The 62,068-nt window shown below is 41.2% G+C and overlaps 2 protein-coding genes across 3 annotated transcripts; one reads left to right on the forward strand and one right to left on the reverse strand.

The window, feature by feature from the left end:
• Positions 1-19,096: 19,096 nt before the first annotated feature.
• On the reverse strand, positions 19,097-22,815 carry LOC133630605 (E3 SUMO-protein ligase ZBED1-like). The gene is made up of 3 exons (XM_062022190.1): positions 21,659-22,815; positions 20,553-21,172; positions 19,097-20,380 (listed from the first exon to the last, which is right to left on the reverse strand). The coding sequence occupies exons 1-3, from the start codon at positions 22,515-22,517 to the stop codon at positions 19,967-19,969; spliced, it is 1,893 nt and encodes a 630-aa protein (XP_061878174.1). The 5' UTR covers positions 22,518-22,815; the 3' UTR covers positions 19,097-19,966.
• Positions 22,816-30,147: 7,332 nt separating this feature from the next.
• Positions 30,148-60,580, forward strand: copb2 (COPI coat complex subunit beta 2). 2 transcript variants are annotated; one of them, XM_062022191.1, is made up of 22 exons: positions 30,148-30,551; positions 31,176-31,313; positions 33,620-33,820; positions 38,812-38,938; positions 39,372-39,520; positions 40,747-40,893; positions 41,884-41,983; positions 42,060-42,202; positions 42,314-42,513; positions 42,593-42,703; positions 42,830-42,918; positions 43,000-43,106; positions 43,250-43,393; positions 43,464-43,594; positions 43,692-43,899; positions 43,987-44,097; positions 44,989-45,203; positions 45,288-45,426; positions 49,881-50,015; positions 50,083-50,151; positions 59,438-59,584; positions 59,664-60,580. In XM_062022191.1, exons 1-22 carry the CDS (start codon positions 30,549-30,551, stop codon positions 59,757-59,759), a joined length of 2,910 nt encoding a protein of 969 aa, XP_061878175.1. In that variant the 5' UTR covers positions 30,148-30,548; the 3' UTR covers positions 59,760-60,580. The 2 variants fall into 2 exon arrangements, with proteins under 2 accessions (XP_061878175.1, XP_061878176.1); XM_062022192.1 differs by having other exon boundaries at positions 30,179-30,551; positions 33,620-33,706.
• The last annotated feature ends 1,488 nt before the right edge of the window (positions 60,581-62,068 follow it).

Consider the following 62,068-nt stretch of genomic DNA (forward strand, 5'->3'; position numbering starts at 1 on the left):
AGTTTGTTAGAATAGATAAATACAATTTATAAATATAAGTTCATATTTTACATATAATGTGATTAAAAATGTATTTCTTTTGGTTAATTCATGCAAGTATATGGTAACTTTATTTTTTGTTACAAAACCCATGTAAATTGGAGAGGAACATATTTTTTTGTTCCGGCTTGGTCACATTGTTGGTGGGACAATTAATATGTGACGGAATAAGGGAAGCAGCATGAGACAGCATGCATTTGATGGAAGAGGTTAATAGAGCCTCGGCTTCAAAAGAAACTTTATTCTCCCGGAGTTTGTGAGGCCAATGAGGTATGATTCTTCCTGATAATGTATGTGAAATCAATGTGTTTTCTTTTATTTGATGTCAGACTAATAAAAAGTTCTGTGTTTCTTATTCATTAGTTCTGACGGCATTATTTTGGCATTGTGTTGGCATCGTTGTTACGAGAAGAAGGCGTGGCTGAAATAAATGTCTGTGTGAGAAAAACGAACAACTTGAGCCTTGATTAAGACCTCTGAGGGAGTAACAGTCAGAACTCAGCCTACATCGCGATGAAGAGAAGGAGAGACTGACAGGAGCCTGTCGCAGCAGCGGAGCCGTTAACGAGCAGCTATTTGATGAGTGACATCGCTCTCAATCTTCAAAGGAAAGAAGCCGCATGCACGGACATTCCAGAAGCAATCAGTGTCCAACGGTGCAGCGTGGTTAACTCAACACCAAGTAACACGTTTAAAACAAGTTACCGCATTTTTCGGACTATAAGTCTCTCCGGAGTATTCGTCGCACAGGCCGAAAATGCACAATAAAGAAGGAAAAAAACATATACGTCGCACTGGAGTATAAATCGCATTTTTGGGGGAAATTTATTTGATAAAATCCAATACCAAGAATAGACATTTGAAAGGCAATTCAAAATAAATAAAGAATATTACAGGCTGAATAAGTGTACGCCATATGACACACAAATAACCAACTGAGAACGTGCCTGGTATGTTAACGTAACATATTATGGTAAGAGTCATTCAAATAACTATAACATATAGAACATGCTATACGTTTACCAAACAATCAGTCACTCCCGATCGCTAAATCCGATTAAATCTTCCTCCCCGGTGTTGCCTCTGGTATGTCCTTTCTTTCTGCTGCTCGATCGCCGTTCTCTGCTGCATATTTCACTACGTCCAGCTTGTAATCTGCAGTATATGATTTCCTTTTCGGTGCCATTTTTGTTCAGCCCTTCTCAGTTTTTATAAGTTACCGCCAATGTTGAAATGATCCATTTTCCTAGGTACGGACATAGTAGCATGTAGCATCTTTTTTTTCACAATACACCGCCATCATGACCACAAAGAACTTGTGCCATGACCCGCCCCCGCATAATTTCTATTGGTTGACGTACGTGTGACGACCGCTGACGTGTGTGTGACGATTGCTGACATTTGCTTCGTCTCTTCCGTGAATTAGATAAATAATATTATTTGATATTTTACGGTAATGTGTTAATAATTTCACACATTAGTCGCTCTGGAGTATGAAAAAAACTGCGATTTATAATCCGAAAAATACGGTAAATGTGAATGTTGGTTTAACCTGCTAACTTGAAAGGGACTTTCTAAATGCTAAAAGGGATATCCTGCTGTGGTGTGAAGTAATTATTTAAGTTAAGAAAGTGCTTGTATGATACAAGGTGATTATCATTGCAAAGCTTATCTTAAATTAATTGCTTGTTTTGTTTTGACAATTTAAAAGAGCACATCAAAGTATTTAAAAGGCACATTTAGAACACATTTTGACATTGAAATTTATGTGTGTTTTATAACAAGTGCAAGAAGATAAACTTGAACTAAAAATAGTGTCATAATACACAAACTTTATTTTTGAAAGAAAAAGCAAACTTAAACATATCTAAGTTGACAGTGGGCCTACATTTAAATTTGTATTCAACTACAGTTAAAACATTTTCATCCAAACTTTTAAGTTAGCTAATTTTCAAACCAAATTCAGCTAAAACACAAAATCAATAGCCTAGCAACATGTCTGACCAAGAACACGCTGACACTCGACACACTGTGGTGTTGCTGCAAGAAGATCCTGTAGAAGTTGCGACCCCAAATCCCCATGAGCCGAGCACAAGTCAAGCAGTGAAAGAAGAGGGCTTAAGGAAAAGTACAAGACCCAGAAAGCTCAATGAGAAAGGCCAAGCTGACACTCGACACACTGTGGTGTTGCTGCAAGAAGATCCTGTAGAAGTTGCGACCCCAAATCCCCATGAGCCGAGCACAAGTCAAGCAGTGAAAGAAGAGGGCTTAAGGAAAAGTACAAGACCCAGAAAGCTCACTGAGAAAGGCCAAGCGTTTCATGAGGAAATGGTGAGCAAGCTTCAAGCTCGATTCAACGCCAGTTATGAAAAATGGAAATCTACTGCCAAACAAGCAAAAAGAGCACTTGACGCATCTGACATAGCAAGCTTGCACGATCACATTGCTCGGATACAAGAAACTTCTGGTGAAGTCATGCAAGCGTATGAAGAACTACGTAATCATGAAACTCCTGATGGAAACACTCGCCGCAGAGTTGACACATGTGATGCTGTTTCTCAGAAGGTTTTCCAACAAGCACAAGAACATCTTGCAGCAGAAGAAGATGAGCGAGATCAAGACAAGAGGTCATTTCACTGGAGTGAAACTGGCTCAGCGTTTATTTTAGCAGTCTCGCAAAGATCCCAAAACTCAAGTAGTCGACGTTCAAGTCAGCCGTCTGCAAAAAGGCAAGACGCAGCAGCAGAAGTAGCTGCAGCTGAAGCCACTCTTGTTGGTCTTAGAAGAAATGGAACGTGGACAAAGTAAACTTGAAATGCTTGAGAAAGAAATGGAACGAAAGAAGAGGGAGCTTGAACGCTTGGAAACGGTAAAGCAAATGAATGCTGCAAAAGCGCGACTGGAAGTGTATGAACAAGAAGGCAACTCGGATGAGGAATTGTCAGATCTTCTGCATGGAAGGAGCACACCAAGAAAACTACCATCCAAGACAGTCTGAAGTGAAAAAGGAATCTTCAGGTTGCAATCCATATGCACAACCATTCATACCAAAAGACACCACAAGAGGGCAACCTACTGGCAATGAAACACCAGAAGATGGCATAACAGCACTGGCTAAGGCCTTGGCAGAGTCCATCAACATTAGCCGTCTACCGGTTCCAGAGCCCGCAGTTTTCAATGGAGATCCCATTAAGTACAAGGACTGGAAAATGTCTTTTCAATTACTGATTGAAAGAAAGAACATCCCAGTGACTGAAAAGATCTACTACCTCCGAAAGTATGTTGGCGGTCCTGCGAAAAAAGGCAGTTGAAAGCTACTTTCTGCTCGGAACAGAAATGGCATACTGTACAGCTTGAAACACTCTGGAAGAAAGATATGGTGGTCCATTTGTAATTGCCAAAGGTTTCAGAGACAAGCTCTCAGCCTGGCCAAGAATTGGAACCAAGGATAATGTGGAACTAAGAGAGTTCTCAGACTTTCTCAAAGGTTGCGAAGTGGCAATGCTACAGATAGTCTTCAAATTCTAAATGACTGCTATGAGAACCAGAGAATGCTCAGCAAGCTTCCTGATTGGCTTACGGCAAGATGGAATCGTAAAGTAGTTGAGATTGAAGAACAGTGTGGTTAATTTCCTACATTCAGCCATTTTGTCAACTTTGTAGAAAGGGAAGCCAGGATCGCGTGCAACCCAGTGACGTCTCTAAGTGCTCTCAAGGCAAATGACTCAGATAAAGAGAGAGCGAAAACTCCAATGACTCGGAATGTTGGAGCAAGGACATTGACAAACAGTACGGAAGAGAAAACCGATACACTGAAGTGTGAATTCTGTGAAAGGTCAAATCACAACATTCTGACATGTCGAAAGTTCATGGAGAAGGAGAACGCTGAAAGAGTGACATTTGTAAAAGACAAGGGATTGTGTTTCGGTTGTCTTAACTCTGGACACAGACACCCAACATGTTTACATGAAGAACGAGACAGAGTCAAGAAATAATATGGACAGCCAAAGGGAAACAAAAAGGACAAGTGAGTCAAAGGAAACCAAATGAACTAAAGAACCAAGTCAAGAAACACCAAATGAGGCTATCTCGAACCGTGTTATCCAAAGTGACAATACTGACCTCACATCCACAATTGTTCCAGTGTGGTTGTCCACAACAAGTAATCCAGAAAAAGAACTATTGGTTTACGCTCTTTTAGTCAGTCAAGAGTGACACAACATTTGTTCTGCAAGAAAAGGCAGATGTTTTGGACACAGACAAGAAAGATGTACAGTTAAAGCTCTCCACACTGTCATCCAAAGACACAGTCATTCCTAGTCAAAAGCTGACAGGTCTACAAGTCAGAGGCTTCTACTTGTCAAAGAGAATCTCTCTTCCCATGACATATACAAGAGAGTTTATCCCTGCCAATCTAAGTCACATTCCCACTCCGAATGCAGCAAGAGCATGGCTTCACTTAGAGCACCTCGCTGATGAGATCGCCCCTCTAATTGAATGCGATGTTGGTCTGCTAATAGGTTACAACTGTTCACAAGCTCTGGTACCCAGAGAAGTCGTGTCAGGAAGAGACAATTAGCCCTTTGCTCAGAAAACAGATCTTGGCTGGACCATAGTTGGAGGACTTGATCCATGTGTTGACTATGGAGATGCAATTGGATGCAGCCACGGGATTGTTGTCAAAGAAGTGACACCCAATTCACCATCTGATCAGTTGTTAAAGGAAGTGCACCTCTTTGGTCGCACCCAAGTCAAAGAAGTAATCACACCGTTGGATGTGATTAAAGTGCTTGAGTCTGATTTCAACGAAAGGAAAGTGGAAGACTCATTTCTCCCAAGAAGACTTGCGGTTCATTTCAATAATGGAAAGGGAGTGAAAATGCAAGAAGATGGTCATTGTGAACTACCTTTGCCGTTCAAACAAGACAGACCAAACTTACAGAACAACAAGAAATGTGCAGAACATCGACTCAAGTGTTTGAAGAAAAGATTTGAAAGAGACAAACCGTATCGCAAAGACTACACAAAGTTCATGAATGAAACAATAGAGCACAGAGATGCAGAAAAGGTGCCTCCTGAAGAACTGGACAAGGGTCCTACCTGGTACATTCCATATCATGGGGTGTACAACCCCCAAAAGCCCGGAAAAATAAGAGTGGTCTTCGATTGTTCGGTGAAGTATGAAGGAGTCTTGTGGAACGATTACCTTTTGACCGGACCAGAGTTGACCAACACGCTGGTGGGAGTGTTGTGCAAAGTTTGGAAGGGCCCAGGAGCAATCCATCGCTCTATTGTATTCGCGAAGTCCAGAGTAGTACCTACCAAAGTCACCACAGTAGTGGTAAAAATGCCCCTGCGCCAACTTATTTACAATGTGTTGCTGCCATTAAATTCTAAGTTAATGATTATTTGCAAAAAAAAAAAGGTTTCTCAGTTCGAAATTTAACTATCTTGTCTTTGCAGTGTATTCAATTGAATATAAGTTGGAAAGGATTTACAAATCATTGTATTCTACTTCTATTTACGAATTACACAACGTGCCAACTTCACTGGTTTTGGGTTTTGTAGTTACGTCAACGGATATTTCCCTTTATGGGTTAGTTTGTGGGCCAAACTATATCGGGATATACTGTTAAATTTTGATCCATATGGCCCAGCCAGGTTTTCCAAAGCCCTATTTTCACCTCTTACTGTAAAGTTTTCACAGTTCACATTTTTGAAACAATTCCAACCATTCCACCATCAAAACCGTTCTCTTATTTGGGACCACAGTTAATTTTTATTGTACAAATTCCCAAGTTTCCCCAAAATTCCGAAATACCAATTCTCGGATCAAAGTGTTACTACATCAACATTTGTTAACCAATTTAAACAATTCTCTAACACCAACCCATTCATATCATCTAGGACAATTGTGATATTATCTATATTTTTTAAATGTCCAGGTTTTCCTGAAGTTCCCAAAATTCCAGGAAATTCTCATTGAAAAGAATGGAGATTTTCAAAGTTCCACAACTCCCACATTTCTCATCCGATTCTAACCGTTCCACCATCCACACACTCCACTCACCCTGGACATTTGAGCCATCTTGTTTTCGGGATCTGATAATTACCGCATTACCCGCTGTTACTCCCTCCGAGGTCTTAATCATTCATCAGTGTGTGAATGTGTGTGTGTGAATGGGTGAATGTGGAAATAGTGTCAAAGCGCTTTGAGTTCCTTAAAAAAGGTAGAAAAGCGCTATACAAGTACAACCCATTTACCATTTAATCAAGGCTCAAGTTGTTCGTTTTTCTCACACAGACATTTATTTCAGCCACGCCTTCTTCTCGTAACAACGATGCCAACACAATGCCAAAATAATGCCGTCAGAACTAATGAATAAGAAAAACAGAACTTACAATTAGTCTGACATCAAATAAAAGAAAACACATTGATTTCACATACATTATCAGGAAGAATCATACCTCATTGGCCTCACAAACTCAGAGGGAATAAAGTTTCTTTTGAAGCCGAGACTCTATTAACCTCTTCCATCAAATGCTTGCTGTGTCATGCTGCTTCCCTTATTCCGTCACATATTAATTGTCCCCCCAACAATGTGACTAAACCGGAACAAAAAAATATGTTCCTCTCCAATTTACATGGGTTTTGTAACAAAAAATAAAGTTAACATATACTTGCATGAATTAACCAAAGGAAATACATTTTTAATCACATTACATGTAAATATGAACTTATATTTATACATTGTATTTATCTATTCTAACCAACTATGAAATTATATAACATGTATATACAATGTGCTTTTGTCAGCAGCTACACTCCCACCTCTCAATGACCTTGAATCTGTGAGGGCGGAAATCAAATTTAAAAACGCTAAGCCGGTACTGATAGGGACTGTTTACAGACCCCCTAATCCAGGGGTCGGCAACCTTTACCACTCAAAGAGCCATTTTGGCAAGTTTCACACATTAAAGAAAGTAATGGGAGCCACAAAAATGTTTTTAAAATTTAAAATGAAAAACACCGCATACAAAGCTTACATGCTTTGTGCTATGTTAACCAGGGGTCTCAGACACACGCACCGGCACGCACTTTAATGTGGAAATTTGATGTTAGTGCAGCCCGCGAGTTTTGGATGAATGTCGCTTGCGTCACACTTGCCAACCCTCTCATTTTTCCCGGGAGACTCCCGAATATCAGAGTGTGATGGCCCTGCATTTGGCGCCCTCTACAGTCTGCCCAAGCAGTGTTCCTGCTCGGCCACAAGTGGAATGCAGCTTTAGCTTGCTCACGTAAGAGACAGCAAGGCTACTAACTCAGCTGCCACACATCTTACACTGACGGTACCAATACCCAGAATCCCATGCAGCCCTAACTCTTCCGCTCAACCAACCACGAAGAGGGGGGGGGGGGGGGGGGGGGTTGATGTGTGGGGGGATTTGGTGGTAGCGGGGTGTATAATGTAGACCGGAAGAGTTAGGACTGCATGGGATTCTGGGTAATGGTTGTGTTGTGTTTATGTTGTGTTACAGTGGGATGTTCTCCAGAAATGTGTTTTTCATTCTTTTTTGGTGTGGGTTCACAGTGTGGCGCATATTTGTAACGTAACAATGTTGAAGTTGTTTGATACGGCTACCGTCAGTGTAAGCTGTGTGGCTGATGAGTAAGTATGCTTTGCTGTCTCCTGTGTGAGCAAGTAATAACAACATGCAACATGTGGCTGGACTGACACGCTGTAAGTAAATGCTATAGAGGACAATTTCTGCAGTGCAATTAGGGCACGCCCTTTATATAGTAATTAGAGTGTTAATAGGATTATTTTTCCCTGGGAGTAATCTATGAGAGACACTGACATCCATAAGTCTCCTGGGAAAATCGAGGGGGTCGGCGTGCATGTAGCTGAGCCGCATCAGAGTGGTCAAGGAGCCGCATGCGGCTCCGGAGCCGCGGGTTGCCGACCCCTGCCCTAATCAAAGAGTGATTTCTATGGGGCTCTCGAGGAGTGCTTGGCTGGGGCAGACATCGTGGAGAAAATTATAACTGGAGATCTGGACACAGATATTCAACGCAGAGATGCGCCTGTCTTCAGATCCTACAGCAAGTTTTGTAATCTACACGGTCTTTCCCAAATAATAACACTACCTACTACACACAAGGGTGTGTGATTCCACCTAATCAACCATAGATCTCATTCTCACTTCAGACCGGCCTAAAATAAAAAATAGTGGGGTCATGATCTGTGGTCTTAGCGACCACTATCTAACCTTCTGCACCCGCAAAATAGCTAAACCCAAAGCCAATGGCCACAGAACAGCCCAATCCAGATCCCTTAAAAAATACTCCAGTGATAATTTCAATTTAAAATTAGATGAGTGGGACTGGTCCCCTGTGCTGATGAGCAACCTGGTCAATGTTGCTTGGGATCGCTTCAAAACAGCGTTCCTAAAGATACTAAATGACATGGCTCCCGTGAGAACAGTTAGGATCAAAGCCGGCTCTGAACCATGGATGAATCCGGACCTATTGGCTGCCATAAAAGACAGAGACAGAAAATACTCAGAATACCAAAAGTGTAAAACAGAAGTAGATAAACAACCCAATAATAACCTCAAATCACTCCTTTCAACTTTCAAAAAGCAGTGCAATAAATTAAGAAATAAGACAACCAACCTGACTAAATCCTTAAAAAAAATTACATTAACGACAAAATAGAGGAAAACACAAATAAGCCACGTGAGCTCTGGAAATTCCTCAACAACCAGCTTCCCGGTTGCAGCCAAAAACTTAAAACCAGACTCACCAACAGCAGCATCAAGGAGGGTGACTCCCTCATTACAGACAAAATGGAGGTAGCAAGCAGACTTAACACCTTTTTCACCAGCATAGCCGCAACTCTTGTCAACAAGCTGTCCCACCACTCTGGTCGCTTTGGTGTAGAACACATTAAAGCCTTCTACAGAAAGCTAGGAGATCCAAAAACGATTTCAAATTAGAAATGGTCTCAGCTGATGAGGTGCTTAAAAAAATGTAAATTAAAATTTTATTTAAAAATTTAGCGCGCTCCACCCAAACAAGGCCACCGGCCTTAACAATATCCCCTCCAGATTCCTCAGGGACTCTGCCTCCACCATTGCCCCTATCATCACGCACATAATAAACCTCTCAATTTCACAAGGCCAAGTACCAAAAGATTTTCAGATAGCAAGATTAACTCCCCTCTTTAAAAAAGGAAACAAATTGGAACATGGCAACTACCGACCTGTTTCTATTCTCAGTTCCATTTCGAAAGTAATGGAAAAAATAGTTTATGAACAGGTCGATAGTTACCTTGCCACCAATAAACTAATGTACAAATTCCGATCCGGCTTCAGAACTAACCACTCCACTGACACATGCCTTCTCTATCTGACCGACCACATCAAACACGAGGTGGCCGCGGGCAAATACTGCGGCATGGTCATGCTGGACCTTCAGAAGGCCTTTGACACCGTTAACCACGCTATACTGTTGGATAAGCTCAGAGCAATCAGATTTGACAAAACCTCATCAAGCTGGATGCAATCTGAGGAAACAGGTGGTAGAGGTGAACGGCACCGTGTCCCCCCCCCCCCCCCCCCCTTTCAGTAAGCTGTGGAGTCCCCCAAGGCAGTATATTAGGGCCTTTACTGTTCCTAATATACATAAACGACTTGTCATCAGCATGCGACAGTGAGTTGTTCTTGTTTGCGGATGACTAGGCCCTGCTGGTATCAGACAAGGACAAGTCACAGGTGGAGAAAATCCTCAGTACTGAACTGTAGAATTTGCACCTGGCTCGCTGACAACATGCTATCCATACACTTGGGTAAAACGGAATCCATCCTGTTTGGGTCCCACATCAACCTTAAGAAAGTCAATGTCACCCACTATAAAAGTGGGTGACATTGTTATCACCAGGAAAGATGAGGTCACCTACCTAGGTTCCATTCTAGAGGCTAATCTTTCCTGTGATAAAATGGCAACCAAGGTTATCAAAAAGGTCAACCAACGAACGAGATTTCTCTATAGAATCTCCTCTCTGGTCAACAAAAGCACCATGAGGATTCTAGCGGGAACTCTCGTTCAACCCTGGCTCAGGGTGGAGGACAGAGTAAAACAACTTGCACTGAGCCGAGTCTATAAAATCCGCTACACCTCCCTGATACCGGAGTACATGTCAAACTACTTCCTTAACGTAAATGACCGCCATAACCACAACACCAGGGGGAGCTCCACTAACCACGTTAAATCCAGATTCCGATCTAACAAAGGTCTTAACTCATTCTCTTTCTATGCCAGATCAATGTGGAATGCGCTCCCAACAGGTGTAAAAGAAAGGGCATCTCTATCCTCCTTCAAAACCGCAATAAAAGTACACCTCCAGGCAACTTCAACCCTAAACTAACACCCTCCTAGGATTGTTAATAATCAAATGTAAATAATCAAATGTAGATACTTTTTCTTATGCTTTCTGATCTCTCTCTCTCTCTCTCTCTCTCTCTCTCTCTCTCTCTCTCTCTCTCTCTCTCTCTCTCTCTCTCTCTCTCTCTCTCTCTCTCTCTCTCTCTCTCTCTCTCTCTCTCTCTCTCTCTCTCTCTGTCCACTACTTGCTGTACATATCCTACCAAGTCAGACCTACACTGTTTCAATTTCCATTTCTCTGTTCTCAATTGTTGATGACTGAAGTGATGATAACAACCAAACCTGATGAGGGCTGAGTAGAACTGCACCAACATCTCGGTCGGTGTCTGTTATTAAGTCTTTAGCATATCAGTATGTGGAATTAAATGATGGAATGGATTAAGTAATGAAGTTAAACATTGTACTGATATAATCCACTTTAAGAGGTTGTTCAAATTAATAGTGCTTCAAAGTACAAAGAAGAATTATGAGAACTACTTTCAACCTTATTGAAAATAAGATATTCTTCATCTCAGTATATTAATAATGACTGAATTAATTAATTACATATTACAAAACTGTTGTATACACTAATTCACAGATGTTATTTGATTATAAAAAGGTCAGTAAATAATGTATATATTTGTAAACGCTCTGAAGTGGGAAAGGGTAGGATAAATAAGCTTAGCTTCTTCCTACTCCTTTTCAGACATGATGTAAAGTGAAATTATATGAAACTGTGATGTGTTACACTGTAAGTATGTTCATGTACGAAATAAACTAAAGAAAGAAAGAAAGCACTAGTTTATTAGACAGACCTGCAAACTCTGGAGTGGTGTAGGCTACAAGTTACCGTTAACGTTATCAGACACATACAAAAAGGCTAACGTTACCGTTAGCCACTGACTATGCTTAGGTAACGTTAGTCTAGCTAACATTACTGCAATCCTGGTTGACATAAGAGGTAACGTTATTTTAGCCTAAAGGCTACAAGTGATTAGATATGGAAATTAACTGGCAACCGTTAACGTTAGTTACTCACCGTCACTATCACTGGAACTGGGGCTGCAGGTTGAAGCACAAGAAGAGGGGCGTGCTTCGTCATCTCTGTCGCTGCTTCTCCACGTGTCGAAACCACGACATGGTTCTCGAACGTTCAGGTTATGTGCGGCCTGAACATGTTTCAACATGTTTGTTGTACTGCTCCCCTTACATGAGAGCGAAGCCTGGCAATAATTGCATATTGACGTTTCCTTGTCGTATTTTTTTGTAAAATGAAGCCATGCCTTGAGGCGTTTTTTCCAGTCCATTATTTTTGCTGCTTTCTGTATCTGCCGCTAATGACTGAGCTACGTCATTTCCTGTGATGTCCCACAGGGCATTTTCTGTGGGACGGGATTCGTTCCCAGGGATTCGAATAAAGAACCAACTCTTTTTCTTTACTATAGTGGCCTCGATAACGGGAACCGGTTCTCAAAAAGAGATTTGAGTCCACGGAATCAGTTATTTTCTTATCGAACAAACGGGAGAACCGGTTTCGAACATCATCCCTAGGTGGCGGGAGGTGTGGGTCTGGATGAACCGTAGTCTCCTGCCTGAGGGGAGAGTGGAGAATAGTTTGTGTCCAGGGTGAGAAGAGTCAGCTGTGATCCGACCCACACGCCTCCTGGTCCTGGAGGAAAACAGGTCCTGGAGGGGTGGGAGTTCGCAGCCAATAACCTTCTCAGCAGCACGTACGATGTGCTGCAGTCGATGCTTGTCCCTGACTTTGGCGCCGGGGAACCACATGGTGATGGATGAGGTGAGGATGGACTCGATGATGGCTGAGTAGAACTGCACCAGCATCTCGGTCGGCACCTTAAGTTTCTTCAGCTGCCGCAGGAAGTACATCCTCTGCTGGGCCTTCTTGATGAGGGAGCTGATGGTCGGCTCCCACTTGAGATCCTGGGTGATGGTGGTGCCCAAGAAACGGATGAAGTCCACAATGGAGACGGGTGGGAGAGTCAAATCAGGGTGAAGGGGGATGGTGAGGCTGTGACTTTCCTGAAAAACTTCTCGACACAAGAACAGCTTCTTTCTTACTTCCATCACTCTCCTGAACAGTAGATAATGTGGACAGCACAATCTGATCTGTTCCCAAGCACAGCCAGACTTTACTGGCACTACTGACTTTTATAGGCCTACTGAAATTACATTTTTGTATTTAAACGGGGATAGCAGATCCATTCTATGTGTCATACTTGATCATTTCGCGATATTGCCATATTTTTGCTGAAAGAATTTAGTATAGAACAACGACGATAAAGTTCGCAACTTTTGGTCTCTGATAAAAAAAAAGCCTTGCCCTTACCGGAAGTAGCGTGACGACACCGGAGTAAGGACTGCTCATATTTTCCTATTGTTTACACCAGCACCGAGAGAAATTCGGACCGAGAAAGCGACGATTACCCCATTAATTTGAGCGAGGATGAAAGATTCGTGGATGAGGATCGTGAGAGTGAAGGACTAGAATGCAGTGCAGGACGTATCTTTTTTCACTCTGACCGTAACTTAGGTACAAGGGTTCATTGGATTCCACACTTTCTCCTTTTTCTATTGTGGATCACGGATTTGTATTTTAAACCACCTCGGATACTATATCCTCTTGAAAATGAGAGTCGAGAAAGCGAAATGGACATTCACAGTGACTTTTATCTCCACGACAATACATCGGTGAAGCTCTTTAGCTACTGAGCTAACGTGATAGCATCGGGCTTAACTGGATATAGAAACATAATAAATAAACACTGACTGGAAGAATAGACAGAAAATCAACAATACTATTAAACCGTGGACATGTAAATACACGGTTAATAATTTCCTGCTTGGCGAAGCTTAAAAATGCTGTTGCTAACGACGCCATTGAAGCTAACTTAGCAGCGGGACCTTACAGAGCTATGATAAAAACATTAGCGCTCCACCTATGCCAGCCAGCCCTCATCTGCTCATCAACAGCCGTGCTCACCTGCGTTCCAGCGATCGACGGAAGGACGAAGGACTTCACCGCGATCATCCGTGCGGTCGGTGGCTAGCGTCGGCTAGCGCGTCTGCTATCCGAGTCAAAGTCTTCCTGGTTGTGTTGCTGTAGTCCGCCGCTAATACACCGATTCCACCTACAACTTTCTTCTTTGCAGTCTTCATTGTTCATTAAACACATTTCAAAAGATTCACCAACACAGATGTCCAGAATACTGTGGAATTATGAGATGAAAACAGAGCTATTTTGTATTGTATTCAATAGGGTACCGATACTTCCGTTTCACTGGTTACGTCACGCGCATACGTCATCATCCAAAGACGTTTTCAACCGGAAGTTTAGCGGGAAATTTAAAATTGCACTTTATAAGTTAACCCGGCCGTATTGGCATGTGTTGCAATGTTAAGATTTCATCATTGATATATAAACTATCAGACTGCGTGGTCGGTAGTAGTGGCTTTCAGTAGGCCTTTAACACTCATGCATCCTGCATATTACAGACTTATTGCACATTACAGACCATGCACCTGGCTTTTTTTGCACTGCACTACTCTTTGTCTACATTTGTTGTAACTATATACCTCTTTTATGCATATATTTGTACTTTGCACAAAATCTTGTATACCGTAGTCTTACTTGTATATAATGCTGATAGGTGACTAGTATATGTATTGCTGTAAAGTATGCACCTCGAGTACTTGCTTGCTCAGTGAATGTATACGTGTCTATTTGTTCTTTGTTTAGAGAGCTAACAACTGCCGAAGACAAATTCCTTGTATATGCAAGTATACTCGGCCAAAATAACCTGATTCTGATGTGTGTGTTCTGTTTTGTGCGTGTGTGTTCTGTTTTGTGCGTGTGTGTGCGCGCGTGCAGCACAGCAGTGAGTCACAAAATTAAGGTCCTGCAAGAGGCGAATGAAGCACAGAGAAAAGTATCAAATCTTTGAAGAATGATCTGAGAGAAAAAAGCTGGGATATTTTGAGAGAACAAAGCTGGGACAATGTGTGCAGTAAGAATGATGTAGATGAAGCATATGGTACTTTTCAATACTTGCATGGTTAGGGTTAGGAAAAATATTTATTACCTTGATGTTTTTTGTTATTTATGTGTGTGGTCGACCTTGCTAAATATTCAAAAAATACTACTTGCAAAAACTAAAAACAGCACGTTTTGTCAATGTAGTGCAGTCAGGATTCAAACTTTATATGTATTACTTACTTTCACGCACGACCGCGAAAGTGGCCCGATCGATACAGTTACCTAGACTTTACCTGGAATGAAACGGCACAGGTGCAGATGGAAGCTCTCCAGAGAAGTAGAGCCCCGTTCACAGCGGAAGACGGGAAGAGCCACCCCTCCTTTGGTCACTGTGGAAGTCTTTGTATAAAGCGCCACACCAGGCGGGTCCTGGATGCAGCCCAAGTGGCGTCGCTGAGTGCTCCAGATCTCCTTCACCCTGTCTTGGTCAAACAGCTTGACGCCCAAGGTGTTTTTGGCATCCCACAGGTTATCCAGCACCTCCTGGACAAGACGCGTGGTCTCTTCCGCTCCTCTGGTGTGACGGTGCAGCTCCTTGCTCGACAGCTCGACATGGGCATTCCCGCCATGCCTGCTTAGCCTCACGCAGACGCCTCACTTCCCACTCAAACATGGCAAACGAAAGTCTATTCATGAATTTGCCGTACAGCGTGTGGGCCTCTGTGGAAACGCCCCTGGCAAAGCGGCGCATGAGGTGCCACGCGTTTAGGTGCACCACCAGCCGGTCCCACTCGCCGAACGTAGCCGCCACCTAATGACACAGACACACGTTATGCCAGGCCACCGTTTGAAGACTACCGCACCGCACAATCAAAAGCTCACCTTAGGCTGTCCGGCGGCAGAGCAGCAGCAGTCACGGTTAGGGATGTCCCGATCCGATATTTGGATCGGATCGGCCGCCGATATTTGCCAAAAAATGCGTATCGGCAAGGCATGGGAAAATGCCGATCCATTTACACACTCAAAGTTCGTACATCCACACGCACGCTCATTATACAAACATACTGTATACACATACTGTACATATACATTCACTGTAAAAACATACATATACACATACTGTACATATACACTCACTGTACACACATACACATACTGTACATATACATTCACTGTACAAACACACACATACATATACTGTACATATACATTCACTGTACAAACACACATATACACATACTGTACATATACATTCACTGTACAAACACACATACTGTATACACATACTGTACATATACATTCACTGTACAAACACACATACACATTCTATACATATACATTCACTGTACAAACACACATATACACATACTGTACATATACATTCACTGTACAAGCACACATATACACATACTGTACATATACAAGTACATATGCACACATACACTCATGCACACAATCACGTTTCATCAAACATATATTAACGTTGTTGCCCTAGGGTAAACTGGGTATAACACATGGCACACTGACAAAGCTTAACCTATTGTTACTATAACAATCTACAAGGTTAATGTAGGTTGCTTCTCTTTCTTCCCCTCCATTTTTCTGCATTCTTTCGTATCTCAAGTTATCATTACGTATATGTATTGTTGCATTTGAACAATTGTATTGTTGATAATAAAGGTAAAGTATTGGTATTGTTTACTATCAATAGCACTATTTCTATTGGTATTCATATTGCTCCATTTTTAGTGTAATAATGCTAATTGACAATTCTGTATTATTTTTTATTTTCGCTAACTGCTTATTTGCTATTACTTTTACCATCATATTTGTACATGTCGTATTTGCTGATGTTGCTCTGTTGTTGTTGTTGTCTCTCTGTCTAATCCCCCTCTTGTCCCCACAATTTCCCCCTCTGTCTTCCTTTTTCTCTCTTTCTATCCCCTCCTGCTCCGGCCCGGCTGCACCAAATGATAATATAAATACATTTAATAAAGTCAAAATACAAATAAGGCAATAAGAGAAGTATCCTACACTTCTCTTTTGTAAAGTATATCTGAACAGCCGATATGGGCATCTATATCTACTATACGATTTGCCAGAGAAGCTGGGCAGGACATTATTAAAAAAAAAAAAAAAAAAAAGCCGATCCAGATCCAGTTAAAAAAAAACACCTTTGTCCGTGTTTTCCAACGCACCGACTTAAATAATACATTCCACTTTTCTGCTGTTCCCTAATTTCCGTTCCGCATTTTCCAGCACACCTTCAACACATCCACAGGTCTGTGGATTCTCACGCAGTTGCTTTTAGCTGCTGGCATTACACGACAGGCTCTTCTCTGTGTCTCCCTCTCACAGACAGCAAGCGCACCTTCTTACACACGTCACATACTGTCACGTCATACGTCACATACATATACACCCTCCCCGAGCAGAGAGGTAGCAGCAAGGCTAACGTTAGCTGTGATGCTAGCGCAGCCGTGCGAGCAACGTTCCCTCTAAGGCAGGGGTGTCAAAGTCAAATGGACGGAGGGCCAAATAAAAAATTTAGCTACAAGCCGAGGGCCGGACTGTTCGAATGTTCATTGAAAAATTTTTAAATGACGCATATAGTCTAGTGAACCTAATTGAACCTACTGAAAACCTAACAAATATATTCCAATATGATCAGATAAATAAAGCAATATTTTCTTATGGCTCTGTCAGTAATCTTTAATTTTCAACAGACACAAAAGACAAATTTCCTTTATATAAAAATCCCCATAACATGAACATTAAATGAAAGAAACCGGTATTCAAGGCACCATCAGTAGCCTATATTTTCTATTTTAGCAAAAGTGGGCTAAATTTACTTCAAAGAAAAAAACAATAATAGCAATTTTCTATCATCCACTCAACTGAAATATTTTTAAAATATAATTAAATTGAAATACAATAAAATAAAGTGCAAAAATCTATAAATCAAAAACAACACTTTGTTTAAGGAGAAGTAACATGCAGTGAAAACAAATATTAAACTTTAACTTTTAAACTTGAATTGAGTAAAAACTCTAAATATGTGATTGCACAGTAATGTTCACATTAAACCCCCCTCCTCCCTCCGTGGGAGGGAGGCGAGTTGGGTGCCCGAAACCCCCCGCTGGTTTCGGCCCGCCCCTTGGCGCGCGTGGCACGGCGGGCTCCGCGACCCGACGGCTGGCCCTCGTGGCTTGACGGCGGGCGCGTCCCGACGGGCCGCGCGTAGGGGTCAAACGCAGAAGTCTCAGGGCCTCGTGGTGAGGGGGTGGCCTGCGGGTTTCGGCCCGCTTGACCCCCCCGCTCCGCTTGGCGCGCGCGGCACATGACGGGTTCCGCCACCGACGCTCGGGCTGCAGCCCGACGGTGGTGCGGGCCCGGCGGTGACGCGCGGTTTGGGGAAACAAAGCAGAAGTCTCAGGGCCTCGGGGCCGGGTTTCGGCCCGCCCCCTTGGCGCGCGTGGCACGGCGGGCTCCGCGACTGACGGCCGGGCTGCAGCCCTTCGGCCGGCAGGCGCGTCCCCGCGGGCCGCTCGCCCCCTTTCGGAACCTTGGACCGGCATCCGCTTGGTGCGTGTAAAAGATCTGCGGTCTAAAAAAAAAAAAAAAAAAAAAAAAAAAAAAAAAAGATCTGCGGTCTGCGGGCCGGTTCTAATAATAAATCAAGATCATCCCAAGGGCCGTAAAAAACCTTCTCGCGGGCCGGATATGGCCCGCGGGCCTTGACTCTGACATATGTGCTCTAAGGTGCACCCCTGTGCAATTGCGCACTGCTCAAGCGTCTTCTGCGCGTAGCAATTATATGCCACGCACAAAATCAAATAAAAAAATAAGCGCATAACAATTTTCGACACGCGGACACGACAGAGAAAACAGTTTTCGTCATCATTGTTCAAATATTGTAACGTCTGTCGAGACGCTTATCTCCATTCGGTGCCACACGCCCACACCATCAAAATGCCGAGGCAAAAATTTCCACATCAACACCGTATGAAAAAATTAGTGATTTTTTTAGTTGTGATTTCCTTCTCTGTATGAAAGTTTAAAAGTAGCATATATTAATGCAGTATGAAGAAGAATGTTTTAATGTAGACATGCAAGCCTTGAAAGAAAATTTTGAAAATCAAGACTACATTTCCTGCAAATGGGTGCATTTCTACCCTATATTTTAACTTTAGATTTATTCTCATATCAAACTCTTTTGGCTGTCTTTTTGACACTTACATCCGGCGCCCCCCTCCACACCCCGGATTATAAATAATGTAAATAATTCAATGTGATTATCTTGTGTGATGACTGTATTATGATGATAGTATACACTACCGTTCAAAAGTTTGGGGTCACCCAAACAATTTTGTAGAATAGCCTTCATTTCTAAGAACAAGAATAGACTGTCGAGTTTCAGATGAAAGTTCTCTTTTTCTGGCCATTTTGAGCGTTTAATTGACCCCACAAATGTGATGCTCCAGAAACTCAATCTGCTCAAAGGAAGGTCAGTTTTGTAGCTTCTGTAACGAGCTAAACTGTTTTCAGATGTGTGAACATGATTGCACAAGGGTTTTCTAATCATCAATTAGCCTTCTGAGCCAATGAGCAAACACATTGTACCATTAGAACTAGGGCTGAACGATTTCAGGAAAAAATCTGATCACGATTTTTCTGACAGAAATTGCGATTTCGATTTTGACTCACGATTTCTTTTCAAATCAAGCTTCAGTAACAGTAACAGATTTAAAACATGACAAAAAATGATATACCATGAAAACATTAAATGCTATGTAATGCAAGGATGAATACTAAAAGGTAAGAATTGCTTCAAACATGTATTTATTAAGAAACATGCATGTACATTCTCCAAAGTTCTTGACCAACAGCAGTTATTAAAACTAAAGAACTAAAACCAGTACAAAAACCTTAATTATGTTAAGATAAATAAAAAAGTTTAAGTTAAATAAAATACAAAACAATTCCAACACAAAAAGCAATGCTTAATATATAATAAGAAAAACAAAATTCAACAACTTCAATAAAGGAAAAAAAGGATCCTGACCTTATGTAAACAGTCTTATACTCAAGTAGGTAGGTCAGTCTTTTATGGCTCAAGAGAGCTAGCCTATCAACATCTATAGCAGCAATTCAAGTACTTTATTCAACCCTGGAAGAAACCTGAACAATATTTTAAAGTGAAATTGAAAAGTAATGGTAATAAAGAAAATACTATTACAAAAACAAAATGACCCAACCTCTGCCCTTCTGAAAAATATGTCAGACATTAAAATAGGTGGGTCATTCATTTACCGCTTAGCAGCACCCAAATATTGCACATCTATTCTGTTAACAATAGAACATAATATTCCTGAAAACTAGCATTTATCTTTTTTTTTTTTACAAAAACTGACACCACAAGTCAGGGTAAAGTGCAGAACAAACACAATCTAAAAAGTACTTTAACAATAATACTTGCTTCCCTGACATCTCTACATCACTCTTCACAGATTTTTGGTCAAGAAAACTAGCATGTCAACCTTTGATGGTTTAAGACATGAGCGCTGACATGTGACAACATTGCCACTAGCACTAAACAATCTTTCTGATGGTGAACTGGTGGCTGGTATGCACAGAAACTTGCGAGCCAGTTTGTTCAACCATGGAAAGTTAACATTGTGCACTCTCCACCAGGCCAGGGGATTGTCCTCTCCATCAATTGTAGGAGTTATCAGGTAGCTGTTCAGCTCTGCATTAATGGCATCCTCCAACTGCATGGTGGTGGAAGGAGGAGGCACAGACGGTCTGCTCTTGAAGAAGCTGCCCAATGACCGCTTTCCCTTCCCCACAGTAGATGGCTCTGCCTCTGCTGCACCCTGGGGCATGGCCTCTGTAGTGCTGACACGGGCCCTCTTTTCCTGCAAAACACAGAGATGAGAGCTGTCAAAATTTTGCAGGCTGATGTCATTTTGAGCAATTGAGCATTCTATGTAAACATTAAAAAATGCCAATAAATGTAATAAGACATATCACTTGTATTGATGTGGCATTTTGTATTACTAAACTACACATAGAAACAGGACAAGTCACCTTTCGTGCCACCTGTTCCATTTCGATCCTCACTCTTTCTTTGATGTCTGGGACATTCTCTGCTCTTATGTAGTCAGTTTTGAATCTAGGATCAAGGAACGAAGCAATATCTAGTAGCTCCTGTGTGGCTGGGTCGCTGTATTTATCTTCAATATAGCGAAGAGCTCTTGACTTTATGTCCCTGGTAAGATCTGGGTCGTCTTTGTCTACAGTCAGGATCGATGTCCTCAGGAGATGGAGGACTGGCTTCAGGTAGGACACACTTACATAGGCTTCACCGGACAGGGCATCAGTAAACTCCTGAAGAGGGCCAAGGGCATTGTTTAATGACTCAAGGACATCTGTGTCCTGCCAAGTGGGGACCAGGTGACGTGTCTTCTTGTCTTCAGATAGAACCTGAGACAACGCCTTACTCTGCTCCAACACCCTCCCAATCATCCTCTGTCGTGAGCCCCACCTCGTCGGACACTCTGTAATCAGTGAGTGCTCCGGTATCTTCAATTCTTGCTGTGCCTTTTTCAGTGCGGCCTTCTTTTTCCAGCTATGTGAGAAATGTCCAACCAGCTGCTTGCAGAGTCCTGTTGCCCGTTTAACTCTTACATCATCTTTAACAGCATTTTCTGGACAAGAGGGGAAAAAAGAATATAGAAAACCATATTATAGACAACAGAGGGTAAAGCAATAATCAAAAGCACATAACACATTATTCATCATTATTCATCATCTAATATTGATTATAAATCTGTTATTATAATTTTTAATTTGTAAGGGATTTAAAGAAAAACATTAAGAGAAAAACTATACTGACTATACTGAAGGCAACAAGCACCCATCACATTAAATCTGTACCATCATTAGCTACATTCTAGCATGTCTCAAATGTACAAAAATATTCTAAGTAAACAAAAACAAACAACAACAAAAACACAGACATACAGACAGAGACAGAGACAGAGACACACACACACACACACACACACACACACACACACACACACACACACACACACACACACACACACACACACACACACACACACACACACACACACACACACACACACACACACACACACACACACACACACACACACACACACACTTACCAATTGCAAGATGTAGCCTGTGGCCAAAACATTGAAGCCTGGTCCACTGATTAAGCTGCACAGCTTTGACGACGTTTGCTCCATTGTCAGTTGTGATGCACGTCTGGTCCTCCTCTTTCAGACCCCAGCTTGCTAGACACTCTCTTAATCCGAGGGCGATATTCTCTCCTGTGTGATCCATGGGAAAGTATGCTGTCTGCAGGCAGCGACTTTTCAACTCAAAGTCGTCATTTATGTAATGCAAGGTCAAGCTAAGATACGGTTCGCTTGTTCTGCTTGACCACATATCGGTAGTTGTGGCGTAATAAAGCACATTTTTCACCTCTCTTTCCACTTTTTCCTTGCACTCGGCGTAAAGCTGTGGGATGGCGACCTGGTTGAAATAGGTGCGGGAGGGAATCTTGTATCTTCTGTCCAGCGTGTGGAGGAGGTTTTGAAATCCCTCTTTGGTAACGGTGTTAACAGACACCATGTCTTTGCCAATGTAGTGTGTTATGGCGGTCGTTATCTCCTTGTGTCTGCGGCTGCTCTTCTCATAAGGAGTTATACTGGCAAACGACGCTGTAATTGTGGTATGTTTGCTACAATGGGCTGAATCGCTCGGGGTTGACTTTTCACCGGACTTTTTGGTCATACATTCGTCGTGTAACTGCCGGTGGTGATTTTTCAAGTGCCGGAATAAATTAGTCGTGTTGCCTTGGGATGTGGCGACTTTGGCCCGACAAGTTTTACAAAGTACCTGTTTCTGATGCACATCTGAAGTTTCGAAACCGAAGTAGTCCCAAATGACAGACGTGCTGCTCTTCTTCTGTATTAAAACTAAATCCTCCTCCACTTCTGACCCGGCGGCAGCAGCCATTTCCTCCAGGACGTTTGTTTCTTCACCAAAGTTGTTAGTGGGCGTGTACGCGGTAGCCTCGTCAATGGCCGCCTCTGATTGGTTAGCGTGACGGCATGCCCTGCTCACAAGTAGTTTACCACTTCTGATTGGTGAGTTTGACAAGGCATGAGAGTAGCACGAGCAGGCTGCATATACACAACAGACATGTCAGCCAGGAGAGCTAAATAACGTTCGTCTAAAACCGAAGCCTTCACGATCTCAAGATTGAGACTTCTGAAATCGCAATTTCGATCTGAAAACGATAAATCGTTCAGCCCTAATTAGAACACTGGAGTGATAGTTTCTGGAAATGGGCCTCTATACACCTATGTAGATATTGCACCAAAAACCAGACATTTGCAGTTTGAATAGTCATTTACCACATTAGCAATGTATAGAGTGTATTTCTTTAAAGTTAAGACTAGTTTAAAGTTATCTTCATTGAAAAGTACAGTGCTTTTCCTTAAAAAATAAGGACATTTCAATGTGACCCCAAACTTTTGAACAGTAGTGTATATCTGATAGTATATATCTGTTTCCTGAATCAATTTAAGTTGAAAAACTTATTCGGGTGTTACCATTTAGTGGTCAATTGTACGGAATATCAAACTTTTGAACAGTAGTGTATATCTGATAGTATATATCTGTTTCCTGAATCAATTTAAGTTGAAAAACTTATTCGGGTGTTACCATTTAGTGGTCAATTGTACGGAATATGTACTTCACTGTGCAACCTACTAATAAAAGTCTCAATCAATCAAAACACATAGAATCATCATACTGCTGTGATTATATGCATCAAGTGTTCATTCAAGGCTAAGGCAAAATATCGAGATATATATCGTGTATCGCGATATGGCCTTAAAATATCGCGATATTAAAAAAAGGCCATATTGCCCAGCCCTAGTTCAATCATGCCATTTCTGTTTGTCATGTATAATTTTGTCTATTTTGTGTTTATCCTTGAATAAATAGGTCAGTTTCTTGTTACCAACCATTGTGTATTATTCAAACCCTAATTCAGCTGGCTAGTTATCAAGAGTACTAAAACCCTTTTCAACATGAGTCTGACAACTAAGTAGGCTAAATAACTTTAAACTTTAATACATGCTCGGATAGGCCAGTATTCGGTATCGGATCGGAAGTGCAAAAACAATATCGGTATCAGATCGGAAGTGCAAAAACCTGGATCGGCACATCCCTAGTCACGGTCCACGTAGAGCACGAGAGGAGGGTCTCGCCCGGCCTCCCGGTAGCGGCGCATGTTTTCCTGGGCCATGGCCAGCAGACCGCCCCCCTCTGCCGCCGTCACTACCGACATGAGCACCTGGCCCAGCTCGTTGCCGACGTTGGTGACCCAGGCAGCCGTTCCCGCGGCTTCACCTGCCAGCTTCTTGGTCATCTAGGAAAAATAAAAGGCATTTAATCAAATTGTAGTCGGTGCCATTTCTCGGACATACCTGCTTGGTGGAGTCCATTTTCAGGATACTTCCGAATGTAGACGTAATCCTGGCCTTTGTGTGCTCCATGCGAGGAAGAACCTCCCTCACGTACACCGACAGCAGCCAGGAAACGCTTAGTAGCGGGTGCATGGGCGGGATACAGGGCCAAGGCAGCGGGAAGGAGCCGACGGAGCGAAAGCGAGCCATCACCTCCAGGTACTGGAGGGCCTGAGTCTGCCACTCTCACGAGTGCTCCAATCCCAGGTGGGAGCGAAGCAGAGTGGCACTGTTACCCACACTGTAAACCCAAGCAAGTTCAGAAAACTCAAAATTTTTGATGTAACTGATTACGTAAAAACTTTTAAGTTATCATAATAAATGTTTTGAGTTATAGTATACTTAAAAAATGTGTGTTCGGTTGACTTAATTTATATTCTAAGTTCAATTTAACATTTTAAATTATCATTAACTTAATATTTATGTCTTCTTCATACTTAAATGATCTGATTGAATATACTTATAAAAACTAAATTACATGGACTTGAAAAAAATAACTGAATACAATGTATTAATATCAATAGTATCTACTCAAAATATTACAGCTTTATGAACTCAAAATATTTACTTCTTGCCGACTTAATGTGCAAGATGCCCTGTTTTTAGAGAGCTGTGTTTTCTGAGAGGTTCTGTCCCCCAAAGACATGCCAAAAAAAAACTTGTGCAAATTTAGTTGTGCAGATTGTTGTGTACATGTAACTGTAGAACTATAATCATGTATGTATGATGGTGCAAGAGAAACATCATCCATGCAATAAAAGGTTCTTGACTAAAGTGTTACTGTCAAAATTTCAAAAATTTATTAGGGTATAAAACAGCACCTTAAAACCTACCTTTTAAAAAGGCAATAACAACTGTTACATTTTAATTTTTTATTTTCCCAGAACAGGCTTAGTAAAACTGTGAAATGTCGAATAACATTAAAGTGCAACACCTGGATTCAAACTTTTTTCTTTTTTTTTTTTACAAATATATTTTAGCAGCCTATTTTGAATCATTGGGGATAAACAAACTTCCCTTTCTCTGCACTGTATTTTCCCAAGGGAGAAAAAAAACTTATGAAAGCAGCAGCACAGACATCTAAATTTGTGCAAATGAGAAAAATAAAAAAACATACCAAATAAAACAAAAGAAAATACAATAAATAAAAGAAAATATGATATAAATAAATAACTGAATCATCATTACAACTGAGGGCTGACTCAGATCAGTGAGGTCAAGGAGGCAGTACAATAAAATTAACAAAATATTTACCTCTCATTCTAAACTTATAAAAAGCCCACTGGGCATATGCAAAAGTGCTTTCAATGGGCATATGCAAAAGTGCTTTCAACATTTGAACAGACATGTCTATCAAAATCAGACATGTTAACAGTAGAACAACATGGCTGCAATAATAATGCTGATCTGAACCACATTTATGCATGGTTAATGAGTGCAGGCATGCATTTCTCAGCTTCTTTACTCCTTTAACAACTCATTTTTCTGGTAGAGTAGGCATGGTTTCAGTGCTTTATCATCCAGACACAGCAGGACTTTCTGGATGAATGTGAATGTGTGAGTGAGTTTCTTTGGATAATCTAAGTGTAATGCATATAATAAACCAAGCAGCACCACAAATGCATCAGCCAACCTGGGAAGCTTGCTCATAACAACTTCATCCTCTATCACAATGGATATGTTCTCCGGGCTGAAGCTGCTGGAACCAGTGGAGTCAGGGGCCACAGAGAGAAACGCCAGTGGTGTGTCAGTGGTCTCCATTTCATCTTCACCCTGCAAAACACAAGAAAATCAATTATAACCAATCCAGAAGGATGTCACACAATTCTTGTTTGTAGAGCCAAAACATACATTATGCATAGTCCCCCTCTCCTCCTCCTCATCTCCTTTGCTCCTTCTTCCTCCCCCCCTCCTCTCCTTCTTCCTCCTCCTCAGCTCCTCAAATCTCCTCTCTAAGCACAGAGAGATCAGTCACTGTGTGTGTATGTGTATGTGTGTGTGTGTGTGTATGTGTGTGTGTGTGTGTGTGTGTGTGTGAGAGAGAAAGTGAAGCATAACTCTGGCTGCAGAGACATACTTACATTACAGGTTTTGTAGAATTCAGTGTCATCCTCCCGGAGATACACTGGAAGTCCATGAAGAACCAGAGTGCGTCGCATGTTGATGTCATGTTCTTCCTAGATTGAGAAACAAGAAAAAATGCCAGCATGCCCAGTCCGTGTCACTAATAACAATGTATATGCTTCGGTTATGTTACAAACAGTAATCTATCTATCTATGATTCAGCAGGATGACTGACTACTATCAAGGCATCTGTAATCTGCAATGACAACACATATGATCAGCATTGTCCCCATGAAAAAGTCAAACATAAACTTACCTCCAAGTCATACATTCTCAGCATCTCTTGCAGTGCCTCTGCTCCCTTTCCAGTCCTTGAGGACTTCTGTCCATACAGTGCAACTAGTTTTGGTGTGTAGCGGTCAAGTTCACAGTAGAACTGGTTGCGTAGATTCACATTTGTAATACGATGAAACTCTGCAAACACCTGTACGGATATAAATATTTAGGTGTAAAAACAATGTGGAGTTGTCAGATATTTTCTACATGAAATGTTGAATATCAATTACTTTTATTAACTATTACTTAGCATGTATCCTACACACATTCACAGCGTCTAACAAAAGATAGCCTAAGTTAACTGTATTGAACTTTTGAAACGTTAATTTATTACGTTACTCACCGGCTTCAAGCGCAAAACTTTCAAATTCTGGAGTCGGGGTCCCCCGGAACACAAAACACAGATAAAAGACAATTTTACAATAGCACGGTGAAAAAATGACCGTCGTCGTGTGGTTTTTTTTGACGAATAACACTCTTTTTCCACTTTTCTTCGATCCCCGCTAGCGTCCAGCCATCTTGAATTTTCTGGATACGTGACGTCGGACGCTAGGAGTAGTGACGTCAGACGTCACGTCCCCTCATGCACGCCCGTTAACTTAGACTTTTCAAGTTGAGAGACAGTGTTCACTTACACTTACTAACCGCTGTGAACTCAAAACGCTATTATTCGTTAGGAAAACTTAATGTTTCAGTGTCGGGTGAACTAATTAACTCACTTTGGTTTAGTTGACGGCAATAGTTATGAGTTTGTAGAACTGTTCGGGTTTACAGTGCAGCGTGCGAGCCTGCATCTGCCATATCACCTTCTTGTCACAAGATAACCTGTTGAAGAGGGAGAGGAACATACGGTCAGGTCACGCGGATTCCAGACAAATGCACCACACATCCTTGGGTCTTTAAATGACTCACTTGTAGGTGAGGATCGCCGGGAACCCCGCCTGTTTTGCCGTGCTCAGCTGCCCGACGATGTTGCTGGCCCACGCGGCATATTTCTTGTGGCACGCGTGGCACTCCAGGTACTCTGTGGCCATGTAGCACCAGTTACTGAGGTCCAAGACCTTTCTCAGGGTCTTGTACAGTCCGCAACCCGTCAGCTTGTGTTTGCATTTTGGGCACTCGAGCTTGCAGCCCCAAAGCTTGTACGGGCACCACAAGAAAAAGCGCGAGTGGAAAAACACAGCGGATGAAGCAGGGGACTGTGTATAATACGGCAACAGCTGAGGAGAATGCCACCATAGCTGCAGCCCGGACTTGAGAACCGCTTTCCCCGTGGGACCTCGGACAAAAAGCGCACGGCCCACCCAGTCGTGCTGGTCTTCCGGCAGCGTCTGTCGCCAGGATTTGGGCAGCAGGTGTGACAAAGGGGACAATAATAAACACGTTGGCTGGAATAACCGCACACGTTGCATCGGCAATGCGCTCGTACCTCGGCGCCTGAAGTCAGGGGCGACGCAGCACCGTCTCCGGCGATAGAAGCTGTAAGGCGGGAAGGGTCTGTTTCCGGCAGCGTCCTCGTCGTCTGCGAGGTAGAAGCTGTCGGCACATTTCAGTCAGCTCAATTCAGTTCAGATGAGTGTATATTTTGATGAAAACTCTCGCTGAGATTCCACCTCCATGGCCGTTTCAAGGAGCATGGCATCAGTGGGCTCCACACAAAGCTATGATAAAAACATTAGCGCTCCACCTACGCCAGCCAGCCCTCATCTGCTCATCAACACCTGTGCTCACCTGTGTTCCAGCGATCGACGGAAGGACGAAGGACTTCACCCGATCATCCGTGCGGTCGGCGGCTAGCATCGGCTAGCGCGTCTGCTATCCAAGTCAAAGTCCTCCTGGTTGTGTTGCTACAGCCAGCCGCTAATACACCGATCCCACCTACAACTTTCTTCTTTGCACTCTTCATTGTTCATTAAACAAATTGCAAAAGATTCACCAACACAGATGTCCAGAATACTGTGGAATTTTGAGATGAAAACAGAGCTTTTTTGTATTGGATTCAATGGTATACCAATACTTCCATTTATTTAGTGACGTCACGCGCATACGTCATCATACATAGACATTTTCAACATGAAGTTTAGCGGGAAATTTAAAATTGCACTTTATAAGTTAACCCGGCCGTATTGGCATGTGTTGCCTTTAAAGGCCTACTGAAACTCACTACTACAGAGCACGCAGTCTGATAGTTTATATATCAATGATGAAATCTTAACATTGCAACACATGCCAATATGGCCGGGTTAACTCATAAAGTACAATTTTAAATTTCCCGCCACACTTCCGGTTAAAAACGTTTTATTATGCTGACGTATGTCACGAGGGCAAGGGAAGTATTCGGAGTCCGTAGAATCCTATACAAAAAGCTGTTTTCATTTCATAATCGTCGATCGCTGGAACGCAGGTGAGCATGGGTGTTGATGAGCAGATGAGGGCTGGCTGGCGTTGGTGGAGCGCTAATGTTTTTATCATAGCTCTGTGAGGTCCGGTTGCTAAGTTGCTAAGTTAGCTTCAGCGTCGTTAGCAAAAGCATTGTTAAGCTTTGCCAGGCTGAGAATTATTAACCGTGTATTTACATGTCCATGGTTTAATAGTATTGTTGATCTTCTGTCTATCCTTCCAGTCAGGGATTTATGTATTTTGTTTCTATCTGCATTTGAGAACGATGCTATCACGTTAGCTCAGTAGCTAAGTGTGTCACCGATGTATTGTCGTGGAGATAAAAGTCACTGTGAATGTCCATTTCGCGTGCTTGACTCTCATTTTCAAGAGGATATAGTATCCGAGGTGATTTAAAATACAAATCCGTGATCCACAATAGAAAAAGGAGAGAATGTGGAATCCAATGAGCCAGCTTGTACCTAAGTTACGGTCAGAGCGAAAAAAGATACGTCCTTCACTGCCTCTCTAGTCATCCACTCTAACGTTCCTCATCCACGAATCTTTCATCCTCGCTCAAATTAATGGGGTAATCGTCGCTTTGTCGCTCCGAATCTCTCTCGCTCCATTGTAAACAAAGGGGAATTGTGAGGAATACTACCTCCTGTGACGTCACGCTACTTCCGGTACAGGCAAGGCTTTTTTTATCAGCGAGCAAAAGTTGCAAACTTTATCGTCGATTTTCTATACTAAATCCTTTCAGCAAAAATATGGCAATATCGCGAAATGATCAAGTATGACACATAGAATGGATCTGCTATTCCCGTTTAAATTTTAAAAAATCATTTCAGTAGGCCTTTAATGTTGGTCATTATGGTGGTACTTGAAGAGCCAAGTTTTTTTTATATTTTAGTGAAAAACGTTTGAGAACCACTGCTGTACAACTATAACAGTATTTGTCCTTGCTTCTCCAGATGGTCTGATGTTGGACTTTAAATTGCATCAAGAGGAGGATGCAGGCAGCAGCAGTCCTGCACATGCTTCAAACTGTTCCCACAGAACATGTACTTTGACCCACACTTCACATCAGTGAAGTTTAATGAATTAATTGCTGGCCAAAGGCCTTCCATCAAAAACAAAAAAGAAGGTTAGTCAGGAGATGAAAATATCATAGCTAATGTAGGAATGCTGTAAAATCTGAAATAAAAATTCTAAATTGTTTTATCTACAAGGAGGCAGAAAATATCACCAAAAAAAAAGACGTTTATAAAATTCTAAATTGTGGTTTGTTTTACCTAAAAAGAGTGAGGATTTTTTAAATGTACAGTATATATATTTATATCTGACGTAATAAATAGTGAGTGTTCCCATTTTGTATCGAAGTCCACTGTATTTTTTTCTGCTGCAAAGCCAAATAAATTAACAATAACATATTGAACGTTATAACAGTTTAAGATTAGCTGTACTTTGACAATAATCAACACTCAACATACAGTAGACACATAAACAACAATAATCAACACTCAACATACAGTACACACATAAACAACAACAGTTGAGCGTGTCCGCCACGTCACATCACCAGCTTTTACTTCTCAGCTCTCGCGAGGTTTGACTTCCCGGAAGTTCCACGTCAGTATCCTGCCAGTGCCCCGTTCACTGAAGTCGCAGCATTTGGATCCCGTGTGCTACACAATTATTTCCATCTTGTGTCGACGAAACAGTGACAAAAATGGTGAGTAAGCTCAACTGAAATGTCAATGTGTTTTATCCAGCCTGCCATGCCCGGCTATGGCAGTTTATTTGTCAGCAATTCGTTAAAATGTCTTAATAACTCACACCTGATTGTAGCTTAGCGGCTAAGCTAGCTAGACCGCACAAGAGTTTGTTATGGCTACGAATTATTGTAATGTTGGCTCTTTTAAATGTTGGCTCTTTTAAAGATTGCTATTGTTGAATGAACTGATGTGAAGTATACAACCCTTTAGATGAAAGTCACATAATGAGCAGTATGGCGCTATTACCATGGTAAAAGGTTGTTTGGCCTTGCTGTTAGTGTCATTAATTGTACGCCAGAGAATGCTTTCTAAGTAGTGAAGTGAATTATATTTATATAGCGCGTTTCTCTAGTGACTCAAAGTGCTTTACATAGTGAAACCCACCATCTCAGCTACATTTAAACCAGTGTGGGTGGCACTGGGAGCAGGTGAGTGAAGTGTCTTGCCCAAGGACACGACAGCAGTGACTAGGATGGCAGAGGCGGGGAACAAACCCAGAACCCTGAAGTTGCTGGCACGGCCACCCTACCGACTGAGCTATGCCGCCCCCAGTAACAAGACTTACGTTTATTGTGTTCCAGCCGCTGAGGCTTGACATTAAGCGGAGGCTGACCTCCAGGTCTGACCGAGTGAAGAGTGTGGATCTTCATCCAACGGAACCATGGATGCTGGCCAGTCTGTACAATGGCAGCGTCTGTGTGTGGAACCACGAAACACAGGTGAAACACGCATTTAGAATACCACCTCTCAACTGTAGACTACTATTGATTATGCACATAGTCAAAGAATACCTTATATATATGTTATTATATAATACATGCTGTATGTAGCTGGTTGTATCAGCTCTGCTCTCTTAATGTCTCTGTCTTTGTTTTCTATGATGTTTGATGTTTCCCTCAGTGTTTCTCCCAGAAAATTTGTTAAGTAAGGTGGTGTCGCACCAGGCGGACGGACGGGGAAGGGGCTTGGTGGGTGTAAGGAACAGTGTAAATTGGCCTGTCGCCATCACGTTTCCATCTCATCGCTGCCACCACAGCCTGGGGGTCAATAGACTACAGACTGTGGTGAAGTAGGCCGGCTTCGTCACGAGAGGAAGTTTACAATTTTTGGTTGTGTTTTCTTCTCCGTATGCTGAATGGCACTATACGATATATATCTCGATATTTTTTCCGTAATGTAAAAACAAAACACAAAACAGTCCGAGACCTGAGATACTAAGTATGCCATTAATTTGACTCAGTAAATATTGACTTACTAAGACAAAATAATGACATACTTAGTATCTAACTTACTGTAAATAAGCGTTTGAAAAAAATAGTTAAAAGTGGGGCCACATGCTGACATATGCTCAACTCATCATGCTTGATTTATTATAGCAATTGAGAAGCCTGTAGTTGATTTTTATTATGTAAATGTTATATTTTTATCAACATGTTATAGCAGGGACCCTGCCATTCAAAAACTAGGCTGCTACATTACTAATGATTAATGTAACTATAGCTGAAAAAATAGTACAATAGCAGTAGGAGAGACTATTCATCCCTGAACACCATGGAGTTCATGTAGGCTTTATGATGCAGTTACATTATTATATCAACTATCAGAGACAGAAACTCTTCATTTAACATAATGTCCTTTTTTGCTGCTTCAACACAGAAAAAGGTCAAGTGAAATAACTTAGTTGTTAACTGTAGGTCAATAATGCTTGTATTTCTCTCAGACAGACAGGGCTTTGCTGTCCGTAATGCATGCACGCACGCACACACCTCAAAATGAGCTAGCGTTACGCTAAAAGCTAATTAGCCTTCACCTCAAGGACTGCGAGCGAGCTGAGCTGCCGCTTATATTTCTAAAACGTCAACGGGCTTATAGTGATGTTACTAGTAGTTGACTGGGAGGTGTTTATTATAATTTGGGGAGATTCTGCTGCATTATGCTCACCTGCTAAACACCTTTCTGCTAACCCGCACTGTGCCGTGAGCACTGACTCCATGCGCTCTGAATACTCACTACTGATTGGCTGTTATCGCTCTGAATACGCACTGCTGATTGGCTGTTACCGCTCGGCGTGTAACCAATCAGATGGTTGTGTAGGTGGGACAATGCTGGGTGCTGCAGAGACGTACTGACAGAGGCAGAGGCAGTACGAAGCGTAGGTAGCAGCTTGTCAAGACTTTATTTTAGCACCAAATGATAATATAAATACATTTAATAAACGCAAATACAAATAAGGCAACAAGAGAAGTATCCTACACTTCTCTTTTGTAAAGTAAATCTGAACAGCCGATATGGGCATCTACATCAACTATATGATTTGCCTGAGAAGCTGGACAGGACAAAAAAATTATAAGACTTTAGTTTAGGTGGTGGCTCTTTGTTGTTAAGGTGGCCGCCTTAACAAGTTAAAAGTTAAAGTACCAATGATTGTCACACACACACTAGGTGTGGTGAAATTTGTCCTCTGCATTTGACCCATCCCCTTGATCACCCCCTGGGAGGTGAGGGGAGCAGTGGGCAGCAGCGTAGCTGCGCCCGGGAATCATTTTTGGTGATTTAACCCCCAATTCCAACCCTTGATGCTGAGTGCCAAGCAGGGAGGTAATGGGTCCCATTTTTATAGTCTTTGGTATGACCCGGCCGGGGTTTGAACTCACAACCTACCGATCTCAGGGCGGACACTCTAACCACTAGGCCACTGAGTACAAAGCGTTGCGGGAAACCCTGCCTCTTACTCACATGTAAGAGGGATGTGTGCTATGGCTATGAGTTGTTTTTTCCCTTGGCCTCAGTCTGGACCCCCTCTCCAGGAGCCCAGGCTTTTTTTCTCACCCCCGCCCCTTGTTTACCTGTATCTCACCTTTTTTGTAAGGGGCACCGGAAGTTGGCAGACCCATCAGCGATCCTGTTCTGTCTCCCTGTAATGTTTGTCTGATCTTGAATAGGATTGTGCTGAATATTTTAAGATCTCCTCTGGGATTAATAAAGTATTTCTGATTCTGATTAAATAATTTGTTATTTTCATCAGACTCTGGTGAAGACTTTTGAGGTGTGCGACCTTCCTGTCCGAGCATCCAAATTTGTGGCCAGGAAGAATTGGGTCATCACAGGAGCGGTGAGTTTTGTATATTTAAACTATTTGTTCTTTGTTTTTCTCCACAACACCAGCAGATTTCCAAGTGTTCTGTCCCTATATGTAGTCCTATTCACAGGCCTGGGCCAATATACAGTAAGTCAGTTAATCAGTCAAAGCAATCAATCAACGTTTATTTATATAACCCTAAATCACGAGTGTCTCAAAGGGCTGCACAAGCCACGACGACGTCCTCGGCTTAGAGCCCACGTCAGGGCAAGGAAAAACTCAACCCAATGGGATACAATAAGAAACCTTGGAGGGGACCGCAGATGTGGGCCCCCCCCCCCTCTGGGTGACCGGTGCAATGGACGTCGTAGGATTCCTTGAATTCCTTCTAAGTCTATAACAAGATCTGATAGCTCAGTTACAGCTCTTTTTATTACCAAATATGTGTTATATGTGTGGTTTATGTTGCACGATTGCACCAAGAAAAATTCCTAGTTTTTGAGCCCGTTCTCAAACAATGGCAATAAAACTATTCTGATTCTGAGTGGATCTAGTTAATAGTGTGAGAATCCAGCCACCACCTATCCGACCACCACCTATCATTCATTCATCATTCATTCACCAGTGTGAGCGGCACCGGGGGCAAGGGTGAAGTGTCCTGCCCAAGGACACAACGGCAGCGATTTGGATGTCAAGAGGCGGGGAGCGAACCTGCAACCCTCAGGTTTCTGGCACGGCCACTCTACCCACTTTGCCATACCGCCCCTAATAGTGAGAGTCCAGTCCTTAGTGGATCTAACATAATAGTGTGAGTCCAGTCCATAGTGGATCTAACATAATAGTGTGAGAGTCCAGTCCATAGTGGATCTAACATAATAGTGTGAGAGTCCAGTCCATAGTGGATCTAACATAATAGTGAGAGTCCAGTCCATAGTGGATCTAACATAATAGTGTGAGTGTCCAGTCCATAGTGGATCTAACGTAGTGTGAGAGTCCAGTCCATAGTGGATCTAACATAATAGTGAGAGTCCAGTCCATAGTGGATCTAACATAATAGTGTGAGTGTCCAGTCCATAGTGGATCTAACATAGTGTGAGAGTCCAGTCCATAGTGGATCTAACATAATACTGTGAGAGTCCAGTCCATAGTGGATCTAACATAATAGTGTGAGAGTCCAGTCCATAGTGGATCTAACATAATAGTGAGAGTCCAGTCCATAGTGGATCTAACATAGTGTGAGAGTCCAGTCCATAGTGGATTTAACATAATAGTGAGAGTCCAGTCCATAGTGGATCTAACATAATAGTGTGAGAGTCCAGTCCATAGTGGATCTAACATAATAGTGTGAGAGTCCAGTCCATAGTGGATCTAACATAATAGTGTGAGAGTCCAGTCCATAGTGGATCTAATATAATACTGTGAGAGTCCAGTCCATAGTGGATCTAACATAATAGTGTGAGAGTCCAGTCCATAGTGGATCTAACATAATAGTGTGAGAGTCCAGTCCATAGTGGATCTAACATAGTGTGAGAGTCCAGTCCATAGTGGATCTAACATAATACTGTGAGAGTCCAGTCCATAGTGGATCTAAGATAATAGTGAGAGTCCAGTCCATAGTGGATCTAACATAATAGTGTGAGAGTCCAGTCCAGGGGTGGGCAATTAATTTTTACCGGGGGCTGCATGAGCAACCCGAGCACTGCTGGAGGGCCACATCGACAATATTTCAATTAAAATTTGCTCAATATTATTTTTGATATATACCGTAAGATGAATAATAATAATAAATAATAATAATAGTAATACTTCAACATGGTGTGTGTAACAGCATTCCATGACTAATATAAATAAATTAACATTAATAATAAATGACAGTAAAATAAGCACACGTATGACTAAGGAGTCATAGTGTAACTTTGTGTGGTGTTTGAGTTGTCCGACTTTTTGTGTGGCCATAAACGCACCAGTGGTTTAGTGCTATGCGTGTTGGTGACAGATGACAAGTTGGTTTTGGCCTGGTTTGTACGGCAGAAAATGACTAGTTTTTCGAGATAGAATTGTTTTACTCATGTTTTTGGTGTGGTTATGTCCGAATATAAACAGTTTTGCTCAATAAAGTGATCGATATAATTCCTGTCCTCGAAGCATCTCGATAGAAGTTACAATAATTGAACGGTGTTCACGAACACCGTTAGGGCCGCTTGTTGTCACTGTCACTCAAAGCTGCATTGCAAAATTACATAGAATAAATATGTTTATTTTGTTTAGAATTCAGATGGGATTTGATTTGGTGCGCGGCATATATTTGCTGCGCGCAGCGGACGCTTGAGCAGTGCGCAATTGCGCAGGCACGCACCTTAAAGGGAACGTTGCTTTGCAGTCCATGTCTTGTTGAAAACACGCCATTCTTCATCAACTTTTCTCTTTTTAGCGTCTCGGGTGTAAACCGTGCATCACTTGTCGCTGCATGTGCACCTTCACTCGCAGGTTACACACGGACACACGCCCATAAATAATACTTTTCAAAATAAAAGCAGCGCAGTTGTATTGCGCGCACGATATAGATGTTTTTTCAACTTTATTTTGTAATTTGTGATTGGAGCTGTTCACATTCACTCACAATCACGCACACGCATACGTCCACACGGAAGTAATACAAATAACGATTTTCAAAACAAAAGCAGCACCGTTGTATTGCACACTCGACATAGATACTTTTTTAAATGTATTTTGTAATTTATAATTGGCCTCACGCGGGCCGGACAGGGACGCACAAAGGGCCGGATCCGGCCCGCAGGCCGCAGAATGCCCAGGTCTGGTCCAGTCCATCGTGGATCTAACATAATAGTGTGAGAGTCCAGTCCATAGTGGATCTAACATAATAGTGTGAGAGTTCAGTCCATAGTGGATCTAAGATAATAGTGAGAGTCCAGTCCATAGTGGATCTAACATAATAGTGTGAGAGTCCAGTCCATAGTGGGGCCAGCAGGAGATCATCTTGAATGGAGACAAGTCAGCAGCACAGAGACGTCATCAACTGATGCACAGATGAGTGGTCCATCCCGGGTCCCGACTTTAAACAGCTGGCGCATCATCTGTGGTCAGCTAATAACATCTCCACGCAGGAGAGGGGGGCAGAGCAGAAAAGAGACGGCAGATCAACTGGTCTAAAAGGGGGGGGGTCTTTTCAAAGGCTAGTGTATAATGAGTTTTAAGATGGGGATTAATTGAACTATAAATGAAATTTAAGTAACTTTTCCAGCTTCAATAATCGCCATATGCATGCATTGTTACAGGCTACAAAAGGCAGAGCCAACACTCTTTGTTTTTGTATCCGTCAGAGACACTTTAAAATAATGCCAAACCATAGACATGGTGTCGTTAGTCAGTCACCGAGCAAGCTCGCTTGTTAGCCACGGCTACAGCACCGGCAACAACACACTCTTGCAACTCCTGTGTTGTGTGGGAGACGCAACTGCTCTGTACTTCTCCCTACGTCCGTGTATCTCTCCGTACAGCGGCGTTTTAAAAAGTCATTAATTTTACTTTTTGAAACAGATACCGCTAATTTCCGATATTACATTTTAAAGCATTTATCGGCCGATAATATCGTCAAGCCGATATTATCGGACATCTCTAGTTAAAACATACACGTTTTATGCATTGGAAAGGATATACTTGCATTATTAGTATGCATTATCATTAAATCAGTGGTTAATTTGGTCTCAAAATAATGTTGACAATAATATCGTTTATCAGCAATAATTTGTGTAATCGGCCCAGGCCTATTTATTTGTATACTTCAAGGATTCTTTATTGGCAATTCCTCCATACATGCGGAAGAATGGAGATGCCGTTTCTTTCTGGCCTATACTCTGGACTCGGAGCAAATTTATCAAGCTCCGGGAAAGAGTGGTCACTGTGTCCAAGCACGCCACCAAATAGTTATGTAAAAAAAATCACAAATTGAAAATGACACATCAAAGAGAGATGATAGCTGTGTCCCAATTCAGGGTCTGCATCCTTCGGAGGACCCGGCCTACGTAGCCTCAGAAGGCCTCCGAAGGATGCGTCACCCGTGTTAAATGGGACAGTCTACCCTGCGGAGGATACTTACATTTGAAAGTGTATTCGCTGCCGCTGCTTGTATTTGCCGCCATCGTCAAAAAAGGCGCGCAAAGCATCTTGGGATATGGGAGGCCACGAAGGATAGTTGCGGTGCATCCTCCGAATACAGGGAAAAGAAGGGCGCATTCGTCGGCTGCATTTGGAGGAGCCTTTGAATTTGAATAAATTGGGACAGCCTTCGCGCAGCGTTGTGACGTAAGCAGCCTTCAAATTCGCCCTTCGAAGGATGCAGACCCTGAATAGGGACCTACTCGATGGCCTAGTGGTTCGAGTGTCCGCCCTGAGATCGGTAGGTTGTGAGTTGAAACCCCAGCCGAGTCATACCAAAGACTATAAAAATGGGAGCCATTACCTCCCTGCTTGGCACTCAGCATCAAGGGTTGGAATTGGGGGTTGAATCACCAAAAATGATTCCCGAGCGCGGCACCGCTGCTGCCCACTGCTCCCCTCACCTCCCAGGGGGTGAACAAAGGGATGGGTCAAATGCAGAGGACAAATTTCACCACACCTAGTGTGTGTGTGACAATCATTGGTACTTTAACTTTAACTTAAGCTGTTGTCTCCACAAAACAAAAACACCCAACTCCTCAGCAGAAGAACTAAAGTGAAACTGAAGTCAAGACAGCACAGACTGATTTTGTACCTCAATGAAGAGTGTTACATTTACTAATAAATAAATAGATAAAATAAATAAATACTTAAAAAAACCTTTCGGGATAAATTGTACTTGTCAGAGTAGTTTTAATGCAATATATCTTTTACTCGTATTTAAGCATTTTTATGAAGAAACGCTACTTTTTCTTTAACTTGAGTTTGATTTCAATGGCTAAATTTTTAAAATATCGTTATATTTATTTAGAATCTGAGTACTGCTTGCAGAGGCATATTAACTTGGCACTGTCACATGACTCCATTTCACCAATTCAACGTACAAATGTTGGCCACTCTACCCACCTCCTGAATGTATAAGATATTCCACCTTTATGTGACCATTTCTCCCCTCTGGACAGGATGACATGCAGATCCGCGTGTTCAACTACAACACTTTGGAGCGTGTTCACATGTTTGAGGCCCACTCTGACTACATCCGCTGCATTGCTGTCCACCCCACACAGCCCTACATCCTCACCAGCAGCGGTATGACAATATCCAATCCAGTCCACTTTATTTATGTATAGCACATTTGAAAAGCAGTTTAAGATTCACAAAGTGCTGCACAGTAGTTCAAGTGCACGGGATAAAAACCAGACAGAGTCAAGAACAGGAATCAGTAAACATAAAAAAATTAATACATAAAATAAAAGACAAACAAAATTCACACAACTATTAATTCTATTGACTCAAATCTGCTTGTGCGACCTCAAAATTGAGGCAGGAATATTTCTCCATAGTGGAGCCACTCTAGAGTGGGGCTAATGTGATCATGTTTTCTTGTGCCAGTTAACTTACGAGTTGCAGCATTTTGGACCAATTTCAATCGTGCTGAAATAAAAGCATGAATATCAATCATTTAACAACACCGTTCTATTTGTCCCGCATTATACTCATACTCTGTCTTGTCTGTGTTCAGATGATATGTTGATCAAGCTGTGGGACTGGGAGAAGAAGTGGTCTTGCAGCCAGGTGTTTGAGGGCCACACGCACTATGTGATGCAAATTGTCATCAATCCAAAAGACAACAATCAGTTTGCCAGTGCCTCCTTGGACAGGACCATCAAGGTAGAAAGGAATGCTTACTGCTCACAAACTACAACATCAGGCCCAAAATAATTGTCTAAAAAATGTGCCTTTAAAGTTGATACTTTTTGTTTAATTTGTAATAGGGCTGGGCGATCAGGCAAAAAAAAAAGATCACGATTAATTGTTTCATTACATTTGATCTCGATTAATATCACGGTTATTTAAAAAAAAAAAAAAGTCGGATTGTCCCGTGCAGGATTATAGCGAATACCGTTGCATCCCTACTGTTTACTACTGCACTATCTTGTAACAATCATCAAGGTAATATATGCTCACAGCTGACAACTTTCATTTTGTTCATATTTATAATTGTGTTTACTAGAGGTGCAACAGTGCAGGTAACCCACGTTACGGTCCTTACCTCGTTTTAGGGCCACGGTTTTGCTTCTTTTTCAGTACATTTTGTGCAGTTCTTTTATTTTGCTAGTCATCAAAAAGTACATTCTGCAGTAAACAAAGTATCAGTGGTGTAGTGAATACTACAATACTTGTACTTCAAGTTAACATTTACTGAACAACACTTTCAAATGGTAAATTAATATTTGTATTCTCTAATGACTTGTATACATCAGTGCTTCTCACCAGTACTTTGGTAAACAACAAGCAGTGACCCAGATTGAGGAGTTTTTTTAAACTTAAATTATGTAGCATGTATTGTATAAAATTACGTTTTCAGTACAGTTTGAATCTGAGGTACTGTAAAATAATGTCAACAATCAACACATAAAACAAGTTCAGTGATTATTTCAGGAACAAAATGTTTTTTTTTTCCACAAACTCAAAAATGATTTGAACACAAAGTGTCTGTATGCAGAGTATTTGTACATGTTATATCAGATGAATTTTAATATTTGCAGACACATAAACAAAAAGTCAGATGGAAAAAATATTTAGATATAGAAATACCTTATTCTGATTAAATTAGTGGCTGTGTTTATTCTCCAAATTGGGACTAATAAATGAGTGCCTGCAAGTCCACGTTGCTCCACTACTGTTTACTACTGCAATAACTTCTAACAGACAGTTCCGCCATGTTTAATAGGGGAAATATGCTAACTCAAATTAATCGCGATCATATAAACGCCCAGTTCTAATTTGTGGTATAATTATCAATCTTGTTAGTTGTCAATAATGCAAGAATATCCGTAAAGTAACAACACAATAGGGACTTCTGCATTCTCAGTCATGTCCTTGTGTTGTTTCAGGTTTGGCAGCTGGGTTCTTCATCTCCTAATTTCACTTTGGAAGGCCACGAGAAAGGAGTCAATTGTATTGACTATTACAGTGGAGGAGACAAACCCTATTTAATATCAGGGGCTGATGACCGCCAAGTCAAAATCTGGGACTACCAGGTAAAACGCCTTGTTTCTTCCATTCTTTCACTCTTCATACTTTATTTCTAATGATGGCGATGTATTTCTGATGACTGACTTTATATATATGATTAGACAGAATAAGCCTTTATTAGTCCTGCAGTGGACTCCGGTTTCAGGTTCAGGTTTTACAGCAGTAAACAAGTACCGTCATTTCCGAGCTACAGAGTGCACCTAATTTTAAAACAACTTTTATTTTTTATATATATTTGCCGCAGAAGTATTTTAGCCACGCGTGTACACATTAAAATATGAAAAATGTAAATGTGCGCTTGTGTTAATTCACAAATTTTAAAAAATACACTGCCTGTAACAAGCACTGTCTTCATCCTCTTGCTCCTTCTCCTGCACGCTGTGGCCGTCTTCTTCTGTCTGAGTTGAGGCCTTTTCTAGTTCTTGTTTTAGTTTTCACTTTTGTCTCCAGGCGGGTTGCTTCTGGGCTTGTGCCAGGGCTGGGTGATATGGCAAAAAATGATCACGATTAGTTTTTTTATATCATTCGATCTCGATTAATACCACATTTTTTTCAAATTTTTTGTCAAAGTTGAATTGTCCCGTGCAGGATTATACAGGGTACTTTTGCATCCCTACTGTTTACTACTGCAGTATCTGGTAACAAACATTTCCGCCATGTTTGATCAAGGTAACAGCTGACAACTATCATTTTGTTCATATCTATGATGTACATATTTACACCAGTATGAATGAGCAGCAACAACAATGTATCTGCCAACTGTAGATGAATAATAAATGCTATATATGCAGATATTAACGGCAACAGGAGTAGCCAGCAGTATTGTATGTAACAGACTATACATCTATCAATACATACCCAACACATAAGCAGTATTGTATGTAACAGACTATACATCTATCAATACATACCCAATACATAAGCAGTCAAAAACACTGCTTGAGTTGTTAAAGCTAATTATCTCTGTGTTAAAGCTAATTATCTCTGTGTTCTAGAACAAAACTTGTGTTCAGACTTTGGAAGGCCATGCCCAGAATGTTTCCTGTGTAAGTTTCCACCCAGAGCTGCCAATCATCATCACCGGGTCAGAGGATGGTGAGCTGGAAAATCCCCTGTGTTCTTTTTTTTATTCGATCTCGGCATTGTATAACCTAACCCTTTCCTCATTTAGGGACGGTACGTATTTGGCACTCTAGCACTTACCGCCTGGAGAGCACCCTAAACTATGGCATGGAACGAGTGTGGTGCGTGTGCGGCCTCAGGGGCTCAAACAATGTAGCACTGGGTTATGATGAAGGCAGCATCATTATCAAAGTGAGTACAATACATAATTTAAAATAATTAAATGCCTTAGCAGTCAATTTACACAATCTTTATAAATAGAAAATGAAAGTGACTGTAAATGATCTGCTTCTTTACTCTAAGGTGGGTCGTGAAGAGCCGGCCATGTCAATGGACACCAACGGGAAAATCATTTGGGCTAAGCACAGTGAAATCCAGCAGGCCAACTTGAAGGCAATGGGAGATGCGGAAATCAAGGATGGAGAGAGGCTCCCATTGGCTGTGAAAGACATGGGCAGCTGTGAAATATACCCTCAAACTATCCAACATAACCCCAATGGGAGGTATGCTTGTAGCGACAAGGTGCACAAACCACTAAAGGTGTCCAATTAACTGTGTCTCATTGTGAGCTGTCGTTGGTAGGTTTGTGGTGGTGTGTGGAGATGGTGAGTACATCATCTATACTGCCATGGCGCTGAGGAACAAGAGCTTTGGCTCCGCACAAGAATTTGTTTGGGCTCATGACTCATCAGAGTAAGTTTTGGGTCCTTCTGAGATTCTACTGTCAGTTATGTTGCATGTCAAGCAAATTACTGATTTGTTTTTGTTTTATTTTTTAAACTTATATCATCGATAATAAACCAAGTTTTTCCTTATCAGATATGCCATTCGAGAAAGCAACAGTGTCGTAAAACTCTATAAGAATTTCAAAGAAAAGAAATCTTTTAAGCCTGACTTTGGAGCTGAAGGTAAGTAAGAAATGTTGCTATTAAAGGGGTTATTAAAGTAGGACATGATGGAAAAAATGTGTATGGTTGTTAAATCTGCAGGGATCTATGGAGGTTTCTTGCTCGGTGTGAGGTCGGTGAATGGTCTGGCATTTTATGACTGGGAGAACACGGAACTTATCCGCCGCATCGAGATTCAACCCAAACACGTAAGACTTGTCCTACTTTTCTCATCCTGCTGTAAACTTGTTTACTGATCATTTACTCTTGCAGTATTGCATGTGAACTCCTTTCTGCTTTACCAATGTTGAAACTCACCTTTGTTTCTCTCATTCTGTTTTCATGTCTGCAGATCTTCTGGTCAGACTCTGGTGAGTTGGTGTGCATCGCGACAGAGGAGTCCTTCTTCATTCTTAAATACCTGTCAGAAAAAGTCGCTGCCTCACAAGAGAACAACGAGGGAATGACAGAGGATGGAATCGAGGACGCATTCGAAGTTAGGGTCTGGCATTTCTCACTGTTGGCCAAAATGGACTAAGTTTATAGTGGATTTCCTCTCTGTTCAGGTCCAGGGAGAGATCCAGGAGATTGTGAAAACTGGACTTTGGGTTGGTGACTGCTTCATTTACACGAGCTCTGTGAACAGACTCAACTACTTTGTCGGAGGAGAGATTGTTACTATTGCTCACCTGGACAGGTCAGATATTTGCATTCCATTCCTTGTCTCAAGTTACCTTCAAGCTTTACAGTCAAGACAATATGCTTAGCTGTTAATATTTATGTTCTCTGTACAGAACCATGTATTTACTTGGTTACATACCCAAAGATGACCGTCTCTACCTGGGGGACAAGGAGCTCAACATCGTCAGCTACTCCCTGCTGGTCTCCGTTTTAGAGTACCAGACTGCTGTCATGAGGAGGGACTTTAGCATGGCCGACAAGGTTCTTCCCACAATTCCAAAAGAGCAAAGAACCAGAGTGGCTCATTTCTTGGAGAAACAGGTCAGCACTGGATTTGTGGTTTGTCACTACTGATTCTTAGCTTTCTTTTTGCTTAGAGCACATTTACGTTTTTTCCCGGCTCCACAGGGTTTCAAGCAGCAGGCGTTAGCTGTGTCCACAGACCCTGAGCACAGGTTTGAGCTGGCCTTGCAGCTGGGAGAGTTGAAGATTGCTTACCAGCTGGCTGTGGAGGCGGAGGTAGAGTCATTCAGCTGCATTCTCACCTCAATGGACACTTCCAACTTTAGTTCATGTTGTCATGTCCCACAAGCTTATGGCAAAATCAGCAATCACTCCCTCCGATTTCGGACAAAACTAGCACATCTTTCCTTCCCGATGCTAGAAAGGTGTTGCAGCGATTACCCACCCCTTATTTTCACAGGATGTGAAACGGCGGCAAAACGTCATCTCCATGGTAACGGACACTTTTGGTTTTTATTTAAATCATAGTGTCTATTTACACTGCCTGCGGAGCAGCACCAACATGGTGGTGACGTTCAGCACTTTTGCACAAAATTTATGCTGAGTTTTTTTAGTTGCCCGTCGCCGCAACAACTTCGTTCAATTTAGCTAAAATCTGCTTGTGTTGGACAGGAAGTCATGCCCAAACACTAAATTATCCAGTTCACTTTTAAAAGAAAATAGTCCGGTTCCAGAGGGGAACTTCACCTTTTTAAAATTTAGAATTTTAAATTTCATGTTTGGGAAGGTGCAATTTGCGATATGCGTGTTGATCATTACGCTGTCATTTTTACTAATAATAATAATCACCATGATAGATTGCCACATTAAAGGAGAAACGTTACCTAGAAAGTGTTACGTGACCCACATTCTTTAGTAGGCCTACGTGTCGTTGACGATCAATACAACTATTTAAGGAAAGTAAATTGTATAATCCTTTTGTATTAATGAATGTATTGCAGTAACAATGGGATTGTTTTCATTCAATTCATGAACTAACCTTCCAACAAACAGATTTGTGCCCGTTGATGTTCTTCCTGTTCACTTGAAAATGCAGACTCCTATAAGCTAACTCTGATCCAGCTGAGACATTTCTCATAGTTTGTCATCTATACATTTCTCTTTCAGTCGGAGCAAAAGTGGAAGCAGTTGGCAGAACTCGCCATAAGCAAGTGCCAGTTCGGCCTGGCCCAGGAGTGTTTGCATCATGCGCAGGACTACGGCGGCCTGCTTCTCCTCGCCACAGCCTCTGGTAACGCCACGATGGTGGGCAAGCTGGCTGAGGGTGCAGAGAGGGATGGCAAGAACAACGTGGCCTTCATGACCTACTTCCTGCAGGGCAAGTAAGTACCACACGTGACTGACGGAGTAGAAGCTGAGTTGTGCAGGCCTCATCACCACAACTGTTCTACAATAAATCCACACAGACTGGATCAATGCTTGGAGCTTCTGATCAGAACTAATCGTCTGCCCGAAGCTGCTTTTCTGGCTCGCACTTACCTGCCCAGCCAGGTGTCCCGTGTGGTCAAACTGTGGAGGGAAAGCTTGGCCAAAGTCAACCAGAAGGTGAATTCCACATGTGGTTTAGTAATCCATTAAAACAGAATTACTCCAGAAAATGGTGTGACTTGAGGTTGCCATAGCTGGCATTCTCTTTTCTCTCTTGGGGGAAATGTTTTTGCTCAATTCCTGGATAAAACGGCATTAACTTGGGCTGCACGATTTTCAGAAAACACCTAATTGCGATTTTTATCCCCAAAATGGCCATTGCAATTCGATTTGCAATTTTTGTATTTTATACATAAAAATGCATATAACTGTGAAAATAACAAGAGAAGGAAGACATGTTACTTTCAGGCTGTCAGTCAACACATTCTTGAGTCAAGGTGCCACACATTAGAACAATAATAATGATAATACATTTTATAAGGTGCCTTTCTGGGCACTCAAGGACAACGTACAAAATCAAAACAATAAAATCAATTGGATAAAAACAACAACAACAAAGATTGATACGATTAAAAATGAATAAGCAGTCAGGAATAGGTGTGTTTTGAGTCCAGACTCTTGACTTGGGAGGAGAGTGAGACAGAGGAATTGCCGAGAGTAACGGACAAGCTGTTGGTTTTGTCGAGAATGGATTTTGTACCTACTAGTAAGATTTTAGTTTCATTACTATTGAGTTGAAGGAAATTGGATGAGAACCACTGCTTGAGTTCACTGAGGCAGTCTGTAAGGGAGGAAGGAGGAAGAGAAGCAGTTGGTTTGGTTGAGGAAGGGGGAAGAGAAGCAGTTGGTTTGGTTGAGATGTAGAGCTGGGTGTCATCCGCATAACAGTGAAAATGTATTTTAAATTTACGGAAAATATTGCCAAGGGGAAGAATGAAAATGATAAAAAGCAGGGAACCAAGAACAGAGCCCTGGGGTACACCAGAGGAAACGGGAGACGGAGGGGATTTGAATGAACGGAGTTGAACAAACTGAGTGCGGTCGGAGAGATATGATCTAAAATAGTGGAGGGGTGTGCTTGTGATGCCAAAACTGTGCAATCTATGGAGGAGGACAGTGTGTGAAATGGTATCAAAGGCTGCAGTGAGATCTAAAAGAATTAGGGTAGTGAAAAGACCAGAATCAGCTGCCAGGAGGAGATCGTTTATGATTTTTACAAGTGCTGTTTCTATGCTGTGCAGGGGGAGGAAACCAGACTGGAATTGTTCATATACAAACCCTGTTTCCATATGAGTAGGGAAATTGTGTTAGATGTAAATATAAACGGAATACAATGATTTGCAAATCCTTTTCAACCCATATTCAATTGAATGCACTACAAAGACAACATATTTGATGTTCAAACTCAAACTTTTTTTTTTTTTGCAAGTAATAATTAACTTAAATTTTATGGCTGCAACACGTGCCAAAGTAGTTGGGAAAGGGCATGTTCACCACTGTGTTACATCATCTTTTCTTTTAACAACACTCAATAAACGATTGGGAACTGAGGAAACTAATTGTTGAAGCTTTGAAGTGGAATTCTTTTCCATTCTTGTTTTATGTAGAGCTTCAGTCATTCAACAGTCCGGGGTCTCCGCTGTCGTATTTTACGCTTCATAATGCGCCACACATTTTCGATGTAAGACAGGTCTGGACTGCAGGCGGGCCAGGAAAGTACCCGCACTCTTTTTTTGTTTTACGAAGCCACGCTGTTGTAACACGTGCTGAATGTGGCTTGGCATTGTCCTGCTGAAATAAGCAGGGGCGTCCATGAAAAAGACGGCGTTTAGATGGCAGCATATGTTGTTCCAAAACCTGTATGTACCTTTCAGCATTAATGGTGCCTTCACAGATGTGTAAGTTACCCATGCTTTGGGCACTAATGCACCCCCATACCATCACAGATGCTGGCTTTTGAACTTTGCGTCGATAACAGTCTGGATGGTTCGCTTCCCCTTTGGTCCGGATGACACAATGTCGAATATTTCCAAAAACAATTTGAAATGTGGACTCGTCAGACCACAGAACGCTTTTCCACTTTGCATGAGTCCATCTTAGATGATCTCGGGCCCAGAGAAGCCGGCGGCGTTTCTGGATGTTGTTGATAAATGGCTTTCGCTTTGCATAATAGAGCTTTAACTTGCACTTACAGATGTAGCGACGAACTGTATTTAGTGACAGTGGTTTTCTGAAGTGGTCCTGAGCCCATGTGGTGATATCCTTTAGAGATTGATGTCGGTTTTTGATACAGTGCCGTCTGAGGGATCGAAGGTCACGGTCATTCAAAGTTGGTTTCCGGCCATGCCGCTTACGTGGAGTGATTTCTCCAGATTCTCTGAACCTTTTGATGATATTATGGACCGTAGATGTGGAAATCCCTAAATTTCTTGCAATTGCACTTTGAGAAACGTTGTTCTTAAACTGTTTGACTATTTGCTAACGCAATTGTGGACAAAGTGGTGTACCTCGCCCCATCCTTTCTTGTGAAAGACTGAGCATTTTTTGGGAAGCTGTTTTTATACCCAATCATGGCACCCACCTGTTCCCAATTAGCCTGAACACCTGTGGGATGTTCCAAATAAGTGTTTGATGAGCATTCCTCAACTTTATCAGTATTTATTGCCACCTTTCCCAACTTCTTTGTCACGTGTTGTTGGCATCAAATTCTAAAGTTAATGATTATTTGCACAAAAAAAAATGTTTATCAGTTTGAACATCAAATATGTTGTCTTTGTAGCATATTCAACTGAATATGGGTTGAAAATGATTTGCAAATCATTGTATTCCGTTTATATTTACATCTAACACAATTCCCCAACTCATATGGAAACGGGGTTTGGAATGACGTTGGGAGGAGACAGTTTTTTCAAGGATTTTTGAGATGAATGGCTGATTTTAAATGGGACGAAGATTATTATAATTATTTGGATCTGAGCCTGTTTTTTTCAAAATTGGTGTTATGGCTGCTATTTTGAAAGCAGAGGGAACAATTCCAGTAGTGAGAGAAGAATGGATGATATTGGTGATGAGGTGAATCAGTGAGGCGAGGCAGACTTTCACCAAAGCAGCAGGCAGGGGATCTAAAAGATGGATGGCTTGGATCGACGGATAAGTGCAGTGATGTCCAACTGAGAAGGCAGTGAAAAACAAGGAAATGAATGGTTAAGGGAGGCAGGGGGGGGTGTACTGGGGTTGAGGAGAAGAAGAAGGAAGTTGTCGGTGAATCTGGGTGATTTTGGAATTGCCTTCATTAAAACTAATTAAAGTTGTGTAGTAGGATGATTTGGTGTTATTTAGGCAGTCTTTGTAATGTTGAAGGTGTTGGATGTACATGTCCTTGTGTACAGTCAGACCAGTTTTTTTGTAAAGACGTTCAAGTTGGAAGGGAACACTTGGCTCTCAGAGTACCACAATAAGGACCAATGTTAAGATACAGTAGTGTAGTAGGCCTAAGTGTTCAATAAAATCAAGGCAGAGTTTTTTTTTAACAAGCATGTTTATTATTTTTGGCCACTGTTCCATTACTCACAGTTTGAACAGTAACACTGTGTTTGAATATTGAAGTAAAAGGAGGCGTGCAACATTTACACAGATGCCATCCTTTCAAAGTATTCTACACAGTATATCCCGCCCTCTCACGGCTTGTACGTAATGACGTAACTACGTACGTATGTAACACGTGCACACGCATTAGCTTTATGTGTTGTTAGCTAATAACAGCAATTTGGATAGCTAGCGTTAGCTGTCATTGAACGTATCATTAATATATTCTGTCATAACACCAACATGGCTGCTAATGGTTTGTTGCTTCTCTTCGACAGTTTTTGTCTGTATGCACGCGCTTCCTGATTATTTGGCATACCACTAAATGGAGCCCATGTACCACTAGTGGCACAGGCACCACAGTTTGAGAATGACTGGTCTTCATCATGCTCCTAAACTGAAGAAATAACCCATGCAAACTATACAGTTTAATGTAATCATAATATATACGAATAATGCAACCTACCATTTAAAAGGATATAAATGGCTAAAGCTAACAAACACAGCTACGTTGAAAACACTCGATGACGTCACTAGGCAACAGGCCCCGCCTTTTAAAAGCACAGACTCCACACACTGTTCTCATATTAAACATCTCACAATTGCCTATGCCAGATATTTAAAGTTTTTTTTAAAGTAACATATTAATTACTTTCCCTTGTAATTAATTACATTTACTAAAGAGTAATTTGGTTAGTAATTCAATTACTTTTTGGGTAAAGTAACGAGTAACTATTATTAATTACTTTTTAAAAGTAATTTTCAGAACACTAGAAATGAGAGAAGAAGAAACGTGAGACTCAACAATTCTGGTTGGCGAACATGTCTGACAAATGTTGGCCACGGTGGAGAAAGAAAAATCAAAAAACCTTCGCTTCTTGTGATTACTTTATGGCACTAATTAAAAGCTTGATGTGAATAATGGTGCAGCCCTAACATTAGTTCATATCTATTTGTTGTTTGAACCTAACTTCTCTGCATCCTAGGCTGCTGACTCCTTAGCTGACCCCACAGAGTATGAAAACCTGTTTCCTGGTCTGAAAGAAGCCTTTGCAGCAGAGCATTTCCTCAGAGAAACTTGCTTAGGCAGCAGACCTGCCAAAGACTATCCCCTGGTCACAGTGAGTTGTTACACCACACAACAAGACTGCATCTTTCATATTTTAAACTTTATTATGTTTTTTACAGCTAAATGAAGACCGGAATATTTTAGAGGAGGCTGAAGGATACGAGCTCAAAGAAACTTCTCCTCATGAGGTTTGTTGACATTTTCCATCCACTTGTGTGTCACATCTTTAGCACTACACTAGAACCTCAACTTAGGAGCTTAATTGGTTCTGTGACAAAGCTCTTAACTCAAAACATCATCCATTTAAAGGAATTGAAATTAATTTAATTGGAGGTTGGCCCTGTCATAACAGCACAGTTTTAACACCTAACATGCCTTTTAAAATACATTTTCTACAAACATTGTATAAAAACAATATAATAGAACGTACTACAAACAACAACAGTAGTTTTATGAAGTAATGTACAGATGTACCTTGGAGAGTGGACTTTTATGATATCTCCTTCCAACTGTTTCTCTGTCAAACACACAATCAGCAGCTTCTACACATTTTTATGGATAAATGTCTGCCGTTTAGATGTTATTTTATTGGTCTTGGCTGGCGTTAAAATCATTCTACTTCAGTATGTTGCAGACTAGCATCGATACACCCAAACTGACTTGCCAAGTCGGTCATGTTTTGATGGTTTATTTCTTTAATTTAATGTGTACAGGGTTTCCCCTTAAAGTAGTTGAATGTGGCGCACCGCCACTGCATTTTTTATTACAGCCACACCCTGAAAATACGTTTTGTTTTTTACTTGAAAAAAAATTAAAGTAATATATTGTAGTCCCCCAAAGTCTGGCGCTATTTTTAACTTTTATTACCAATCTTATGATAACAAACGGCACAATTTCAACAGGTTAAACTCCCGTGAAAACACTTCTCTCGTGAGTCCGTGCTTCCCTCGACACACAACAACACTTCCTCATTCTCCACCAATCACCTTTCAGATACGGACTGTGTGTTTGCAAACATGGGAAAAACAAACATCAAATCCAAACCACACAAACATAAAACATTTCCATTAGCTGGTCGTTACAGTTTGAATTGATATATATAGCCTATTATTTACACACTATTGATAAGTGATGTACCGAAAACTTGACCACCGAAAAAAGACTTTGATCACTGAAAACGGAAGTAAACAAAACGCACACCATTGTCTGGTGCGTTGTCAGCATGTCTGTGATGTGGACATAGTTTTTATATATATTGAAGATATACCCGCGGACAGCCATCTACAAAATGTGCAAATATTAAGAGGAAAGTGGCTGCTTTGAAGAAGAGAAAGTGAAACTAGAGCAACAGCACCAATCAAGCGTGACGTCAAGCTCGCTGCAGCCTCTTTAGTCAGTGACATGGAGGGACAGAAGTAGTCTCTAATCACGAGTACATTCTATAATAACCCCAGAAGAAGATGCTACATTTGTTGCTAGTTGTTAGTCATTAAAAGTCTGTAAACACTTTGAAAACAATCTCAACAAAGTACTTTGCACAAAAATATGGCAAACTGATAAAAAAGATATGTTAATACTAATAACAGATTTGTTTTAAATGTATGTATACATTTGTTGAGCCTTTTTATAAGAAAATCATATAATAGCAAATTATGCAAATTACTCTGTCATGACCACGCCCATAACACGCCCCCACAGGCATCATGGCAGTGTAGGTAAAGCTGGTGTATCATCCACGGTCCTTCACTCACTTTCTTCCTTGCCATGGTTGAAAACAAAGCTATAAGATTTAAGCTAACACCAGCGAGTAAAACAGATGTTTTAGGGCAGGGGTCCCCAAACTTTTAGACTCGGGGGCCACATTGGGTTAAAAAAATTTGGCCGGGGGCCAGGCTGTCTGTGTCTGTGTCTGTGTCTGTGTCTGTGTCTGTGTCTGTGTGTGTGTGTGTGTGTGTGTGTGTGTGTGTGTGTGTGTGTGTGTGTGTGTGTGTGTGTGTGTGTGTGTGTGTGTGTGTGTGTGTGTATATGCAATATGTATAAATAAATAACTATATATATATATATATATACACTACCGTTCAAAAGTTTGGGGTCACATTGAAATGTCCTTATTTTTGAAGGAAAAGCACTGTTCTTTTCAATGAAGATAACTTTAAACTAGTCTTAACTTTAAAGAAATACACTCTATACATTGCTAATGTGGTAAATGACTATTCTAGCTGCAAATGTCTGGTTTTTGGTGCAATATCTACATAGGTGTATAGAGGCCCATTTCCAGCAACTATCACTCCAGTGTTCTAATGGTACAATGTGTTTGCTCATTGGCTCAGAAGGCTAATTGATGATTAGAAAACCCTCGTGCAATCATGTTCACACATCTGAAAACAGTTTAGCTCGTTACAGAAGCTACAAAACTGACCTTCCTTTGAGCAGATTGAGTTTCTGGAGCATCACATTTGTGGGGTCAAACGCTCAAAATGGCCAGAAAAAGAACTTTCATCTGAAACTCGACAGTCTATTCTTGTTCTTAGAAATGAAGGCTATTCCACAAAATTGTTTGGGTGACCCCAAACTTTTGAATGGTAGTGTGTGTATGTATGTATATATATATATATATATATATATATATATATATATATATATATATATATATATATATATATATATATATATATATATATATATATATATATATATATATATATATATATATATATATATATATATATATATATATATATATATATATATATATATATATATATATATATATATATATATATATACATATATTGTCTTTATAATCGGTTTTGTCATTTAATATTGATGTTCATCAACATTTAACATTGTCACGTTATCGATGGGAAAATTCATTTTTAGACAATATGATTTGCCTGAGCGGCTAGGAGACACCAAGAGTAACAAGCGGTAGAAAATGGATTAGAATGGAAAGATTTAAAAAAATAATAATAATAATAATAATTTTTTTTTTTTACTTGGGACATCCTGGGGGCCGGATTTTGGATGCTGGGGGGCCTGATCCGGCCCGCGGGCCGTAGTTTGGAGACCCCTGTTTTAGGGGATTGTTGTGGCATTTGCTACGCCATTTAATGGCGGGGATGTTTGTAACTAAAATGTTTGCTTTAAAGGCCTACTGAAACCCACTACTAGCGACCACGCAGTCTGATAGTTTATATATCAATGATGAAATCTTAACATTATAACACATGCCAATACGGCCGGGTTAACTTATAAAGTGACATTTTAAATTTGCCGCTAAACTTCCGGTTCGAAACGCCTCTGAGGATGACGTATGCGTGTGACGTAGCCCGGCGAACACGGGTATGCCTTCCACATTGAAGCCGATACGAAAAAGCTCTGTTTTCATTTCATAATTCCACAGTATTCTGGACATCTGTGTTCGTGAATCTGTTTCAATCATGTTAATTGCATTATTGAGAAGGAAGCCGAGCAAGCAAAGAAAAAAGTTGTCGGTGCGAAATGGACGTATTTTTCGAACGTAGTCAGCCACAACAGTACACAGCCGGCGCTTCTTTGTTTACATTCCCGAAAGATGCAGTCAAGATGGAAGAACTCGGATAACAGAGACTCTAACCAGGAGGACTTTTGATTTGGATACACAGACGCCTGTAGAGAACTGGGACAACACAGACTCTTACCAGGATTACTTTGATTTGGATGACAAAGACGCAGACGTGCTACTGTGAGTATGCAGCTTTGGCTTTTTTTTGCGTATGTACGTAACTTTTTTTAAATATATAAGCTTTATGAACCTTGGGTTAGGTGAACGGTCTTTTGGGCTGAGTGATTGTGTGTGTTGATCATGTGTTTGAATTGTATTGGCGTGTTCTATGGAGCTAGGAGCTAGCAGAGGAGCTAGCATAACACGTACCGTACCGTACGTGCGCGTCACGTACGTAACTTTTTTAAAATATATAAGCTTTATGAACCTTGGGTTAGGTGAACGGTCTTTTGGGCTGAGTGATTGTGTGTGTTGATCATGTGTTTGAATTGTATTGGCGTGTTCTATGGAGCTAGGAGCTAGCAGAGGAGCTAGGAGCTAGCATAACACGTACCGTACCGTACGTGCGCGTCACCTACGTAACTTTTTAAAAATATATAAGCTTTATGAACCTTGGGTTAGGTGAACGGTCTTTTGGGCTGAGTGATTGTGTGTGTTGATCAGGTGTTTGAATTGTATTGGCGTGTTCTATGGAGCTAGGAGCTAGGAGCTAGCATAACAAACACGCAGGTGTTATTATGCAGGATTAATTTGTGGCATATTAAATATAAGCCTGGTTGTGTTGTGGCTAATAGAGTATATATATGTCTTGTGTTTATTTACTGTTGTAGTCATTCCCAGCTGAATATCAGGTACCGTGAGTATGCAGCCTTGGCTGCTAAACATTCGATAACTTGACCGTATGTGCGCGTCACGTACGTAACTTTTTAAAAATATATAAGCTTTATGAACCTTGGGTTAGGTAAACGGTCTTTTGGGCTGAGTGATTGTGTGTGTTGATCAGGTGTTTGAATTGTATTGGCGTGTTCTATGGAGCTAGGAGCTAGCAGAGGAGCTAGGAGCTAGCATAACAAACACGCAGGTGTTTTTATGCAGGATTAATTTGTGGCATATTAAATATAAGCCTGGTTGTGTTGTGGCTAATAGAGTATATATATATGTCTTGTGTTTATTTACTGTTGTAGTCATTCCCAGCTGAATATTAGGTCACCCCCGGCTCTCACAGCATCTTCCCTATCTGAATAGCTTCAACTCCCCACTAGTCCTTCACTTGCACTTTACTCATCCACAAATCTTTCATCCTCGCTCAAATTAATGGGGAAATTGTCGCTTTCTCGGTCCGAATCTCTCTCACTTCATGCGGCCATCATTGTAAACAATAGGGAACTTTGCGTATATGTTCAACTGACTACGTCACGCTACTTCCGGTAGGTGCAAGCCTTTTTTTTATCAGATACCAAAAGTTGCAATCTTTATCGTCGTTGTTCTATACTAAATCCTTTCAGCAAAAATATGGCAATATCGCGAAATGATCAAGTATGACACATAGAATAGATCTGCTATCCCCGTTTAAATAAAAAAAATTCATTTCAGTAGGCCTTTAAGCATCACAATTAGCCGAGAAGCAGCTCTTATCTCAAAATGTTTTTAAGCTGTGACTCTTAAGTTGAGGTAGCATGTCTGTATCTTTCAGTGTCATTAAGGCAATAAAATCAATGTTTATGACATTAAGACGTCAATGACTGGAATGCATTTGGAGCACTTTGTCTCAGCGTGGACAAGCTGCAGAAGCAAACATGTCCATATGGAAGACACAAACATGGGATATTTGTGTACTTAAAACAACAAAACAACTCCACACTTGTCTTGAAATAACACTTTAGTACATGGGTGTCAAAATCTGGCCCGCCGTGTAATTTCATTTGGCCCTCGAGGCAATATCAAATTAACATTAGAGCGGTGCCGCTGTAACACCGCATTCACCGTTAATACTACAAATCCCATAATGCTCTGCTGCTGTTTTGGCGCACCAGCCATGCTCTCTCCTCTGGGTCAGTAGCGATCCGTGTTCTTGCGCAACGCCTTGGCTGAAAGTTGGCCGGCTCACCCCGCCTCCCCGTGCATCTCTCCCAGACGTGCTGCGGCCTCATACTACAACTGTCAGTGTCACTGTGTTACCCCTACCAAAAATGGTGAAAAGGAAGGGAGAAAACAGAACTTTTCTGGACAGGTGGGAGACAGAATATCTGTTTATATATGTAAAAGACAGACCTGTTTGTCTCGTTTGTGGAGCCAACGTGTCTAAGGAGTACTACTAGAGATGTCCGATAATATCGGACTGCCGATATTATCGGCCGATAAATGCTTTAAAATGTAATATTGGAAATTATCGGTTTCAAAAAGTAAAATGTATGACTTTTTAAAACGCCGCTGTGTACACGGACGTAGGGAGAAGTAAAGAGCGCCAATAAACCGTAAAGGCACTGCCTTTGCGTGCCGGCCCAATCACATAATATCTACGGCTTTTTACACACACAAGTGAATGCAAGGCATACTTGGTCAATAGCCATACAGGTCACACTGAGGTTGGCCGTATAAACAACTTTAAAAGACCTGACCCCCCACTCCCCGCTGCTCTAACCCCCCCTCAACCCCGCCCCCGAACCCCATCCACCTCAACCTCCTCATACTCTCTCAGGAAGAGCATGTCCCAAATTCCAAGCTGCTGTTTTGAGGCATGTTAAAAAAAATAATGCACTTTGTGACTTCAATAATAAATATGGCAGTGCCATGTTGGCACTTTTTCCCATAACTTGAGTTGATTTATTTTGAAAAACCTTGTTACATTGTTTAATGCAGGGGTGGGCAATTAATTTTCACCGGGGGCCGCATAAGCAACCCGAGCACTGCTGGAGGGCCACACGACAATATTTCAATTAAATTTTGCTCAATATTATTTTTGATATACCGTAAGATAAATAATAATGATGATAATAATAATAATAATTAATAATAATAATAATAATTTAATTTAACCTAACTTAACTTTATACAAAAGCAGATTGCTTTTGATGGTCACTTTATCCTGCATTATCCAACATTTTTCCCCATCAGATTTGGACAACCATCTATTGTTAAAAATAGTTTTTAATCATATTTATTTTATATTGTTTTTTATATTGGTTTTATATGTAATTGTTTTTTATTTTTATTCAGTCATTGGTAGAGCTAAGGATAATATTTGAATATTGTTTGTAATATTATTGTGCAGCACTTTGGAAACATTTTGTTGTTTAAATGTGCTATATAAATAAAGTGGATTGGATTGTCACACCTGCCAGCTTGTCCCAACACGCATTTACCTCTGTGAACAAGTCATTACCTGTGGTTGTCTCTTTAATTGACTGCATCAGAGCTCTCATCCGAAGTTAGCGAAAAACAGTCAAAGTCTCCGGGCATTATCAGCGCAACAAAGTCCAATAAGCACTCCTTAATAAACTCTCCGTCAGAAAACGCCTTACTTTTTCTGGCGCTTTTGTGAGAAATGACGAAACTTGTCCTGACGGCTGCATCTCTGGGGTGTGAAATATGGCACAAAGTCCTTGTTGGCTTTGCAGTTTTACCATCAACGCATCAGCCTCCCTTGCGCGCGCTTCATCAGACACATCCCGGTATTTTCCCTCGTGTTTCTTCGTGTAGTGGCGATTAAAATGATATTTAAACACAGCAACCTGTGTACCACACATTAAGCACACGGCTTTACCATTAATTTATGTAAAGAAATACTTGGCAGTCCATCTCTTGTTGGAAACACGCCATTCCTCATCAACTTTTCTTTTTTTTAGCGTCTCATCACTTGTCTCTATGCACCTTCCCTCACAGGTTCCCCCCGGACATACGGCATAAATAACACATTTCAAAATAAAAGCAGCACAGTTGTATTGCGCGCACGACATAGATGTTTTTTAAACTTTATTTTGTAATTTGTAATTGCGCCGTTCAATTCACTCACAATCGCACACGCGCATACGTCCACACGGAAGTAATACAAATAACGCTTTTCAAAACAAAAGCAGCACCGTTGTATTGCACACTCGACATAGATACTTTTTTAAATTTATTTTGTAATTTATGATTGGCCTCACGCGGGCCGGACAGGGATGCGCAAAGGGCCGGATGCGGCCCGCGGGCCGTACAATGCCCAGGTCTGGTTTAATGCATCCAGCGGGGCATCACAACAAAATTAGGCATAATAATGTGTTAATTCCACCACTATATATCGTATTGGTTGATATCGGAATCGGTAATTAAGAGTTGGACAAGCAGAGCTCCTGGAGCAAAAGTTTCTGTGTGAGCTGGCCTTTCTGTGTGACATCTCAAGCCATCTTGATGCGCTGAACCTGCAGCTACAGGGGCGGGGCCGCATCATCACAGATATGTACTTGTCAGTGAGAGCTTTTAAAACTAAACTCTGCCTGTGGGAGAATCAGCTGCTGCAAGGAAACCTTGGCCATTTCCCCTGCTGCCAAACCATAAAAACGCAGATCTCTACCGTTTGCTGAAAAACTCAGTGTACTCGGCGCAGAGTTTAGCCGGCGATTTGGCGACTTTGATGGTCAGAAATGGAGATTTGAACTGCTTAGTAATCCCTTCGCAGTTGATGTGGAAAAAGCACCAACTAACCTCCAAATGGAGCTGATTGAACTCCAGTGTGATGACACGCTGAAGTCAAAGTATGATGCTGTTGGCGCTGCACAGTTTCCACAATTCATCCCTGACACAATGCCTCAGCTCCGCACCCAAGCTGCTCAATTGCTCTCCATGTTCGGCAGCACTTATCTGTGTGAGCAACATTTCTCCTCAATGAAGATGAGGAAAACGTCTCACAGGATATGTCTGACTGATGAACACCTTCGTTGGATAATGAAGGCTGCCTCAGCTCAAAGCCTGAGCCCCGACATTAATGAACTAGCATCCAAGAAAAGATGCCAGGTATCTGGCTTGGGCACATCAGATTAGATCAGTGTGTTGCAAACTGAGCAGTAAAAAGGCCTGAATGGTTGATTTATTCATTATTTTATTTTTAAATTTATTAGCCCGTGGAAAAAGTTAATGTTGATATTTACCTCAGAAGGCTGCAAATAAAAAAGAGGCATACAATTTTTTATTAAAATTGTATTTAATATGCCATTGATGTTTTTTCGTTTGTTTTTTGAAAGTTGATTTTGCACTATTAAGTTATATAAGCGTTGCTTGTTCCATATTCAGTGTTGAAGCAAATCAGTGTAGCAAACTGAGCAATAATTAACGTTTTATTCATGCTCTTTCTCTTGCTACTTCAAGGCTTGAATGTTTGATTCATTCATTATTTTATTTTCAAATGTATTAGCCTGTGGAAAAAGTTCATTTTGATATTTACCTCAGAAGGCTGCAAATAGAAAAGAGGCATTCCATTTTTATTTAAATTTGATTTGATATGCCTTTGATATTTTTAAATTATTATTATTATTTGAAACTCGATTTTGCATGTCACTATAAAGTTATATAAGCCTTGCTTGTTCAATATTCAATGCAAAACTTGTTTGGGTCCCTATTAAAAGGTTCATTTGTTCAACCTTGGCCCGCGGCTTTGTTCAATTTTACATTTTGGCCCACTCTGTATTTGAGTTTGACACCCCTGCTTTAGTAAAAGAAAAGTAGTTACAATAATGTTGGTAAATGTTTGAGGGAACATTAAAATGATGTCAAAGATGTTTCATAAACATGAGAAGTACTCATGTAGTCACTTATTACTTGGTCTTTTTGTCATGCTAAATAATTGTTACAGATTAAAAATTAATTCTATTTAATCATGATTCATCACAATCTGATTTATTTTGTTTGACATCACTAATAATAATAATAATCAAAAATCTCAATTGTGATTTCAGGAGCCTGAAGAGTCTCCCTTAGTGTCCGTAGTTCCTGAAGTGGCAGAGGAGTCCTTGGCCAAGCCTTCAGAGCCAGAACCTGCCCCCCAACAGGATCAGGAGGAAACCCCTTCCATTTCACAGGTGGAACAGGAGAAGGTGGATTTGGTAAGTCTCCTTTTTAGTTGGTATTGACTTTCTGCTTTGTTCAATGATGTAAAGAAGAAGTCAATGTATTGATGCTCAGACTCTAGATGAGCTGGATGTAGACCTGGACAACATGGAGCTGGATGACATCTACACCTCAGACCTCAACCTGGACGAGGACTTTCTAGATGACTAGAGAATTTATTTAATTGTACTTAAATATGATATTGTCCACGACTACAGAGTAAAGTCATGTTTTATTCTTGGAGGAATGGTAAACCTCACCTCTATGTTTCTAACTCTCCATTTTGTGCACCATTTATTGATTGTTGGAGATCTTCCACTTTATTGCAAGAAGCGACGTGTTATGTTTATTTGTTTTGTCTCGTCTGCCATGAAGAATCGCCGTTCAATAAACGGCGGTTACTGTACATATTCAACTTTGACTTCATTCCATATTCAAGTGAAGGCTGGTGAGTGGGAGGAAGTACTTCAGCTCATGTTCATCTGTACAATATAGACATGTCTTATTGTGCTACATCCATACAGGCTGCACCTTAAAACCACAACAACTTGTTGATAAATACTTCATGATGCCATTTTTATTGTATAAAACTGAAACTGGTCTTACCTTTATTTGTATAAGAAGTCCATGCACCTGTCCCCCTTTAGGAAGTTGTTACTCTGGAAAAGTCGATATTTTCTTTCAGCTAATCACACCTGACTGCTGATTGGTCAGCTGCTGTCAATCATTGTCATGTTGACAAGAGGGCAGGCCCAGAAAGCCAATCTGTGAGCTTATAGGCGGTCCAAAGGGACGAGTTTCAACCTGAGTGGACACTTTCCATCTGGCACCAGTGTTTGACTTGTCTCCATTCAATAGTGCAACCTTATTTTTGGATGTTAAAAAATGCACGGGACAAAAACTGCTTTTTGACAAAGTGCAGGAGACAGTACATTTCTGTTGTACTTTTGCCCAAACTTTTTTGTGTTAATTAAAGATGTTTTTTTCATGTTTCAATATCCAATTCTTTCACAGGTTAATGATACATTGGACAATTGGACGGCGTGGCGAAGTTGATAGAGTGGCCGTGCCAGCAATCGGAGGGTTGCTGGTTACTGGGGTTCAATCCCCACCTTCTACCATCCTAGTCACGTCCGTTGTGTCCTTGGGCAAGACACTTCACCCTTGCTCCTGATGGGTGCTGGTTAGCGCCTTGCATCAGTGTGTGAATGTGGAAATACTGTCAAAGCGCTTTGAGTACCTTGAAGGTAGAAAAGCGCTATACAAGTATAACCCATTTATTTAATATCTCAAGGCCAAATAGGACATAAAACAGGGCTATTCAACTACACAACGAAGAGGGACACAGTTTCAAGAGCTCAAAATGTGGATGTTTTGTCAGAAAGTGCCTCTGCAGGTTATAATTCTTTGAGACTGTTTACTTCATTAAAAAGTAAACACATGGGCTTTCACACTGCACTGGCAATACATTCATTATTCTGCCCTCGCTACTCTTTTCTAGCGTGTGCAGATAGTTAAACAGAAGCTCCAGTTTTTGTTGGATTGATATTCCTTCTTTTTAATTATTTTACTTTGTTTTATTTCTATACACTTTTTCCTTCATTTAGGTTTGTAAGACTGAAAATATAAACTAAAATAAACAAAAGTATAACGTCCATTGTGTAGTTTGCATAAATAAAATAGGTTTAGTGTTGATATATTCACACAATAAACTATTAATGTTTACACATTGAAATGTCACAACATTCACACACAAAAACATGTGACGGGACGGCGTGGCGAAGTTGGTAGAGTGGCTGTGCCAGCAATCGGAGTGTTGCTGGTTACTGGGGTTCAACTCCCACCTTCTACCTTCCTAGTCACGTCCGTTGTGTCCTTGGGCAAGACACTTAACCCTTTGCCTCTGATGGCTGCTGGTTAGCGCCTTGCATAGCAGCTCCCGCCATCAGTGTGTGAATGGGTAAATGTGGAAATACTGTCAAAGCGCTTTGAGTACCTTGAAGGTAGAAAAGCGCTATACAAGTATAACCCATTTATCATTATCATTTATCACTATTAGCCTTGTCGCCCTCTACTGGTCAACTTTAGCACTACATATATTAGAAGAGGTTTGATCGTTACTCAAGACAAAAAAACAACACAGCCACTAACACAAAAGACATCAGGAAGTCAGCAATTTCAATATAAAACAAACTAAATATATATTTATGCACAAATTATATCTACTTATAAATATTTCACCAAGTTTGGTGATGAAATTTACACGCTGGGATTTTAACATTGTTGCTGCTTGTCCGTCACTTAAAAGGTCCCCCAGGAAACAATGACGAACACTTGCTTGGGGTTAGAACATTCTTACTTTGTTGTCAAAGTCTCATTTTTGCTATTTATTTAGATTTTTTTTAAATCTAGGGTAGAATGAGTAGTCTTCTACTCACCTTACTGCTGCTTCACTGTGACACTTATTCCTCACTGTTGGC

This window comes from Entelurus aequoreus, linkage group LG16, assembly GCF_033978785.1.
Source record: "Entelurus aequoreus isolate RoL-2023_Sb linkage group LG16, RoL_Eaeq_v1.1, whole genome shotgun sequence".
Lineage (NCBI taxonomy): Eukaryota > Metazoa > Chordata > Actinopteri > Syngnathiformes > Syngnathidae > Entelurus > Entelurus aequoreus.

What these genes read in the sequence shown, in the direction of transcription:
- LOC133630605 (XM_062022190.1), bottom strand. Translation starts at nt 22,517, where the DNA reads ATGGCTGCTGCCGCCGGGTCAGAAGTGGAGGAGGATTTAGTTTTAATA. An exon ending in CAGGCTACATCTTGCAATTG is followed by an intron (nt 21,173 to 21,658) that starts GTAAGTGTGTGT and finishes CCTCTTGTCCAG; the next exon opens with AAAATGCTGTTAAAGATGAT. An exon ending in TGGAACAGGTGGCACGAAAG is followed by an intron (nt 20,381 to 20,552) that starts GTGACTTGTCCT and finishes TGTGTTTTGCAG; the next exon opens with GAAAAGAGGGCCCGTGTCAG.
- copb2 (XM_062022191.1), top strand. An exon ending in ACTATTGCTCACCTGGACAG is followed by an intron (nt 43,595 to 43,691) that starts GTCAGATATTTG and finishes TTCTCTGTACAG; the next exon opens with AACCATGTATTTACTTGGTT. An exon ending in AACAGGAGAAGGTGGATTTG is followed by an intron (nt 59,585 to 59,663) that starts GTAAGTCTCCTT and finishes ATTGATGCTCAG; the next exon opens with ACTCTAGATGAGCTGGATGT.